The sequence below is a fragment of the Chiloscyllium punctatum genome, chromosome 19 (genome assembly GCF_047496795.1).
Source record: "Chiloscyllium punctatum isolate Juve2018m chromosome 19, sChiPun1.3, whole genome shotgun sequence".
Taxonomy (NCBI): domain Eukaryota; kingdom Metazoa; phylum Chordata; class Chondrichthyes; order Orectolobiformes; family Hemiscylliidae; genus Chiloscyllium; species Chiloscyllium punctatum.
In genome coordinates, this window is record NC_092757.1 from 67394152 (window position 1) to 67466240 (window position 72089).

Consider the following 72089-nt stretch of genomic DNA (forward strand, 5'->3'; position numbering starts at 1 on the left):
TCCATGTCAATAAAATGAACAGCTTATGAGGCCTTGGGGTGTTTTGTTAAATTTGGAACAATTGAAGCAGCCTGAATATGTGGGGTCAAGCTCCACAGAACCAGGATTTTAGTTTAATTTTCTGTAGTTGCTGGGGTCTTGAAGCTGGAACTGGAAGTTTTTCTTCCTCTCTCTGTTACAGCTAAAAGCTGGGGTCTAGAATAGCATGTGAGATCATCTATTTTATTGAATTTGCCTTTGCCAATGGTCTGTTAATGGAATGTTATTATAATGGAATAGTTAAATAGTAGTTAATAAATATATATTATTTTGTAAGGCATTTCAATAGAGTTACAGTTAAATTAAGTATTTTAGTTTTATGTTGTCTGTATTTTAACTCTAGTGTAAAAATAAAGTATGCTTTGTTTAAAGTCAAGTAATTTGACCAATTCATTTACATATGGACACCTTGCACTTATTTTTAAAATAAGAAAAAAGTTAGTTATAAGCTATCTTTTTAATATGTGTTAAGGGGGGGTTAGTCTGATCTATAGCAAGTGGCATGGTGTAAAGGCAACAATCTCTCCCTCAATGTCAGCAAAGTGAAGGAGCTGGTCAACGACTTCAGGAAGCAGCGTGGAGGACACATCCCTGTCTTTATCAGTGGTGCTGAGATGGAGATAGTTGACAGCTTCAAGTTCCAAGAGTAAATATGATCAGCAATCTATCCCGGTCCATCCACATTGACGCTACAGTCAAGATAGCATGCCAATATCTCTACTTCCTCAGGAGGCTAAGGAAATTCAGCATGTCCACAATCACCCTTACCAAGTTTTATAGATGTGCCACAGAAAGCACCCTGTGGAGATGTATCACAGCATGGTATGGCAACTGCTTTGCCCAAGACTGCCAAAAAGTTACAGAGAGTTGTGAACATAGCCCCGTTCATCACAAAAGCTAACCTTCCTTCTATTGACTCCATTTACACTTCCCACTGCCTTGGGAAACCAATCAACATAATCAAAGATCCCTCCCATCCGAGTTATACTCTCTTCTACTCTCTTCCATCAAGCAGAAGATACAGAAGTTTTAAAACACATACCAACAGATTCAAGAACAGCTTTTTCCCTGCTGTTAACTGACTTGTGAACGGACTTCTGATTAGAGTTGATCTTTCTCTGCACCGTCTCTGTAGCTGTAACTCTATATTCTGTATTCCATTCTGTTATCCTGTTATAATTATGTAAGGCGTGAATTGTCTGGTTAACACACAGAACAATACTTTTCACTATATCTCAGTACTCATGACAATAATATCTCAAATCAAATCAAAAATTCATAAAAGAGACCAAAACTGTACTAATTACTATGTGTACCCATTTGTACAACTACAGCAAAACATTTTGACTTTTATATTCCCTCTCCCTTGTAATAAATAACATTCCATATGTCTTTGAATCACTTGTATTAACCATAAGCTAACATTTTTGTGATTCATCTTAGAGGTCTGCCAAATCATTCTGTTTTGCAGAGTTCTGTAATGTCTCTCCATTTAAGTAATATGCTGCCTTTGTATTTTCCTACCAGAGGTCAGGATCACATTTTCCACATAATGTTCCATCTGTCAAATTTTTGTCCGCACACTTAATTTTTATACAGACTCCTTATCACCTCTTCATACCTTACTTTCCTACCCTTCTTGGTGTCATCAGGAATGTTAGCTATCATATATTTGATCCCTTCCTCTGAGTGTTAAAATGGATTGCATATACAGTAAACTTTTTATTATGCACCATTTGTGGGATCAGGGAAAGTAACAAAGAAAATTAATGAGGGCAGAGCGGTGGACTTCAGTAAGGCGTTCAACAAGGTTCCCCATGGGAGACTGGATAGCAAGGTTAGACCTCATGGAATACAGGAAGAGCTAGCCATTTGGATAGAGAATAGGCTCAAAGGTAGAAGACAGAGGTGATGGTGAGGATTGTTTTTCAGACTGGAGGCCTGTGACCAGTGCCACAAGGATTGGTGCTGAGTCCACTACTTTTTGTCATTTATATAAATGCTTTGGATATGAACATAGGAGGTATATTTAGTAAGTTTGCAGATGACACCAAAATTGGAGGTGTAGTGGACAGCAAAGAAGGTTACCTCAGGTTACAATGGGATCTTGATCAGATGGGCCAATGGGCTGAGGAGTGGCAGATGGAGTTTAAGTTAGGTGCTGCATTTTGGGAAAGCAAATCTTAGCAGGACTTATACACTTAATGGTAAGGTCCTAGGGAGCGTTGCTGAACAAAGAGACCTTGGAGTGCAGGTTCATAGCTCCTTGAAAGTGGAGTTACAGGTAGATAGGATAGTGAAGAAGGTGATTGGTGTGCTTTCCTTTATTGGTTGGAGTATTGAATACAGGAGTTGGGAGGTCATTTCCCCCTTTACAGGATGTTGGTTAGACCACTGTTGGAATATTGCATGCAGTTCTGGTCTCCTTCCTATCAGAAGGATGTTGTGAAACTTGAAAGGGTTCAGAAAAGATTTACAAGGATGTTGCCAGGGTCGGAGGTTTTGAGCTATAAGGGGAGGTTGACTAGGCTGGGACTATTTTCCCTGGAGCATCAAAGGCTGAGGGGTGACCTCATAGAGGTTTATAAAATCATAAGGGGCATGGATAGGGTAAATAGACAAGGACTTTTCCCCTGGGGTGCAGGAGTCCACAACTGGAGGGCATAGGCTTAGGGTGAGAGGGAAAAGATATGAAAGGGACTTAAAGGGCAACTTTTTCATGCAGAGGGTGGTCTGTGTTAATGGAATGAGCTACCAGCGGCAGTGGGGGAGGCTGGTACACTTACAACATTTAAAAGGCATCTGGAGGGGTATATGAAAAGTATGAATTTTGAGGGATATGGGCCAGGTGCTGGCAAATAGGACTAGATTAGGTTGGGGATTGGGTTGGGATATCTGGTCAGCATGGATGAGTTGGACCGAAGGGTCTGTTTCTGAGCTGTACATCTCTATGATTCTATGGTTCTATGAGGGGTGTGCCATTTGATCAAATATTCCATATAATTAAGAGGTCACAGAATCAATGTAAAAATGCACACAAAGTAATAGAAATGTAATGCAAGGAATAGGCACATCACTGTTATACCTAATTTGCAGCATAATTCTTGGTAAATAATAATGCAAATTTACCTCAACCTTTCCCTAAACTAAAACTTACTGGCACTCTTGACAAACCAGCAAAAGTTATATATCTCAATTACCAAAACATTTGCTGTATTATTCTGACCAGTTATTGCAGTGTTTTTATTCATTTATCTCAATGTAAATATACTTGTTGTTAAATTGAATGGCCATATGAAATACAACAGTTGATTCAATATAAATGTCTAGATTAGAGTGGTGCTGGAAAAGCACAGCAGGCCAGGCAGCATCCTAGGAGCAGGAAAATTGACATTTCGGGCAAAAGCCCTTCATCAGGATTAGAGGCCGGGTGCCTGCAGGGTGGCTTCTCTCCACTCTGCAAGCTTCCGGCCTCTATTCCTGATGAAGGGCTTTTGCCCGAAACATCGATTTTCCTGCTCCTCGGATGCTGCCTGACCTGCTGTGCTTTTCCAGCACCACTCTAATCTAGAGTCTGGTTTCCAGCATCTGCAGTCCCTGTTTTTACCCTTTTTATCTAAAATAAATGTGTCAAATGCTATTTCTCTTTCATAAAACCATGTTTAATTGCATTGAGGTTTTCTAAAATGCCCTGCTTTAACATCCTTAATAATAAGATTCCAGCATTTTCCCATGACAGTTGTTACCTACTGGCCACAGGTTTTTTGCTTTCTGCCTCCCTCCTTTCTGGAACACAGAAGTTACATGTGATACTCTCTAATGGGACCTTTCCAGTACAGAACTACCTATCTCAGATTTTAAAATGCTTCAGTGCATCTGTTGCCCCTTTATCTATTGGACTCTTATTTTGTTAATGTGTGCAAGAGGTTGCTTCACTTATGACTGTCAAATTATAAATATCATTGTTTGGAAGGCAATTTCCTACACTGTCATGTTTGAAATATACAATTTATTGTCATCTCGTTGTGTCATCACAGGCAGCACTTTGTACAGATCATTCATTATAGAATAAGTTTTGAAACGTTTGTTGGGGAGTAGACTAACTAAGCTTCACTTTATTTGAAGTTTGAAATAGATTCCTATCGAACAAAGTACAGGTCATAAAACAAGAACACAAATTGCTGGTGAAACTTAACAGTTCGGGCAGCATCTGTTTCGGGATGGGAGGTGGGGTTGGAAACTGTATTGGCATTTCAGTCAAGTGATTCTTCATCATGCAGTCACCAGATGCAAAAAAATTAACTCTGTTCTCCCCACAGTCCCTGCTGAGTTTTGCCAGCAGTTTCTGTTTTGGGGTCCAATCTCCAGCATCCACAGTTCTTTGTTTTATGTTAAGGCACAAGTCATAGTTAGACTCTTAATTTGAATTAAGAACATTCACCCAGAGGGGGATTTTAACTCACAACATAAAAGAAAATCAAGTTAATTATCCTCACAACAGCTACAGCAACCATTGGCAATTTGAGCCGTCAACCTCACTTTAATGCAGCTTGTCCATTGCCTTCCTCTTGGCTAAGTGCCGGAGGCCTAAGATGGACCATGTCTGCAGGGACATCATGTACAAAGCTATGGATAATATGGGGAAGAAAGTACTCAATGCTGCCCTGATCCTGATGACCATCTTTGTGCACGGCTTCATCACATTTGTGCGTAAACCCTTGGTATGTGAAGACCAGTGTCACTACAAACAGTGGTTCTACCTGTCCTCAGTGTTGCAAAGGATGGGACTGGCCTTGTTGCTGTTGAATGCTCCAAGTGGTTGGACTGTTTGGTATCATTTGTCTATCATGGAGAAATTAAAAACAAAACACCTTTGACCACAAGTCCATCAGGAAGTGGTCAGCAAGCAGCGTCCTCGTGAACCCTATGTGAAAAGGAAAGAGTGAATTCTGCCAGGTTGTTCCCTGAACAGACCGTAACCAGAACCTTCCAACAAGCCGGTCCAGAGAAGGACATTACCTGTGAGATCCTCCATGTACACCCAGACTCTCTGCAACGCTGCAAACTGTGCTTAATGTGGTTGTGAGGGAGGAGAGGTAGATAAGACTGTTACATTGCTCCTTCTGGTATGTGCCTTTGCAAAGGAAGTCTGGAGGGAAATGCAGTGGTTCCTGTTGAGGTTCATCCCCAGCAGCTCTGTGACTGCACCTGGAGGACCATCAATGGTAAAAGATGCACTTTGATCTGCCTAAAACCCATTGGTCTTTCAGAGCGAGGAATTGACTTTGACCTTGGAGACTGGCACATTCAGGTCCAGACCTAGTTGCTGAGGGACCCAATAAAGCCTGGGGGCAGCTGCTTCCAAGGTGCAGTGAGGAAAGGCCATTGTTTGAGATTATTTAATTTTCGTATTACCCCACCCCCACCACTGTCTTAAATATATGTAAATATAGTCGTGTACAAGTAAGAAATAACTTTGGGGTTTTTTTTGGATAGAGCCAAACTCTACTGTTTGTTTTTTTTTTAGAGAGCATCCCTACAGTGTGGATCCCTACAGGCCCTTCGGTCCAGCAAGTCCACATCAATCCTCCAAACAGTCACCCACTCAGACCTAAGGGAAGTTTAGCATGACAAAACCACCTAAACTGCATATTTTTGGACCAACTCCAATTTCATATGTACTGTTTTGTCAAAAAGACAGAGTAGTTCTCTCATAGTCTTGACCAAAGTTTAATTATTGAACAGCAAGATGTGAAGTACGCCGGCAGGAAAATGGGGCTGGAGAGGGCATCCTATCTCACCTTCATCCATGTTCAGGCTCAATGTGTTGAAAAGCTTACTCCTGTTCCTACATTCATCCATAGAGAGCTATAAACCACAAACAAAGTTGTTGGTGGAGGATGTGTTTTCCTCTCCGCATTTTGGATGATAGAAGAGAATGGCACAATAGTTTGGGTGAGATTTTAACAGCCTCACATATATTGTTGTTAACCAGCAATTTCCAGGAAGTCCCAGTACCGTGAGGCTGTGCTTTTGTTGTGACCCACTTAATCCATGGTAATGGGTCTGGACACTACAGTAGGCAACAAAGATTTGTCAGGTTCTTTACACTTCCAGAGTTCTACTTGTCACTAGCAACCAGTGCAAAGAATGAGGCAAGAGTTGTTCCTTGTATCTCTTGCTCCCATTAAAAATTATATGGTTTCATTGAATTTTTATGAAATGCATTAAATGCAGTCTTATGGCAGATTTAATGAACTTTTATTGGGATGCAATTGTGTGTTGCTTCATGAACCATACGTTATCATACTTTACGTTTTATATTCCTTATTTACTTGTAATGACTGCTTCTTTATGACCAAATGCTTGTGACTATGTTTACGGTCATTACCTTGATTGGATTGCGGCACATTTCTTTAAAGAAAATTACTGCCAAGTGAAAAATGGAGATCGCCATTAATCTGGAGGTGGAGTAGGGAGATTTTTTTGACTGTAAATGGGGTTGCAAGCTTAGATTCGGATGAAACAGAAAAAAGATTGCAAAGAATCATTCAGCCTGAGACAACAGCTTGTTGAGGTGAATCAAACAAATATTGTAAAGTATAAAGTTTGTAATAAGGTCTAATTCTTGAACCCAGGCATTGTTGATGAGTGAAAAAACATATGCAAAATTTATTCAAATACACAGATGGAAAATTTCAGGTCTTGGAGACTTGATTAAATTAAGCTGATAATTTTCTCTAATTAACATCTTTAAACTTAGAATAAGCAGTAAGATTTTTCCTTTAGCTTTAATGTTTCTTTGTATTGCAGAAATTTGTCTTCCTCTATTGAGAAAAGTACTTATCCACCTTCTCCCATTTCCTTATTATCCATCACAGTCTCTTCTGCTCCCATTTTTAGAAGGTTCATATCCTCCTTCCATAGGACCATAAGACATAGGAGCAGAAGTTAGGCCATTTGGCCCATCAAGTCTGCTCTGCTATTCAATCATGGCTGATATGTTTCTCAACCCCATTCTTCTGCCTTCTCCCCCTAACCTTTGATCCCCTTATCAATTAAGAACCTATCTCTCCCTGCCTTAAATATGTCAATGACCTAGCCTCCACAGCCCTCTGTGGTAATGTGTTCCATAGATTCAACATTGTCAGGATGAAGAAGTTTCTATTCATCACTGTTCCAAAGAGTCTTCCCTTTACTCTAAGGCTGTGCGCTCAAGTCCTAGTCTCACCTGCTAATGAAAACATCTTCCCAATGTCCACTCTATCCAGGCCTTTCAGTATTCTGTAAGTTTCAATTAGATTCACCCACATCCTTCTAAATTCCACTGAATATAGACCTGGAGTTCTCAAACGTTCCTCACATGTTAACCTTTCATTCCTGGAATCAGTCTTGTGAACCTCTTCTGGACCTGCTCCAGGACTAGTACATTCCTACTGAGAAATGGGGCTCAAAATTGCACAAAATACTCTAAATGTGGTCTGACCAGAGCCATAGAAAGCCTCAGAAGTACATCCCTGCTTTTATATTCTAGCCATCTCGAAATAAATGCCAACATTGTATTTGCCTTCCTAACTACTGGCTGAACCTGCAAGTTTATCTTCAGACAATCCTGGACAAGGAGTCCCAATTTCCTTTGCACTTCAGATTTCTGAATTTTCTCCCCATTTAGAAAATAATGTAAGCCTCTATTCTGCCTATCAAATGCATGACCTCACACTTTCCCGCATTGTATTCCACCTGCTACATCTTTGCCCACTCTCCTAATCTGTCTAAATCTTTCTGCAGCCTCCACACCTCCTCAATACTGCCTGTCGCTTCCCCTTTCTTTGTATCATGTGCAAATTTAGCCAGAATGCCCTCAGTTCCTTCATCCAGATCATTAATGTATAAAGTGAAAAGTTGTGGTCGCAACACTGAGCCTTGCGGAACTCCACTAGTCATTAGCTACTATCCTGAGAAAGACCCTTTTATTCCCACCATCTGCTCCTTGCCAGACAGCCAATTGTCTATCCATGCTAGTACCTGGTCTCTAACACCATGGGTCCTTATCTTACTCAGCAGCTTTGTGTTCGGCATGTTGTCAAAGGTTTTCTTGAAGTCCAAGTTGATGACATCCATTGACTCTCCTTTGTCCAAACTGTTCGTTACCTCCACAAAGAATTCTAATATTTGTCAGACATGACCTTCCCTTGATGAAACCATGGTGGCTTTGCTCTCTCACTCTCACAATAATAGCACACCTTAAATATCACTGTGCTAATACTTGCAAGTTTCAGAGTTATAGGGCCAGATTTTCGAAGGGCTGAGAAATTGAAACCTGTGAGATTGAAAGATTCTCGTCATGAAGATTGTTTTGGGATCCTCAATTCTTTGGGACAGTTTCAAATTTTCAAAGCACTGGTTGTTTGATTGTGGGGTGGGTGGGGCATGTAGAGAAAAATTGATGACTGCTATTGGTGACCCCTTCAACCTTCTGCGAAGATTGTTAAGGGGCTGAAATAAAAACCAAAAGAACTGCGGATGTTGTAAATCAGAGACAAAAATAGAAATTGCTGGAAAAGCTCAGCAGGTCTGGTAGCATCTGTGGAGAGAAATCAGTGTTAACGTTTTGGGATGAGTGACCCTTCCTCGTTCGGAATGACCTACCGAACTTTTCCAGCAATTTCTTTGTTTGTTAAGGGGCCTGTCCATTCAAGTGTCATATTTTTTGGAGGGGGAGGGGTTTCCCAGTGAGCCAAAGCTGCACACTGACTGTCTGTTTTCCATTGCACCCAAGCACATTTTTTGGATTGGCTGTAAAATTTGATGTCAGGCTTAAATCCAGACCACATGATTCTTAACTTTCTCTTCCATGACTATATTCTAATTCCAACTTCATAGCCTCTGAAGAGCTGTGAAGTATAAATTGCCAGGCAGCAGCAGACCCCAGCAAGGGCGAATAAATGAAAAAAAAGACGCCATTACCACATTTTCATTCCCATTATCTACTTGGGGGAAAAGCATTGACTTTTATTTTTACATTTAATGAGAAGTATTGCCAGAACTCAGTTACTCTTCAGACATATTTCAAAATGGTAAGTTAGTCTGATTGGCCAAGGGGTTCTGGAATACAGTCCATCCAACAAATGACAAAAAGAATTAGATTGCACATTCCTTTATTGTTCCAAGTCACAAAATGAACTGGAAAAATATCTGGTTTTCCAAAAGGTTTCTGTTTTACAAAATATTTTTTCATTTACATATCAATAGCAATATTCCAGTTCTCTCAGTACTGCCATGATATATTCATATTGTTAACAAAATTACAAATCCCCAGTGAACTTTATTTACATGTTTGCATTAAATACAATTGAAAATGTACAGAAATATTACAGGATTTCTTTACTGAATACAGATTATAGAGTACAACGGTTTGTAATTGCTATTATCTTCCCATGAACATACAACATCAAAAGATTTTAGCAACAATATTTTCCTCTAACATTACATTGCTAATGTAATCTATGTCTTATAACAAAAATAACTTGGTCAAATGGAAGCAAACAAAGAAGCAGCTGCATCTGTTCAAAGGAGCCTTTGTTCAATGGTCTCAACAGTGGAACATCTCTGGTATTTAGCTTTGTTGTCACTTCACTTAAGGTAGAATACACAACTATAAGAAACTAACTGTTCACAAATACATACTCTCCACCAGTATCAAGTATACTAGAACTCTGTATGGATTTATTTTTGAGGTTATTTTACTTTGCAATGTTTTGTTATTCCTATTGCTCTGTTCGTCTTGAGGCCATCTGAAACCACACAGCCAAATTATAACACTGCACCGCCCAGGGAAAAATATATCCTTCACCATCTGACCTGATATCATTTACATTTTTACAGGTGCAGAGAATTATCAACTGGTCAGCATTACAAAGATTTTGTAAATTAATACTTTTGTCCCATTTTTCCCTCAACTCTGTGTGTATTTTATATGCACGCAAAGACACAGACATATTAAATGGGAGACAACTTTCTGCTCGTACAAAAATATATATATACAGTGGCATATATATACACACACACAGATACATATTACTAAACTGAAATAACCACTATGGCACCTGAGGCTTTTTAATATCCACTTTTGTTTCAGATTCTAAATTGCCAAGTTTGTGTTACTGAGGACTGCATTTAATAATTTTAATCTAAAACTAACATTTAGGGGAAGATACTACTCACATCCATGTTACATGTAATTTTCTGCCATCGCTTAGCTCTCTATATTCACCATTCACTGCAGATGGTGACAAGGGCCTTAGTCCCTGCCAACATAACTATGTACCTAACTGCTATAAAGTATGTGTGGGTCAACAATTCTCCCTTCCTCTGAGAATTGCCACATACGCAGCCTTGCTCAGTGCCTCTCCCTGATGACCTATCTGAAATTTAAAACTCAGCCCAAGGAAACATGAATACAAAGGTCAGTGCAGCACTAACATTGCCTGGCTCAAACCATTGGAATGTTAATAAGTTCTGCCAAGGGACAATATAATTAGTTTAATTAAAAATACACTGATCTAGACTGAAATAAACAAACGTAATTAAACAATAGAAGTACACTGAAGAAATGCAGGCGGTTAACAATGGGAAATTGCAATACATTTAATAATCCTCCAAAATTGATGGTCAACACTGAATAGTTGTTTCAATTTATGAAGGGGGATGCATGTTTCCTCTTTAAAGACACATGACCAATATCTTTAAATCATCCAATTAATTAACTGCACTGAAAAACAAATGTAAGGACAAAGAAAATCTAGTCAGCCTTTATCCATTCACACTTTTTTGCTCTAACTTGCATTTTCCTGGTTTTTATAAAATCCATCGCACGTATCAATGCAAGTGGTCATTACCATGAATGTCTTAAAGAATGGAGTTAAACATGTGTTTTTCAAGCAAGAGAGCAGAGATCTGATCTCTGAATACAAGGTCAGCACCCATGGATAGAGGTGGCAACTCACCATCTCTCCCTCATTATAGCGAGTCAGGCTAACACTGTGGTGAGATAAAGGTAGACGCTGACATGAAAATAACTCAGGGATCAATTTGCTGGATGTAAGAGGCTGGAGGAAGGGTTGTTATGCATGTCATTTAGCATGGAAGAAAGAAATTCTATCAGTCCAGTTTGCAATTCAGAAGCAGACTGGTGATCTTCAAATAGTCTTGATGGCATTCATTGTCAGCACAGACCTTTTCCTGTGCTGTACCATTCTAGGTAATTGTTAAGTTGTAAAGTGTTTGTATGAAACATGGCACTGATTATTGAAAGAAAAATAAAGAATTGCAGATGCCTGAAATCTGAAACAAAAATAGAAAGTGTTGGAAAAACTCAGCAGATCTGGCTGCATCTTTGGAGAGACACACAAATATTTCGAATCCAAGGGTCACTGGACTCAAAATGGTGACTCTGTTTCTCTCTCCACAGATGAGTTTCTCCAGCATTTTCTGTTTTTCTTATGGCACTGATCACTGACTGCTGAAATCCGTATGTGGAGCTGACCCCCATCCTTTTCTCTCTAATTACTGTATATATCTGCTTTGTTTAATCGGAGTTCGCCAGCAAAACATTACATTCTACTTCTGTATATAATCCCTGAAGCCTGTGTAAAATTGAAAATTACTTCTTCATAAAATTGTACAAATGATCTTAACTTATCTCTTAGAATTTTGGATACTTGATTGTATTGCAAGATAACATAAATGTTGTTTTCATGAGCAACCAAAGTGCTGTGTGTTAGTAATTAATGCATTTATATGAAATTCTTTCCCAACTTTAACTGTGTTAACCTGTATACTTCGCTCCCTTGTTGCTAATACTGCAGTGTGTTTTCAAGTACTTCAGCATACTTCGGTGGAGAAAGTTCAGCTTTCACAGGGCAATTTGCTCACACATTTGAGTCAGTTTGGACCACCATAAAATTTACCAGCTGACAATGAAGCAACGTTCCAGATTTATGTTTCAGAGTAATTATAAAAAGGAATCTATTCAGAGATGTGCCAACTAAAATAATTGTGCTTAAGGTTAGGTATTAGCTATTATTGTGTTATTAAACATCAATTTCATATGTACTATCCAGTAGAATAACTGCAATCAACTTCATTCTGATAGGAGTTAACTGCAAAATGAAATGCACAAAATCAAATAATTTACCTGATCCTTCAATACGTCTTTGTTAACACCATAAGCCTAAACAAATGTGAAGTGGATCTATTTTAAAGGGAAATCTCAGGAAAGCAACTCGAGAAGGTTTTGACTTAAATTTCATTTTGACATATTAAGAAATTGTTATCAGTATTTGAATTGGCAGATAATGATGAGATGGGATCTGAGCATAGCTCATTCCATCCTGATATATTTGTTAGACTGTAATTTTATACACAACACTGGAATTTAATGCAGTGGCAGTAAAATTCACCCAGTGATTTACCTGACAATGTTCCACCTGGATCTCACATCTTCACTTTAAACCAGGTCTTCCAATTCATTGGCAAGGCACCCAACTCACCCCAGCAGATGTTAATTACAATTCTAATCCTCATCAGACTGCAACAACTTGCTATGTTAAAATAAATCATCTTCAACTCCCTTTTGATTAACTTGCCTATTATTTGAAATCATTCTACTTTATTAAAACCCCACATAGTTTGAACAGCTTTATTAAAATCGCCCCTTAACATATTCTGTGCTGAGGTGAATTCCAGCTTCTTCAGTCTCCTTACATAAACTAGTACTTCACCCTTTGTATAATTCTAGCAAATCTCTTTTGTACTCTCTGCAAAGCCTTATCAAAATCATTTCCACAGGGCAGTGGTTAAAATCACTATGTTCTCATTCTGCCACGCATGGGTGGGAGCCTAATTAAAAACGACTGGTGCTTGAAATCATCCCTCCCACAATTTTTAAGTTTATTGCGATGAAATGATGCCAGTTAGATGGACCTGGGGAGAAAGCTACTTAAGATAAAAAAGATAGCTTTCTGGGTGCTTCTTGTTTCAGCAACCAAGTGTGGTCACTGTCCACTCTATTTTTGGCAGGTTGTGTTTGCAAGTTCAAGTGCTTCAATTTTCTTTCATTTGTAATATTCTAATCTATTATTATTAAAAACCACAGTCCAGTATTGTACGGCATGTGTAAAAACCAGACTTCGGTTGTGAAGGACAATTCATAATTTGTTCAAACCATGTTCTATTGAGATTTTATCTTGAAACAATCTTTACTGTACCAGTGCACAAATACACTAAAAATTATAAACTACTACAGAAATACCACCCATCTGCTAAGTGTGCTGGTAGACTGAAGTGATGACAAGACAGTGTTTGTTTTGTTTCTTTTTCACTCCAGGACTTCTCAAAATGAGAAGAAGAATGTCGATTATTATTAATTAGTACAGACTGAGATATTTATACCATTAGAGGTTCCCTTTATACCTGCTGGACAGAAGAAGAAAATCTGCTTCACTTAGGTTGCTCAGTTGAAGTATATAGATGTCCAGACTGCAAGTATCACTGACAACCATACCGCATTGAAAAGCCTCATAGCTGAATCTGAAACATAGACTGGACGATCGTTTAGTTTTTGAACGGGTCTGAAGTTTAACTTCATAGGTTCTGAATCACTGTAGAAGAGACTGGCAGAAAAAGCGTTGAGCTGAAACAACAAATATAAAACGCATTAAATTTCCAGATGGCAATATTTTCTATCCAATGTATCATTTCTGTGGAATAGTCACAATAAACAAAAATAATGCAGTAAACAATGTATAGTTGTACAGTTTAATTTCAAACTGACATTGTAAAGGCAATAAAAGAAGGATAAGGAATGTACAATATTAAAAAAAAACCCTGACCTCATTCAAAAAAAAAGTGCCAAAAGCACAATTTATCAACTTATAAATGTGGAGAGATTGGTTACCAGCACTTTCAGTAATGGTGAAAAATGAATAATGTTGAGCATTATACATTGCAATTCTACTGAACAATCAGTCAGTGCACCAATTTGATGTTGTCCACTTCACATTGCTGTTGAAGCTGAAATCTCAGATGAATGATTATTCAACTGAAACAAATCACACTTGGTTGAGTGATTTGTATTTTTCTGCCAATTACTTGTTCACATGACTATTTCCCTGATTTTGACTAAAAGCAGAGAAAGGCTGTGAATTGACAGCACCTTTAATTCCACTGTGAAAACCCAATAAAAACACACTGAGGCAGGACAGGGAGTCTGTTTTCCTTCCTGCCTGGAGATGAAACACACAACAGTATTGCAAAGAAATCATATTAAATTTCAAATGTTTATCACTTCTGGCCCTAAGACAGTTGTAACATGACTAGAACATAGAACAATACAGCGCAGGACAGGACCATCGGCCCTTGATGGTGCACAGACCTGTGGACTGATCTAAGCCCATCCCCCTACACCAGCCCATTGTCATCCATGTGCTTATCCAAGGATTGTTTAAATCTCCCTCATGTGGCTGAGCTAATTGGCAGGCAGGGCATTCCACTTCCTTACCACTCTCTGAGTAAAGAACCTGCCTTGAACATCTGTCTTAAATCTAACATCCCTCAATTTGTAGCTATGTCCCCTCGTACAAGCTGACGTCATCATCCTCGGAAAACGGCCTTCACTGTCTACCCTATCTAATCATCTGATCATTTTGTAAAACTCTTAAATCCATTTGCTTGTTGAAGTAGGCATTTAAAATTGCTAGGAAGTGATTTATAATTTTTTGAGCAATTTTTCTTTCATTGATGTATATTTAATTATGGCAGAACAGAATACTTTTATAGTATATATGCTCACATCAATATGCTTGCAGTGTCGCTGAAACATTAGCTTGGTCAAATCGATATTTGTTATGACACATCTCTGAAACAGATGTGGGACTTGAATATTGGTCTTCTGATTTAGAGATAGGGATACAACCATCGCATCACCTTGAACAAGTCCATATTTTCTTATCAATCTGTTCGGAGATGTTATAACACACTATAACTTGAACCCAGGCCTCTTGGCGCAGAGGTAGGGACACTACCACTGAGTCACAACAGCCCAAAAGTGAGCACTTTGAAATTTTTAATCAAATTGTTCAAATTTGGTATAACAGACCCCTAAACCTCTGCAAAACTGGCTCTAGCTGTTCTGAACGAATTCAAAGCATTCAAAGTTAAGGGTGGGCACTTGTGGAACTTGGTTCAAGTCCCCATCTGCTCCATAGGTGTGAATCATCATTAATGAGCAGGTTGATTAGGAAGAAATAACTTCAAAGCTATTTAACAAAGTGATATAAGATGTATTCTGGAGTTTTTCCACTGGTCTTTTGCATGATGAATTCAAAACAATAACTTGATGTACTGGTGAGAGAATGCAAGCATTACATGTTCCAAACACAACAAAATGAAGAATGTCATCAATTTCACGTGTTGCAAAGTTCACCATTGTTCATTGTTATCTCATGCCATTGCTATCTCCAGACACAACCTACCCCAATGTATTCCTGGCCAGTTTCCACAGTCAATAAATCCGAGCTTTAGCCAACACTCTTCTGACAATATCCAAACTCACACCATGCCTTGTTCACATACTATCTGTGCCTGCATTCATTAACTTGCTTTGGCTCCTGATTTGGCAATGAGTCAGTATAAAATTACCATGTTGTCAAATTGCCCCACACCTCTGTAAACTCCACCAATTTTACAATGCTTTCCTTAAATGTTGGCCACTTGTGCAAGTTAAAATTTTCTAATTGTTCTACTGGAAGCTGTACTTTCAGCTGGCCAGGCCTTAAGCTCTGAAATTTTGTCCCCAAAACTCTGCACATCTCCATCCCCTTTAAGTTGCAATTTTAAACCTACTGCATTCACCAAGCTTTTGATCACGTATTTCAGCATCTCTTTGTGGCACAGTATCAAACATTCTCACATAATGTCCCTGTGCTGCACCTATGGATGTTTACACATTAAATGTGATATATAAATGCAAGCTGTTCTTAACTGACAAGGTTCTTAATTGAGGAACTTTAGCAGCAAAGAGTCATACTCACTGAGGTTGACTATGCAATCTGCTCAGGTGAAAAGCTGGTAATGGACAAAGCTTCAACTTTCATTCAACTATTTACACAAGTTCATGTAAGTTCACAGGCCAGATGTGGGCAAGAGGAAGACATCCCATTGGATGCATTAGAGTTCTGCACCATAAATAAGAGCTATTTGGTGATGTATTATACATTGAGCTTAAACCTGCACTGGAGGTTTGATGGCATTGAAATGTCCTTTGCTATTTCTCAGTGATCCCCCAGACAATGACAAGACTGAAGTATTATAACCAATTGAGTCAGGTGCCATTGGGTTTCCAATAAATATCTTCAAGGTTCTCCCTTTGCATTTGGAAAACAAAGTACCACATTTGTGGCACCTGGTGCCAAACTCATTGTTCCAGTTAGAGATGGAGCTGAACAGATTTGCACACAACACCAGCAATCGTTATCTTATCCATGGGACTCCAAGATTGGTTCCATCCAAGGCTGATGAGTTAGAAAAATGTGCAACTCTATTGAGGAAGCTTCTTTTACAACCTCACAATGCCAAAAAAATTAGTTTATATGTGTTTACCTTCACAATGCGAGACAGGTCAAATTTGCATATAGCAATGTGATAATGAACAGAGAAGATATCTCTTGATGTTTAGCTGAGAGTTAAATATTGACCTGGAACATGGAGTGAGCCCACTTGCCTTGTTAGAAACACAAGCTGCTACATCTGTTTGATGTGACCCTCAGTGCAATGTAGGATCTTAAATTATCACCTCAGATGGTGCAGCATTCCTCAGTACTATTTTGAAATTCCTGTCCAGATTTTGTGTCCAATTCTTTGAAGTATTTCTTTCCTGCTTAGAAACTATATGCAATGAATTTGTGCAGTCTCAAACCAGTCACTGTTGTACAACATAAACCTGCTCCCTTTTTTATTGCGTTACGCAGATAGAAAGTGCAGGAAAAGAAAGTAGATGTTTTTCCAAAATAAGTCCTATCAATAGCTTAGTCTCCAGTGTACTTTACCCATGTCCTTCACACATAATCTTTACCTGTTTTTTGCTGATAGGAATGGGTTCTGCAAATACTGTCCAGATTACCGCCTCATCACAGCCAGGGGTAGTCAATGAGCCTTGGTAACGGTAGTATTTCATAAGGTTCTCATGGTCTGGAATAATTGTATTCAGTGCAAACGATTTTAACTGATTTTTGCCACCTAAAATAAACAGTTTCAGTATTAACTGAAGCGAACTGATATTCAAATACATTTTGTAGATTACAGCCTGGACAATGTATTCAAACTCCAATGTTTGTCCAAAGTGGTTTATGTTATAATTTGTTTGTTCAGTATTTGAATAAAGCTGTTTAGCTGAATGCTTTAATGATTTCACTTATAGGAGGTAACAAAGAAATGTGCTATGAACATGCAGTGGGTCGTTTCCATAAGAAATCATTTCAATGTCATGATTTTTATCTGATATATAGTGTGAACTCGGAGGCTCATTTTAGCCTCAAAAAGTGCTCAGGTTTTGTTTGATCAGGAGACTCCATTGATACTTTACAACAAGACACCTGACCAATACTTCCATCATGCACTGCAGTCGAGCTGAATTCAAAGTGCCAGTGTGTTTGTAGAACAAGGAGGTCAGCATATGTAGTTGTTTGTAAAACAAGGAGTTCAGCATATGTGATTGTTTGCAAAACAAAACATTTAGAAAGAACAAACTGTGAAAACAGCTAACAGATCGGAGGAGGTTGAACCAATGGTTAAGAGTTGCAAACAAAAACCAGCTTGACAGAGCTGGAGTGCCTGGAACTTTGTTACCGCTTTGGGGTCAGATTCCAAGAATTGCTGTATAATCGTAGGCCAGAGCTTCTCTCTCACCCCATCTAGTAACTAATTACAGGCCTGAAGAACTGGAGTGACCTTGCTGCGGTTGGAAAGTTGCTATAGTCCCAGAGGACCATAGGGCTGCTTTCTCATTTTAGAGAGACAGCTGGTGGTGACTTAACCAGAGGGTCAGCACACCGTGGGTGAGGGGAAAGGTTGAGACAGAGTCCTTCATGGTAACATCAGCTGATGCAAAAATTAAACCCACGCTGTTGGTGTCTCTCTGAATCACAAACTAGCTGTCCACCCAACTGAGTTAGTGGCATAGTATTAAACACTACTGGGTTAGCAATCCAGATGCTCAGATATGAATAGGAAGGGCTTGGAGGGATATGGGCCAAGTGATGGCAGGTGGGATTAGATTGGGTTGGGATATCTGGTCGGCATGGACGTATTGGACTGAAGGGTCTGTTGCTGTGCTGTACATCTCTATGACTCTATGACTGACAAACTGAGGACAAGAGTTTCGATTCCATCATAGAAACTTGTCCAATTTAAATCCAATGAAATATGGAGTTTAAAGCTAGTCCTAGTAATAGTAATAGTAACCATGCATCAACCATTGTAAAAGCTTAACTGTTCAGCAATGTCCTTTAGGAAAGGAAATTGGTTATTATCCTATCTGGAAGACACGTGACTCTAGTCACAGTAATGTGGTTCCCTCTTAAAAGGCCTTGGTCACTCAGTTCAAGGCCAATTACAAATGGGTAAAAAATGTTGCACTCAACATCCACATCCCATTAAAAAAGCTAGCTTTCCTGAATGCTCAGAATCCCAACAGCTAAAGCTGTGGAAATCACTTCATGGATTGGTTGAGAACTTTTAATAGCACTCTGTAGGACCAGCTACAACCTCTGAGAATCCAAAACCCTCACCACTCTGAAAAGGAAATCAGCCCCTTAATCGGACTACCACCAGGATCAAAGATAAAACACCTCCCAGCATCCCGGACTCCCCCGCCCATCCCAGAAACGCCCCCGCTGCTCCCCATCCCCTGCCACCTGAGTGTTCCTCAGCTGACTGGAGGCTAATGCTCAGACTGGCCTCTAGGTAATAAACATGTGTTAAAAGAAAAATAGGACATAACATTGTCCATTAAAACTCTGTCAAAGAATTCCCGGTCAACATTCCTCCCAGCTGCTCACAAGACCTGCCAAGGTAAATACCTGTAACTCTGTAGCAAGTGACAGAAACAGGAGTCATCATATTCACTGCAGTCTTGTTACTAGAGCAGGGTTCTAGGATTTCAGGTAAAAGACAGAGAGAATGTGTCTTTGAAAATAATATGCCTTCTCAGCAACTCAGCTCTCTTGATAATACTATTGCAAGACAAAATGATACCAGTGAGTTCAGCAGAGAGAAACTGCTGCAAATCTCAACACTTGGACTTTTCTCTTGCATAACTCTTTTGTTGATCCACTGAAAAGCAGAAGGGAGAAGAAAGAAGTTCATCTTATTCTCCTCAATGAACAAATATTTCTCCCACATTGTTCTCCCCTTTGTCTCCTGAAAATGCTGGCTGTTGTATCCTTTTTGAAATCAACAGCCAGATTGTCGCAAAGGCAAAGGTGTTCACAGCTAGCCAGGTTGGCAACTATTTTTGGATGAAAGGTTTGAGAGATTAAATTACCTTGAAGAATGAGAACATAGAAGAGTCATGGCAAAGAAGAAAAGCAATGGAAGAGAATAAGCAGCATGGATGAATTTTTAACAAATAATTTCCAATTTGACGATGCAGGTTGGGAATAAAAACAGAAAATACTACAAATGCTCAGCAGGTCAGAAAGTGCGTGCAAGTAGAGAAACAGTTCCAGACTAATGACTGACTGTTCAATATCAAACATTAGGCAGAATTTAATCCAGCCAAGAATGATCTCATCCTCCAGCGGTAAAGCCAGACAGAAACCTACGTCATTTGCTTTCGGGAAGGCTCCTCAGTTTAAATTTCCATCCAACCTGGCCAGCAGCGGCCCTGCTTTTTTGTCCAGAACACTGTCAATTTCTCATCCTGCTTTCTAACATCCAAAGAAGTGAGCGCAACTTCCCAATTGTTCCTTTAATAAAAGTGATTGCTGAACACCCAAAGATTCCCTGTCTAAATTTTCTCTCAACTGGTTTCCAACAGAAAGCTGATTTTCCTCATTACTCAACACTAACCAGAATGGAAGGAAATAGATGGTGACATCTTGAAAAATGTCCATATTACAAAGGAGGAGGTGCTGGATATCTCAAAAGGTGGATAAAGGTGGATAAATCATCAGGACCTGATCAGGTCTACCCTAGAACTCAGTGGGAAGTGATTGTTGGCCTTTGCTGAGATATTTGTATAATCGATAGCCACAGGTGAGGTGCCAGAAGACTGGAGGTTGGCTAACGTGGTGCCACTATTTAAGAAAGGTGGTAAGGACAAGCCAGGGAACTATAGACCAATGAGCCTGACTTTGGAGGTGGGCAAGTTGTTGGAGGGAATCCTGAGGGACAGGATTTACATGTATTTGGAAAGGCAAGGATTGATTAGGGATAGTCAACATGGCTTTGTGCGTGGGAAATCATGTCTCACAAACTTGATTAAGTTGAGGATTGTTGAGGGCAGATGATGGACGTGATCAATATGGACTTCAGTAAGGCAGTTGACAAGGTTGCCCATAGGAGACTGGTTAACAAGGTTAGATCTAATGGAATACAGGGAGAACTAGCCATTAGGATACAGAACTGGCTCAAAGGTAGAAGACAGAGGGTGGTTGTGGAGGATTGTTTTTCAGACTGGAGGCCTGTGACCAGTGGAGTGCCACAAGGATCGGTGCTGGGTCCACTACTTTTCATCATTTATATAAGTGATTTGGATGTGAACTTAGGAGGTATAGTTAGTAAGTTTACAGATGACACCAAAATTGATGGTGTAGTGGACAGCAAAGAGGGTTACCTCAGATTACAATGGTATCTTGATCAGATGGGTCAATAGGCTGATGAGTGGCAGATAGAATTTAATTTAGATAAATGCAAGGTGTTATATTTTGGGAAATCAAATTTTAGCTGGACTTATATACTTAATGGTAAGGTCCAAGGGAGTATTACTGAACAAAGAGACCTTGGAGTGCAGGTTCATAGTTCCTTGAAATTAGAGTCACAGGTAGACAGGATAGTGAAGAAGACGTTTGGTATGCTTTCCTTTATTGGTCAGAGCATTGAGTACAGGAGTTGGGAGGTCATGATGAGGCTGTACAGGACAGTGGTTGGGCCACATTGGGAATATTGCGCACAATTCTGGTCTCCTTACTATCAGAAGGATGTAGTGAAACCTGAAATGGTTCAGAAATGATTTACAATGATGTTGCCAGGGTTGGAAGATTTGAGTTATAGGGAGAGGCTGAATAGGCTGGGGCAATGAGTTCATCAGCTCTTTGTTATGTTTGTGAGTCCATGCACACAGGGCAGTATCTTAACCGTAAGAAGCAAAAGGAAAGGTGGAGCTCCCTCCAGACTGTCCAAAGAGGATCTCCTTTGGTAAGCTCATCCAATAAATGATCAAAGCTGCACTGGAAGCTCCAAGGCAGGTTATTTGGAAACAAGGACCAACCGACAATAGGATGGCAGTCCAATTAGCACTCACTTAAATGGCTGCTGTCAGCAAAATGCAGTACTGGATCTAACCACCACTGAAGGTACTTTAGGTAACTAAAGGTAGTCCCCACCTTTGGTACAGCAGCAAAATTGGTGCCATTTTCACAGAATTCCAGCCAGATGCAGCCAGACAGATCGGAGAGGAAAATATCAAGAATGAGAGTCAACAAGTGAATGAAAAATCAGAGCCAGAAATAATTTGGGGTTGCTAAAATCAAAGCAAAAAACAAGAGGTAATTGGAGGGATTGGAAAATAGAAATAGACAGAGAAATAGCTGAAATGTTTATGCTGGTTTTAGTACTTACCAGATGTTGAAACAAATTTCAGCTCTTGGATGATGACATTCATTCCTTCATTATTTTCATTTGATTCCTGTCGGACGACAGAGAAAAAAAATCTAAGCCATCATGAAAAGGAAAAAAAAAACGAAGACACACTATTAAAAGGAGAGGTTGGTGTGGGATGTGCAGGGGAAGCAGTCCTGTTACTGCTGGTCCACCAGTGAGTCTCTTGAAGATACACGTTTTCACCCCACGTACCTTCACATCAGCCTGATGCCTGAAATATCCATCCACTCACTGATAAAGCAGATGCTGCCAGCCTCATTAAATACTTATATCACTAATCCAGCTGACAGATCAGGTCGGTTACCCTCCCTCTACTAAACCTAGAGGTGGATGAGTAGCAAAGGGTTCCTGATGCATGCAGAATTTGACCTGATTTAGCCAATCACCCTGTCACTCACCAATATTAATATTTCTCTCAAAGTGAGTAGAAAATTGGGCCCTTGATGTCTAGGCATGAACATGAAAAATGACCACTTGAGAAAATATCAATGAAAGGCTAGTGCCCTTTCGAACACCTCATTTTGTGTTCCATTGGCTTCAGGAGCATGCATATACCAACATCTCTATTATCATTTCAACTGTTGGCTAGGCTATCATAAAAGCATTACATTTAATAAATAATATATGCATTATCAATAACTTGGCTTCCATTTTGTTTTCTTTGAACCTATTGCCAAACATTGCATGTCGTTCCACAGTACTGCTGCAGTGAAAATGTTTCAGCTGTGATACTTTGTCAGAACTTGCTGATGTAACCCTAAACAATGCCAGTGTAACTACTGAGAAACAATACTCACCTCAAATAGAAATCCCAGCACAGCCACACCATCAGAATGTTTGAGAGCATTTTCCAAGGAACCATATTTTTCATTATAGTGGACAATATGCATCTGCAGGTGACAGATTCAGGATAGTTACAAGTAAATCATTTGAACGTTGCATAGTAATTACATGATTATATTATTCTTGAAAGGTTTGCACCAGAATTATAGGGCAGAATCTACCAGCCTCTGAATGACACTGACATTGCAGAGTCAGTTGGGAAACTATCATGAGATTGGAAAAATGAGATTCTCGACTTTGAGAAACAAGGAGTCCAATTCTGCAACCACATTTGGAACAGTGAGACAGGAAACTCACTAGTGAGTGGTGAGAGGCCTATTTGTATCTATTTGCACACATTTAGTGTCTAATCTCACCTCATTAATCTACTTTCTATTTCTCCTACACACTAGAAACAGTTGCCTGCATGAAAGTCAGTGTGGGTATCAATTAATTCGAGCTCAATGCTTGCTCTTCTCCCAACATCTCAAGGCAAACATGATGGGCAGTTCACTGCCTGCACCCTCCATCCACAGACGCTGGTGTTGGAGATGTTCCAGCCTTAAATACCTTCATCTCCAAACCACTGGCACTGAGCAGCACATCAGCAACTATCATTGTAGTGCTACTGTCAGGACACTTTAGACAGAGGGATAAATCTCCAAAACCATGCATTGGACTGCGGCACAACATTCCACACTTGCAATCTTAGTGCTCAATCACTTTGTGCTTTGGAGGCTCTCAGCATCTCTGCATTTCAGCCGAAGCCTAATGTCTCATAGTACTTGTGTCTTGCCTTGCCCTCAGCATAGTCACAGAGCTAGACAGCATGTTATGGTGGCCAGCGGTGACCAGTCAAGGGGGTGGATATATTGTTGTACAGCACTGTTCAATGTCAATCTCACACCTGCAACATGTTCCAGCAGCATAGGTAGCAAACACACTGCATGTGCTTCAAGCGAAGTCTAAGGGAAAGACCCTTCAGGATATCAACAGATAGCAGTTTGGATCAGTCAGCAGCGGATCGGGGGTCAGTATCACTACAGTGTGGTTATAGCAACGTAAGAACATAATAGAGGTAGGAGTTAGCCATTCAGCCTCTTAAGCCTGTGCTGCCATTCACAACATCATTGCTCCACATAGCCCTCAACTCCTCGATATTACAAAGATGTACTTGTCTCATCTTTAAATACTTTCAGTGATCACAAACTTCCCCAGTTCTTCAGAGTTGAGATTTCCTTTGCATCTCAGTTTCAAATCAGTATCTATTTATTCTACTAATGTGCCCCCAGCTCAAGATTCCTGAATTTGTTTAGTCATTCTGGATAAGCCAACCCCCTCATCCCAGGTACCAGCTTAGCGAAACTCTTTTGACCTGCCTCCAATATCAACATATCCTTTCTTAAGTAGGAGGATTAAAACAGTACACAGTTCATTGAGTTAGGCTAGGTTGGCCTCAACAACAGCCCATAAAGCAGTAACAATACTTCTCTATTTTTAACCTCTAATCCTTGAGCAATAAAGGCTAAAATTCCATTTTCTTCTTAATTACTTGCTACACCTGAATGCTAACTTCATGTACAAGAACATCCAAATCCCTCTGCACTGCAATTTGTTGGAATCTCTCTCCATTTAAACAATCGTTGATTTTTTGATTCTTCCTACCAAAGTGAATGTCCTCATGCTTTGCTACATAAACTCTTTCTGCTAAGCTTTTGCTCAATTTGTGGGCGGCACGGTGGCACAATGGTTAGCACTGCTGCCTCACAGCACCAGAGACCTGGGTTCAATTCCTGCCTCAGGCGACTGACTGTGTGGAGTTTGCACATTCTCCCCGTGTCTGCGTGGGTTTCCTCCGGGTGCTCCGGTTTCCTCCCACAGTCCAAAGATGTGCTGGTTCAGGTGAATTGGCCATGCTAAATTGCCAGTAGTGTTAGGTAAGGGGTGTAGGGGTATGGGTGGGTTGCACTTCGACAGGTCAGTGTGGACTTGTGGGGCCAAAGGGCCTGTTTCCACACTGTAATGTAATGAAATCTAATCTAATCAATTACTGAGCCTACCTAAATCCCCCTATAGATTCCTTATGTCTTCATCACAACATGCTCTCCCACCTATTTTGGATCATCAGTAAATTTGAAAACATTACATTCTGCCCTTTCCTCAAGTCATTAGCATAGGTAGTGAATAATTAAGATCCCAGGACTGATCCTTGTGGCAATCTGCTATGTTTTTCTGATCTGAAAAAGATCCTGTAACACTGACTTTCTTGTCTTTTATATTATCTGATCCTTAATCCATGCTAATATATTACCCCCAAAACTGTGAGTTTCTATTTCATGCTGTAACCTTTTATGTGAAACCTTGTTGATTGCCTTGTAGAAATCTAAATACACTGCGTCTACTGGTTCCCTTTATCAACCCTGCTTGCTATGTCCTCAAATCTGTCAAAAATAATTTCACTTTTACAGAACTATGTTGACTTTTATTTGATTATATTAAGCTTTTCAAAATGTCCTGCTTTTTACCATGCACTCTAGCATTTTCCCAATGATAGATCTTTGGTTAATTGGTCTATAATTCCTTGCTTTCTGTGTCCCTTTCTTCTTGAGCAGGCTCCATCTTATCGGCAGTTTTCTTTCCACTGGAATCCTCCAAAAATCCAGTAAGTTCTTGAGTATTTCAACTAATTCCTCCACTATTTGCAGCCTCTTCCTTGGATGCAAGCCATTAAGTCCTCATGGTTTATTTGCCTTCAGTCCTATTAGTTTACCCAATAATTTGTCCTTTGTGATTGAGACTGTTGCAAGACCTTCCTCCCATTTGCATCCTCTCTGATATCTTTGAAATGTTGTTAGTGTGCTCCACTGTGAAGACTGATGTAGAATATCAGTTTAAATTATTGGTATTACATTTCCTCATTCCCCATTATCGATTCCCCAGTGTGTCCTCTAAGAGTCCTACACTCACTTTAGCTACTCTCTTCCTTTTTATGTACCTATAGAAGCTCTTGCTGCTTGCTCTTATATTTCTTGATAATTTCCTTTCAAAATCAAATTTCTCCTTTCTTTATTAGCTTTTTAATGATCCACTCTTGGTTCCTAAAATGATTTTCAATCCTCTGGCATACCACTACATTTTATCACTTTATATGTCTTAATTTCTGATTAGATCCCCTCCTTGATCACCACTGTTAACCACAGGAGATTCATTTTTCTCACTGAGTCCTTCTTTTGACCAGAATAACCTTTTACTGAGTATTACAAAATATGTGCTTAAATGTTTGCACTGGTCAATAACCGACCTCTCCCTCTGTCCCCAACAGAAACTCTCACAGACATGGGGAGAATGTGCAAACTCCACACAGACAGTCACCCATGGCCTGGATCGGACCCAAGAGCCTGGTGCTGTGAGGCAGCAGTGCTAACCATTGAGCCACTGTGCTGACCAATCACACATTGGTGAAATGGACTTTAAAAAATGAGAGGCCTGAAGGAGCAAGTGGCAAGCTACGATGCCAGGAAACCACCCAAATATCATGTTGGGCATTGGGGCCAACTTGCTTCTCTGGGGAGCTACATAGAAAACAGGAGAGACTTAAAGATCAGTGTCATAGAGTCATTACAACATGGAAACAGATCCTTCAGTCCAACCATGTTTCCAGATTAAATTAGTCCCACCTGCCTGTGCTTGGCTCATATCCCTCCAAACATTTCTTATCCATGTACTTAGCTAAATATCTTTTAAACATTGCAACTGTACCTGCATCCACCACTTCCTCAGGAAGTTGATTCCACACATGAACCACTCTGTAAAAATGTTGCCCCTTTTGTCTTTTTTAAAAATCTTTAGAGTCATAGAGATGTATAGAATGGAAACAGATCAATCGGTCCAACTCATCCATGCTGACCAGATATCCTAACCTAATCTAGTCCCAATTGCCAACACGTGGCCTTTATCCCTCCAACTCTTTCTATTCATATACCCATCTAAATGCCTCTTAAATGTTGCAATTGTACCAGCCTCCACCACATCCTCTGGCAGCTCATTCCATACACGCACATCCTCTGCGTGAAAAAGTCGCCCCTTAGGTCCCTTTTACATCTTTCCCCTCTCACCCTAAACTTATGCTCTCTAGTTCTGGACTCCCTCATCCCAGGGAAAAGACTGTCTATTTATCCTATTCATGACCGTCAATTTTATAAACCTCTATAAAGTCACCACACAGTCTCTGCCATTCCAGGGAAAATAGTTCAAGCCTATTCAGCCACTCCCTGTAGCTCAGATCCTCCAACCCTGGCAACATCCTTGTAAATCTTTTCTGAACCCTTTCAAATTTCACAACATTTTCTGCTAGGAAGGAGATCAGAATTGTACGCAATAGTCCAAAAGTATCCTAGTGAAGTGTCCTAGCCAATATCCTGTACAACCGCAACATGACCTCCCAACTCCTATATTCAATGCTCTAACCAATAAAAGAAAGCAGAGTCCTCTCACCTTAAAAATGTGCCCCCTAGTCTTGAAACCCCCTCAGGAAAAGACACCTTATCTATGCCCCTCATGATTGTATGAACATCTAGAAGGCCAACCCTCAACTTCCTCTATTCCAGTGAAAAATATCCCAGCCTCTCCCCATAACTCAAACCTTCCAATCCAACCAACATGCTGGTACATCTTTTCTGAACCCTATATTAGCTATTAATGAAACAAAAATACATGGAAATAAGGAAATCCCTGCTCATTAATGAGATTCAGAATTCATCTTTTAAACTTTTCAGAAATTTGTTTCTCTATGTTAAGAATCAGATTTTTCCATTCCACCAGCAGCAAATCAATTCACGTTAAACACCATTAACAAAGTTCAAAGAAGGAATGGAAAACAAAAGCAATAGAGATCAATTAACTTTAAAATTTAAAAAGCTACATTGCAGTGCTAACCTGGATTCTGATCAGTTTTTATTTACTGGATATTCACTTAAATTGAAGGTTTACATGTCTTACCTCCATGGGATACTGTTCCCCATCTATTGTATGCTCTGACCCAGGATCAGTCTCTGTTCCCCAATGATAATGGAACTGTGCTGCTTTGTATGTATACGGAAGGTTTCCACCTTTGATGGTAATGTCTCCGTTTAATGTCACAGTAACTATACATAAGAAGCAATAACGGCAAAATTAATGGAAAGTCAACGAAAATTAGAATTGACAACTGAACACTAGTCTTTGCTAAAGTTCTTCAACTTCCCCAACACCTTTCATCCCGATCTCAAATTGACCTGGATCACCTCAGACACCTACCTCCCCTTCCTGGACCTCTCCACTTCCACCTCTGGTGACCGACTAATCACACACATCTACTTCAAGCCCACCAACTCCCACAGCTACCTAGACTAACCTCCTCCCGCCCTATCTCCTGTAAAAACACCATCCCTTATTCCCAATTCTTCGCCTCTGCCACATCTGTTCCCAGGATGACCAATTCCACCTTAGAAAATCCCAGATGGCTTCCTTCTTCCAAGATTGCAATTTCCCCTCCCACGTGGTCGATGATGCCCTCCAGCGCATCTCCTCCACTTCCCGCACCACCGCCCTTGAACCCTACCCCTCCCAATGCAACAAGGACAGAACTCCCATGGTCCTCACCTTCAACCCCATCAACCTCCGCATTCATCACATCATCCTCTGCCACCTACAAATGGACCCCACCACCAGAGATATATTTCCATCCCCACCCCTAACAGCGTACCGGAGAGACCATTCGCTCCACAACTCTCTCGTCAGGTTCACGCCCCCCACCAGCCCACGCCTCACTCCCAGCATCGCAGGAAGTGCAAAACCTGCGCCCACACCACTCCCCTCACCTCCATCCAAGGCCGTAAGGGATCCTTCCACATCCGACAGAAATTTAACTGTACCTCCACTAATGTCATCTCTGCATCCATTGCACCCGATGTGGTCTCCTCTACATCAGGGAAATAGGAGGCCTACTTGCCATTCATTTCAGAGAACATCTCTGGGACACCCACACCCACCAAGACCACTGCCCTGTGGCTGAATAATTCAAGTCCCCTTCCTACTCTGTCAAGGACATGAAGGTCCTGGGCCTCCTCCATCACCAAACCGTTGCCACCCAAAGCCTGGAGAAAGAACGGCCTCATATTCCCTGCAACCACACGGGATAAATGTAGATTTTAACATTTTCCTCATTTCCTCTCCACTTGTATTATCTCAGTCCCAACTCGGCACCACCCTCCTCACCTGTCCATCAGCTTTCCCATTTATCCGCTCCACCCCCCCCTCTCCAAACTATCATCTCCTCCCTCACCTGCACCTACCTATTGCGTTCTCAGCTGTCTTTACCCTACCCCACCCCCACCCATTTATCTCTCAGCCCCCTGGCCCACAAGCCTCATTCCTGATGAAAGACTTATGCCTGAAACATCAATTCTCCTGCTCCTCAGATGCTGCCTGGCCTGGTGTGCCTTTCCAGCACTGCACTCTCAACTCTGATTTCCAGCATCTGCAGTCCTCACTTTCTCCTACTGTGTTTCATGTCTGTTGTTTACAGGAATAGGAGTCTGAAAGAGTTAGTATTGAGAAGTGCATTAAGCACCACCCAATATGATGACATCACAATCTCTGGCAGGGGAGTAGTTTTCGACTTCAAAAGAGTCAGACCTAATATCAATATCACCTTCATTGTCACGAAGCCTATGTCTATCACACTAGAGTAATTTAGAGCTAGTGTGGCATTCTGTTTAAGGCAACAGTTTCTTCTTGTTAGACTGTAAAGTGTTTATCCTCTGCCACACTTGATGAAGCAGGACCTCTAGATCTTTTCCAGTAAAGGATATTGGCAGAAAATCTATCCAATAGATCTTACAACATAGTGAACTTTGACATTTTGCTTTATACACTCAATTCCATCATTAATATAAATCAAAAACAGCAGAAGTCATAATAACAATCTGTAGGGACATCACTGTATACTTTCCTCCAGTCTGATAAAGAACTGTTTTGCATCTACAGTCTACTTTCTCTCCCTTCACCTATTTCATTTTAACTTTCATCATACGAGCTTCATTTTTGCTCTTTTAAGTAGTAGTTTATCAGAACACCTTTTTAAAGTACCTAAACACATCAGTCGTACTACCTTCATTCCCCATTGTCATTTGTTCGAAGAACCAATTAGTTAGCTTCAATCTATTATGAACAAATCATCCTCATTCATGATTAGTCCCTGCAGTACTACCTTATCCTCCACTGTAGCAAACAACAGATGCTGGAATAAATGTGCAGAACTTACCTGTGTGACCATTGTTTGTGATGGGCCAGTTAACCTTCGTGTCAACATGATCATAACCATGAAAGATAAAGGGAGTCAAGTTTTCATCAAATTTAGCCTTCTTGGTCACAATGTTGATGGGAGACTGACTTTTCAGCCCACACATTGCATAATCATTCTTCCAGGTGGCGGGTCCTAAAAGGATGTTACAAATCAGTTAGCCTTGCACAAGGTGTAACAGTGGTTAATGTTAGTATTACTCAGACACATATTCGATCATCACTACATAAGGAAGTTGTAAATTCAAATCCAACTCCAAGATTGAATTACCAAATCTAAGTTGACTCCTCAGTAAAGTAAAGAACATGGAGCCAGACGTGTTGTCTTTTGACAAGATATTAAACTTTCTGGAAATTCAAAGATAAAAGCATGGAATCTAAGTGAACATTTATCAACCCATCTGAAACAGATTTTTTTGGTCATTTATCTCATTGCTATTTGTAGAACTTTGTTCTATACAAACTGGCTCCAGAATTTCCTCCACAACAGTAACTAAATTACTGAAGAGCAGTCTTGGGTATTTAGTACTACTTATTCATTCAAGAAAGTTAGAGAATGGGTTTGCAAGAATAATTGTGAAGGAGGAGTTAGTTAAGAATTGAAAACAAACATTGAGGATTCAAGAAGAGGAAGAAATTGGAACTCAATCATTTGGAACTAGAAATGGAACGGGCAATTGTACAAATGTGAGGGGGCAAAATTCTTTTTACATTTTGATTATTCAAAATCAAATCATTGAACACCCATTAGCTACAGCTTAGAAGATTAAATTCCCAACTAAAATACATGTTAACATTAGCAAAATAGACAAAGATGTACAAAAATGTATAACAATCAATGTCAGTGGTATCACAGAAGCTTTAACATGACTGTGCTGGAGGTAGAATTTTAAATTTTGTTCATTACTGCCTACAGATGACATGATCTTGAATATTACCTTGAAGTCCATTAGCCTGGAAATGACTTGATATATAACCAGTGCATTTTCAGTGAATTCTGAAATGATTCAAATGAGCAACTAGTCTGAGTGTTAACGTCACTCGCGCACAATGAAAGGATATTCCTACATGCGCTATTAGAAGGACCCAAGACTAGGAACCACCTTGGACACTAGGCAGAGTAGAGAAGATTGAAAACTGAGTTGATTTTAATTTGACTAATGCAAATAACTGGTAGAAAGAGAAGTTTTATTGTAGCACAAATTATTTCTACACTGACATTGCTCACAATAATTTCCAGGCTGCCAACACATACCAGAAAACTAGAAAATATATTGAAGAAAATAAATGATTACAACGGGGCGGCACGGTGGCTCAGTGGTTAGCACTGCTGCCTCATAGCACCAGGGGCCCAGGTTTGATTCCATCCTTGGGCGACTGTCTGTGTGGAGTTTGCACATTCCCCCCATGTCTGCGTGGGTTTCCTCCGGGTGGTCCGGTTTCCTCCCACAATCCAAAGATGTGCAGGTCAGGAGAATTGGCTATGCTAAATTTCCCATAGTGTTAGGTGCATTTGTCAGAGGGAAATGAGTCTGGATAGGTTATTCTTCAGAGGGTCAGTGTGGACTGGTTGGGCCGAAGGGCCTGTTTCCACACCGTAAGGAATCTAATCTACACTGCATGTTCAGCCAAACTGAGAAGCCAAGTTGAGTTTGAATTGAACATTCTTATTGTACATCCCAATGATGATAACTTTCCTACAAAGTGTGATTGTTTGTCTTGTAACTTCACAAGATACTTGAATATTAGTAAGATATTTTTATATTTTCTCCTGACTCTGTCATCCATTCAATGAATCACCTACCCTATGTCCCTCAGATTTACTTGTTCTCCAATTATGTGCCTGGTGAAGCATTCCAGGATGTTTTCCAAATTTGAAGGCACTATATAAATGTAATACATTGCTGCTGTAAACAGCTGAAAGGCAGCCTAGAGCTAAAATGCTAATCTGGGTCAACTTGATTGCATTATTGTTAACAAAATCTTGTGACAACACAAAATATACATGAGCCGGAGTTACACAGAGTAAACTTGGAAGAGAAGAAGTGAATCTCAACCTTTGTAGAACTAGTCAAACAGAACACTTTCTAAAATAAAACCAACATTGATGTGCATATCATAACCTTTCATAAAGGCTTCTTCAATTAATGAAATCAAGATTTTGTTTTCATATTCATGAATTTTTGCTTAATTCAAATCAAACAATAGCACCTGACTAAGGGAGCTTTCTAATGTAAACTCGCATCATATAAAATACAGTTCAAACCCTGACATCCCCTTGCCTTGAAGGTGTTATTATCAATTTCCTTACACTATTTGTCTCTTTGTTTTTGAAGCAAAAAAAAATCTAAACATTTCTGGGCAATGTGTTACTGTATATTTTATAACACCCTTAGGCAGGCTACCACCAATAGTTACTTTAAATCCTTACCACAGCTGACGTTCTGAATGTCGTAGCACCACTGACCTGGACAAAAGGAAAACAAAGTTGATTTGTTTCTTTAAAAACCTTAATTAGTTTTGAAAGATTCTATAGCTAATAAACCCAAGACCACAAGCACCCATTTGAAACTTCCACATCTTTACAACAATTTTCATATAAAATGCAATTTCAGGAACATTTCCATTTAATTAAAAAGAAACACACAGAAACTTGTCCATTTATGCTTATTCTTCCATATTTTAAAGAACAGGAGTGTTGTGGTTATTCATTCTTTTTATGAGAATTAAGTTTTATCATTATTTCCCCTAATTAATTTGTTCAGAGATGTTATTACACACCACGGAAGTAGGTGGGACTTGAACTCAGGTCTACCTGGTCTAGGAGTACGCATGCTAACAGAATGCCACAAAAGGGTCCCTCAGATGTTAGAGGCATAATTTCTATATAAAAATACTAACAAAAAAAGCATGAAAGGTTGTATTTACACTCATGGTGTAAAGGGCCAAATGGCCTACCCCTGCATCACTTTCTATGTTTTCTTTGTTGATATAAAGCAGTTTTTTGTTTGAACTGATATTAAGAATTAAGTTCAGAGTTCAGGCTAATTTAACTCTTGGCTGATGCAGCATGAGACTCTTTTAAAAGTTTCACTTCTTTTTTGTCAGTAATCAATTCAGGGTTTAGAGAAATAAAATATCTATTTAAAGTAGTGGGAACTTGCTCAACGAATTAGCTATTCAAGACCTCTACTTAAAAATCCACATGCCAGAGGGATTATTTTATCACCTGTATCAAAAATCTCTCACCATTTTTAAAACCCCTACGAGGTGCCCTCTGATTTTTTTTCTGTTCTAAAAGATAACAGTTCAAGTTTTTCAAAGCTCTCTTCATCACTTAAGTTACTCAACCTTGATATCAGCTTCATAAATCTTTTTGATGCCCTGTCAAATGTATTCCATCTTTTCTAAAACTTCTGTACCCATTTTACTTCATAATGGGCAAGCCAGAATTTTTCAAAAAATACCAAGGATGGCTTTCACCCAGAATTCTTTTCACTCGCACGAAGGCAATGGGCATGTTGCTCCTGCAGATTTCCAAGGCATCTCAAGTCGATACCGTCATCAGTCAAAGCAGGAAAGGATGGTTGCTGCTGAGGCAAGGCACACTCAGGAGGAAACCTTATTTCTTTTTGAGAGAGCAGCTAAAATATAGGTTCCTGTAATCAGACTCTCACAGGGTCTTCCCCCCATGTAACTGCAGCAAAATGCTGGCAAAACACCTAAACAGCCTTAAGCATTCAAATTGCCTGCAAATTTGCATGTCAGTCTGCCTCATGAAAACCTCCCCGGCAGCAGGATGCATCCTGAAGTGGCTTCAGCCCCCAGCCCCCTCCTCCACTCCCACCATCACAAAGAGTCAGCAAAGCTGTGGAAAAGTCCGCCCGAGCTATCAGCAGCACGTTAACAATGTACTGTTTGCCAAATTCCAGACAGTTCCTTTGTTAACTTTCCAGCAAGTAAAGATTGAACCCGGAGAGGTTGGATCTCCCTGTGTTACTTTTATGAGCCATTCCTATCACTGATCAGTTACAACCAGCAGAATTGTCAACTTGTGTTGTTGCAAGATTTACAAGTAATTGTTCAAAGCTTCCCAATTTTAAATGAGGAAATGGTAAGTAACAGGATTCAAAAGATTTATTTCAATCTGAGCCAAAATACAAATGACCCAGCTCTGATTAGCTAGCACTTTTCTAAAAATGTTACGGTCAGGTAATTGTGGGTGTGTCACACATTATACCACACACAACTAGATTGGGTGAAGAATTCTGGATCAGAAGTTCACATTATTTGTAAATTACTACTTTAATCCAGTAACTCTTGCTTTTCTTTTTCTTATGGCCTTTTAGTCCTACCAAGCTCTTCTACTTTTATTGCTTGCTCTTTCAGTTTTTGTGAGTCCATACTCTGCCTACATAGCCATTAAATAATTGCTAATTTGACTTATACTGTATTAAAGGAACATTCTTCCAGATGTCTGCAAAGCAGGCTTGCTCAATATTTCTTGGGGAACAGAAAAAAAAGCTGGATGGTAATGAAAAATGACCAGGCAGCTTTTATAACACAATATCTAGAATAAGCTGCACCAACAAAATAAAGACAGAAAATATAGAAATAAAACAGCTATAATAAAAAAAAACTGGCTTGTTGAGTTTGGCCAAGTTCCCTTATAAACTGGGTCAAGTGTGGTTCCCGCACATGAATACAAACATGGCATTAATTTATAATTTGAAAGTTCAGTTTCTCAAAAGAGGTACTGAATAATGCAAATCAGAAAGAGAATCTCACTCTCCCAGCTTGAAATCGCATCCCTCTGAGGTTTCATACAACTGAGCCTTTCAGCTAACGTGCAGTAATTGAATTCCACAGCACTCTTCAAGAAGTCCTCAATTGTCCACACCAACAAAAAAAAATCCTGTTTTCCTTTTCAAAGGTACGATCAAAATATGAGATAGTGGCATCATGTACATCCCAATCAATAACATATTCAGATGGAAAAAAACTTGATTAAAGTTGCACACACAGATACAAATATGTACACATTCACACACAATGTTAGCTGGCAGTGGTTCTGATAGCTGCAACAAAGAATTGAAAATGATTCTAAATCAAAGTACTCAAGTGTCTAAGCAATTTCTTCCTTACTGTAAAACACAGATCAGCTTGACATAAGAACAATACTTTTGTTGTATGAACTATTTATAACCAAGGACTATCATAGACATGAAAGATAATCTGGCAAACAGTATCAGTTATTAAGGCTATCACACTTTCCATGCTCTAGCTAACTTTCACATTATGTTTGGATTTAGCTGAACACATACATGTGTTGCCTAATTGTTTCAATTTAACTCTAACTCATGCTTTACTATTCATCACTGATCAAAGTAAAGGTGGACAAAAATAGAACTTATGTAGGATTGGCATAGAACATCAAAACTACTTAAACAATTCTCTAATTTATTGTCTGTGCTACGAGAAAAAAGGAAATTTTGAAAGGTCAATCAATCAAGGAACTGATTTTTTCTTCATTTATTCATGGGATGTTCTTTACATCACCATTTATTGCACCAAGTGGATTGCTGTGGGCTCAGGAATCACATGTAGACAAGACAAAGACCTTAGTGAACTGTGTGGGTTTTTACAACAATTGACAGCAATTACATGGTCACCATTAGGCTACTATTCCAAATTTATTTTATTGAAATCAAATTTCACCATCTGCTATGGCAGGATTCAAACACACATCACCAGAACATTAGCTTGAGGTTCTGTATTATCTGGATTAGGGGTGCTGGAAGAGCACAGCAGTTCAGGCAGCATCCAAGGAGCAGCGAAATCGACGTTTCGGGCAAAAGCCTTTCGTCAGGAATAAAGGCAGTGAGCCTGAAGTGTGGAGAGATAAGCGAGAGGAGGATGGGGGTGGGGAGAAAGTAGCATGGACTACAATAGGTGAGTGTGGGAGGGGATGAAGGTGATAGGTCAGCGAGGAGAGGGTGGAGTGAATAGGTGGAAAAGGAGATAGGCAGGTAGGACAAGTCCAGACAAGTCATGGGGACAGTGCTGAGCTGGAAGTTTGGAACTAGGGTGAGGTGGGGGGAAGAGGAAATGAGAAAACTGTTGAAGTCCACATTGATGCCCTGGGGTTGAAGTGTTCCGAGGCGGAAGATGAGGTGTTTTTCCTCCAGGCGTCTGGTGGTGAGGGAGCGGCGGTGAAGGAGGCTCAGGACTTCCATGTCCTCAGCAGAATGGGAGGGGGAGTTGAAATGTTGGGCCATGGGGCGGTGTGGTTGATTGGTGCGGGTGTCTCGGAGATGTTCCCTAAAGCACTCTGCTAGGAGGTGCCCGGTCTCCCCAATGTAGAGGAGACCGCATCGGGAGCAACGGATACAATAAATGATATTAGTGGATGTGCAGGTAAAACTTTGATGGATGTGGAAGGCTCCTTTAGGGCCTTGGATAGAGGTGAGGGAGGAGGTGTGGGCGCAGGTTTTACAGTTCCTGCAGTGGCAGGGGAAGGTGCCAGGGTGGGAGGGTGGGTTACCTCGTTCTGGATTATCAGCCCACTGCCAACACACTGGAAACCACCCCCACCCCCCTCCCCCCACATAGCAATGATTGGAGAGATCTCTCCAATAGATAGTGGAGTGTATAATCAGAATCATGCTATAATCAAATTAGAGTTTAATTATTGTTCATTGTCGTTAGTCAGACAGCTGCTTACTCTCAGTTTTTAACTGCTTAACTTTCCTGTATGTCTTGTTAGGATTTATCTCCATGAAGAAAGATAGTACTTCAGTAGCTCATTCAAGTGATTATTGTTGTGCACAGACAGCACAGATGCAAACACTGAGGACACAGTCCCTATATATATTTGGCATAAGTTATGTCCATCCTTTTGCCCTCCTGAAATCTGAAATTGTCCCTGAAGACATTATCATCTTTTTCTTATATTTGATTTGATTTGATTTATTAGGCTTATAAAATCATGAGGGGCATGGATAGGGTCTTTTTCCCTGGGGTGGGGGAGTCCAGAACTAGAAGATATAGGTGTAGGGTGAGAGGGGAATAATTTAAAGGGATCTAAGAGGCAACTTCTTCACGCAGAGGCTGGTGTGTGTATGGAATGAGCTACCAGAGAAAGTGGTGGAGACTAGTAGAATTACAATATTTAAAAGGCATCTAGAAGGGTGTATGATTAGAAAGGGTTTAGAGGAATATGGGCTAAGTGCTGGCAAATGGGATGAGATTAATTTAAAATATCTGATCGGCATGGACGAGTTGCACTGAAGGGTCTGTTTCCATGCTGTACATCTCTATGACTCTATGTACCAAGATAAGGTGAAAGGTTTTCTGTGCTAACCAGACATATCATACCTTACTCTAGTACACCAGGGTAAACCAACAGAATGCAGAACATAGTGCCATAGCTACAGGGAAGGTGCATAAAAAGATAATTTCTTCAAGCTGGAAGCTTTTAAAGTCTAGCCCTATTCTGCATGCACCAATATCTACAAATAACAATACCTTAATTTATGATGTACTTTTAAATTAATGAAATGTCCCAAAGTGCTTCACAAGTGCATTATAAAACAAAATGACTTGGTCAAAGAGGTAGGTTTTAAGAAGTAACTTAAAGGAGGAATGCAAGCTGAAGAGGCCATGAGATTTAGAGGGATTTTTTTTGTTCATTGGATGTAGGTATCGCTGGTGATTATTGCCCATCCTTAGTTGCTTTTGAGAAGCCAGTAATAAGCAGCCTTCCTAAAACACCACAGTGCATTTAGTGCAGGTAAACACACAATGCCATTAGGAAGGAATCATCAGAATTTCACCCAATGACAGTGAAGGAATGGCAATATATTTCCAAGTCAGGATTGTGTGCGGCTTGGAGAGGAATAGCAGGTGGTAGTGGTGTTCCAATGTAACTGCTGTTCTTCTCTTTCTAGTGATTCGAGGTTTGGAAGATACTGTCTACGGAGCTTTGGTGTATTTCTGCAATGCATCTAATTAGCATTGGTGATAGAGGGAGTACTGTGTGGACACAGAATCAATCAAGCAGTCTGATTTGTCCTGGACGGTGTCAAGCTTCTTGAGTATTATTGGAGATAAGTTAGGAGTATTCCAACCTATTAATGATTTATGGCTTGTAGATAATGGACAGTCTTTGGGGAGGCAGGAGGAGGAGTTACTCATCTCTGACCTCATAGCCATGCTCTCATAGCCATTTAAGTTAGAATTCAGTTCAGTTTCTGGTCAATGGTAACTGTATGGATGCTGATACTGAGGGTGTGGGGGAATTCCGCAATGCTAATGTGAGGCTGTGATACTTAAATCCTCTCTTGCTCGAGGGGGTCATTGTCTGACAGTCGTGTAGCTCGAACAGCACTTGCTATTTGTCAACCCAAACCTGGATATTGTCCAGGCCTTGCTGGTGTACTTGAGGAGTCACAAACAGTGCTGAATTTTATGTAATCAACAGACATTCCCACTTTGATGGATGGATGGTCATTGATGAAGCTGCTGAAGATGTTAGGGCTTAGGACACCTCCTGAGGGCATTAGTGAAATAGATGGGCATTCATGTTAATAGACAATCATCATCATTAGACATTTAATTTCAGATCTTTACAGATTTAAAATGTCAGCATCTGCCATCGTGGGATTTGAACTCCAGACCATTACCTGGATCTCTAGATTACGAAACAAAAACCACAATTGCTGGAGAAACTCAGCAGGGCCAGCAGCATCTGTGGAGAGAAAGTAGAGTTAATGTTTCAAGTCCAGTGACCCTCCCTCACAACTTCAGAGATGTGCAGGGACGAGGTTATAAAAACAAGAATGAAGAGGAGACTGTGCTCACCTGGGAGCCTGGGTAAGTCAGTGAGCACACGGGTGATGAGTGAACAGGATTTTATATGAGGACACAGTTAAAATATTGGATGACCTCAATTTGATAAGAGGTTAGAATATGGGAGGGGATTGTCAGAGGTCAGCCAGGATCATGTCAGAGTAGTTTAGACCAGAGGTAATATAGGCACACTAAAAAGGCACAGAATAGGACGGGGTGAAATCAGAAAACATCACACTTGCTTTTTTTTCAGCTGAAGAAATTGAACAGCAGTTAGGATCTGAAATCCTCAGTGATTTTCCCTCTCCCTTACTCACTCCTCAGACCAATGGTAATGCCCATCTTAGTCTCTTTCTGGGTCCAGGATACCATTTCAATATGTTCCTTTATGTACCTCCTTTGCATAATGTAACTATTATTTTATTCACTGCTGCTTCATTTTACATTGGGGTTCTGTACCTTCAAGATGCACCCATAGACATTCTGCCAATTTTCAGTTGCTGTCAGCAATATACTAACCTTTTCTGAAACATGACACCCTTCCTTTCCTTTATTATCCTTCCTAAAGGAAAGAAAACCTGAAGGTGTGTTGGCCAATCACAACCATCCCCTCCCAATACCCTACTTTTCTTTACCAAAGCAAAATACTACAAATACTAGAGATCGGAAGTAAAAGCAGAAAATGCTGAAGAAATGCACCAGATCTGGCAGTACCTGTGGAGAAATAAACTGAGTTGATGTTAACTCTTAACAATATGACTGTTCTTGTGACCGAAGAAGACTCTCCTTAGTTCCAAAGAATTGCCAAATTGGATTTAAAATGTTAACTCTTTCTCTCCACAGAGGCTACCACACATTTCCTTCAGACAGGTTTCTAGCTACTGTGATATCCAGTAGCTCTCAATTTACCATTACACATCATTTGTATCTCATGTTTTGGGTTCATATTAATTGATCTTAAACATGTGTGTTGGCCTCCTTCTCTCTGTGTTGTAATCAGGTGGATCCTTTCTGATAATTGGTTCACAGATTAAATCAATATTTTTCAGCCAACTGGTCAGGCAGATTAGCAGCAACATTAAATAACCATGAGCAAGCAATGTGAAGTCACTTGTGCTGGTAGGGCTCCTGGTGTTTACTGATTGTCACATTTAGTGAGCTACAGGAAGTGGAAACAATAATGCAGAATGCCCTGCTGTAATGTCTGTGTGCCTTCGTATTTTCAAAGTAAATGTTCAGTTCTTTGCCAAGCTAGCAGCAAAAGTCTTGTCAAAACTAAATGCAGCCTAAATCATAAAGATGGTTGTATTCAAATTGTGCAACCCTGGAAGAACCTACCTTTGATTTGTACCAGCTAAATTTGATGTCAGCTTTAGCATTTTTATTGATGGTAGGTTATCAAAGGGGCTATAAAGGGGAAATAGATCTTTGGTCTTCCCAGAACAGACACCCTCCACCTCGGCTCATTGTGATGGAATTTGACATTGAACAATTGATCTTTGTCTACATTCCTTGGAATTCCAATTTATGCTTTTGCTTAAAGCTTATTTTGCAAAATCCCTGTCCCTTGTCCTGTCCAATGCATGGCTAAAGATTCACAATGCGTCTCAGTTCTTGTATAACAGAGCTGTTCTGTGGTTTATACTGTTTATTCTGCCCAAACTGCAGGAAATGTTTGCCAATCCTCAAATAACTGTGCATTCAGAATTGCTCAAAAGTCATATTCATTCTAATTTGAGATGTCAGCTTTGGCTCAATGGCATCACTGTTGGTTCTGAGTCAAAGGGTTATGGGTTTATTCCAGAGACTCAAACACTGATTGAGGCTGACACTTCAGCGTAATACTGATGGGTTTGCGTATTTCAGATCAGACATTAAACTGAAGCCACATCTGTCCTGCAACATCACTGTAAAAGAATCCATTATGTTACTTTGCACAGAATTTGAAGAGCAGAGGAGTTTACTCCAGTGGCCTGGACAATATTTATCTTTCAAACAACATCAGTAAAAAAAAGATGATTGACTCATTTTCTCAATGATGTTTGAGAGATCTTATTGCTCAAATTGGCTGTCAACATTTCCATCATTATAACTATGACTAGACTTCAAATGTCTTTAACTGCGATACAGGGCGTTGGAATGTCCAGAAAGCATTAAAAATTCTAGTTCTTTTTTCTTTTTTAAACAAGATTTCTCTTGAAATTATTCTTGGAGAGGGTGCATATAATATCATATTGTTTATACTACCACAGTGCTGAAGTTTAAATAATATGGCCTGAAACTCAGACAGTTAGTTAGTTATCTGAACCTACAAGAACTCGGAGAAATACTGTAGGAATTTAACAGAAAGATTCTTTTACTCTGGCCAGACCCCAGCATCAAATAGCCACTACAAATGTCAGAGTGACCTGTAACATTGAAAATTAACATTTAGACAAGAGAAAGAGGGAGGGGGCACTTTTTAACCGTTCATAAATAGATAAGAAAAATGTCCTTGCAAATATTTATATGAATGAAAACTCACGACAACCTATAAATCAAAGTAAATCTACAAAAATAATTCAGAAACACGATCTGAAAATGATCCCCATAATTCAGATATATTCAATAAAGAAAGACTCCCAGAGAAATTGATGGTAAAAATTAGATCAATTAAACAGAATAAGACTTGCACAGAATTTGAAGCACAAAAACAAACAGTTCAGCCTAAAACTTCTATACCACAGGGTGACCATCCTATGCACTTCCTCCCAGCATGGCAATAAAATTTCAGCTGCTTTAAGCCCCTCATTTATTTTCCACCTTCCCGTTAAATGTATTTATGCTATTTGCTGCAACCATGATATGGTATCAAGTTTCAAATTCCCACCACTGACTTAGTAAAAAGCTCTTTTTCTTGAATTACTTATTATGTTTATTCGTTTGCACACAATGGCCCCTTGTACTCCTGTACAAGGGAAAAGATCTTTTCTATGTCTACCCTATCAAATCACTTCAGAGTTTTATAAACTTCTGAATCAAAGCTCAAGATTGAGGAAACAGGACAAACTGATCTCACAATTTTTTAAAAAGGCAGAAAGCAAATGGAAAAAACAGGAAAGAGAGTCTACAGATTCCAATAAAAAGTAGCCATTACCAGGTATAACAGAATGGATTACAGAGGAGAGATTAGCAGCGATGATCAAAAGAGGAACACTGAAGTTTCAAGAAATTGTAAAGAAAATACAACTAGCCAGATCTAGAGAGAAATGGTTAATGAGATGTGTGAGGAAGTATTGGAGCTGGAAATAAATTACAAAATGAGAATTATGTGCCACAAGGTGACAATCTTCGACAGAAAGAAAGGGTTGACAACAGATAGCACAACAGATAACGATGATATTTTATTGTTTAGAAGGGGCACAGGAGCAAAAATATGGATGGAATATTCAATGATTTAATTGCAGAATAATCTAAATTGAGAGAATCCTGAAGACAGAGAGGCAAATTAAAATACTGAACATTACGATAACAGAGATATATATAATGCTATGGAAACTGATGAGCATGAGAAAAGATCTAGGCATATGTAAAGTAACCTAGAACACTTAAAACCCCTTGGAGAGACAGAATAGCATAAGAAATGTGATCAAATTTATGGCAGACGACCTGAGATAATCATTCTTCAGTAAGATGGCCAAGATACCTTAAGCAACGAATCGTAATCATTTTAAATTTAAGCTTAATGAGTCATCTTTGAAAGTGATCTTGAACATTATAATTGAAAGAAAGAGTAGTGTATGTGAAGCAGAAATTGGTGGAATAGGCTGAACTTAAACCTAGAAATAGGAACAACAGTATCAATATTTAACCCAAGAACAAACTTTGATAAATATCTAGGAGTAAACAAAAACATTTACATGTGCTTCATTGATTATGAAAAAGTGTTTGATGCTGTTTATCACTAAAAAGGTAATAGATGTGTTTCTGAAACCTAATATTGATATTGCAAAGATGTAAGATTTTTCCTTGGCATATATTGGGACCACATACTGAGTATCAAGCTAGAAGGTGGACAATCTAACGTTTCAAGTGAAGTGAGCAGTACAACATAGCTGCATGTTGTCACTCAAAGTCTTAAATCTGGACACAACAAACATTCAGGGCAACAAAAATATTTCCAGGGGTTAAAACTAGAGAAAAGAACGTGACAAGCTTGCAATATACCAATATTCAGAGCTTGTGGAATCAGAAGTTGCCTTGAAAGATATCCAAGAGTAAATGAAATGTAAAATTAAGAGTGTGGACTGAGCATGAATACCAAAAAGATTAAAAGCAACAGTTAGAAGGAATAGATTAGAAGTAACTAAAGCACCCACTGAAACAAGAAGGTACTTTTGTCTGTTTCGGACACGTAACAACAGAAGGTGGCAAATGGAATGCCAAAATTAGGAGTAGGATGAAGATAACCAGAAGTAATATTGTGAAGGTGAAGGATGTGTTAACAACAAGAAATTTCAAGATTGTAACAGGGAGAAAAATGTTACATTTTAACTACTTTCCAGTAAGCCTCAGCAACCTGAGCAATAATTGAAGATCTGGAGAAGAAAAAGGACTTTGAAATATGGATATTAAGACAATTAATTAAAATTCTGTAAGTAAAACAAAGACATACTTGAAATTACAAGAGATAGAAAAGAACCATAAAGAGTGATAGCCAGAAAGCATCAGTACTTCAGCTATTGAATCAGGGCTGAAGATTTACAGAGATCTCTTCTAGATGGCAGAGTGGAAGGCAGCAGAGACAAAGGTCAACCAGAGTGTAATTTGATGGTATGTGTCACAAAGCAGTTGCAGATCATCCACAGTGAATGTGAGAGTGATGCAGGACAGAGGAGTATGGCATCATGACAGCACAATCCTCTTGGTATAATAGTTCCAAGTAGCAACAGCAGAACTCAGGCCTGTTCAACCTTTATTGACAGTTTTACAATTGGGAGAAAGTGAGGACTGCAGATGCTGGAGATCAGAGCTGAAAAATGTGTTGCTGGAAAAGCGCAGCAGGTCAGGCAGCATCAAAGGAGCAGGAGAATCGACATTTTGGGCATAAGCCCTTCTTCAGGAATGCCTGAAGAAGGGCTTATGCCCGAAACGTCGATTCTCCTGCTCCTTTGATGCTGCCTAACCTGCTGCGCTTTTCCAGCAACACATTTTTCACTTTTACAATTGGAACCAGTGCCATCCTTCAAAAGCATTGTTGAACTTTCTGCAGCACTGCTACAGTAATATGGGTTTTTACATATAATATGGAGACCAGACTGCATACAGGACCCAGCTTTCATTTTTATATATATTTCATTTTATAGCACCTTGTTATACTTCAAAATATTTCACGTATAATTAGAGACTCCATATATCTGAAATATGTGTAGCTTATTTCATTGAGTGCATTAGTGCTAACAGATCCTTGAAACTCAGTGATGCTGAGTGTCAACCATATAACTTTGTCATGGAAATGAAGGTGAACTGCTCTGGATCAGTGTTACACAACTTCTCCAGGTTGGTTCCAGTTGACTGCAATCACTCCATCAGACATGAAGGTGTTCCAACAGTACTAAAGCCCAAAACAAAGTTGGTACAGTCCCACTGCCTCATTATAGGGAAAAACAACTGATGGTGGGTTAATCAGGGGGTCACCATGCCTCAGGTGAGGAGAAAGATTGAGAAGTCCTGGACAATAATCTCAGCCTGGATAGGAACTGAACACGCGCTAAACTCTTCATCACAAGCCAACCATTCAGCCAACTGAGCTAACCTATTCCCAAAAGAACAAAACAGGACAACAAATATTGTTTCGGCTCTAATGTCATCCTGGCGAGCTGCAGATGAGTTAACAAAGATTGAGAACCATGCAACTTCATTGTTGAGTAGGTTTGGTTCCAGGTTTCGCTTAACCCTGCATCCTGATATAGAGATGGAAGACTAAATCAATCCTGGGAAAGTCACAACCTTGGGTTACTGTGGTCAGTGTCAGAACAAAGCCACTAGGCAGCGGGAAATGGGCTGATGGAACTTCTGTTCACCGACATGGATCCCGAGGCATATCCCTCCACACCGTTTGGCTGCTGAAGTGGAGCAGCAAGTGAGAATCTCTGCTGTGAACACGAGAAGTTCTGTCTGCATGGGCCCGCTGCAGAGTCAGGCAACACCGAGCGCGGTGCCAGCAGAACCTGGGCAAGGGTGGGAAGGCAGGAGGCGCTATAGAGTCCAGACTGCAGCAGCCCCTGAAGTCCTGGTAGCTCCAATGCACCGAGCGAGTTACTATCCTGTGTGCAGTTATAGCCACCGTCAGAGCAGATATCTAACACAGTCGCTGTACAGTTTCTTAAAGTGACAAGAAAACTCAACATTTAAAAAATCAGAATCAAAAACAGAAATCACTGGAAAAGCTCAGCAGCCCAGTTCTGAAGAAAGGACACTGGACCCGAAAGGTTAACTCCGATTTCTCTCTACAGAGGCTGCCAGACCTGCTGAGCAATTTCTGTTTTGGTTTCTGCTTTCCAGCATCCTCAGCTCTTTCGTTTTTTTAAAATCGGCTGGTTTAACATGAAGGAATTCGACCAACTGCTTTCTACATTGCCTGTTGGAGGTTACATTTAGGTTGTTCACACACACACACAATGGAACTTAATGATTAAATGCATTATAACTCTTTTGTTAATTCGGTACAAATGCGCAAAATTGTTCAGATAGAAATGTCATCATTATGCTGTATAAGCGCCTGCTGAAGTTATAGGGATATTGAGCTGTTTCTTATTGGGAGCGGGAGATGAGGACCCGACCATATTGAGCTTGACCAGTCGTCTCGCTGTACATCAATATTAAAAACAAACACTGGATGGACAGATCCCAGAGAGAGACTGAACTCGGCGCCAATCCGCAGCCCCGAGCATTCGCAACGATGACCCATGACCAGAGAGAGTTACCCCAGAATGAAATGACCGCTCACTTAAACAGAGCACGTCATGTGGCGGGAAAGTGAGCGGCTCTGAGCTTCGGGATTTCAGTCATCGATTCCCTTTGGTGATTCTCGGCGATCTGAACTCGTACATTAAATCAATGAATCTAAAGTCCCGGAGATAAAAAGAGAAGTTCAAACAGAGAGCGTGATGGGGCCGAGGTGGGGGAGGGAACTAGCACTGGTATTTCAGCCCCAGTGAGGGGGTCAGGAGCTGAGCACATTGAGAGCTGCTCTGCTCTCACTCCGGTTCAGTCCCTGCAGTGAATCTCCCCTGCCCACGCTACTGCAGCACTTCCAGCTTCACCCGAAAATGCTCAGCGCCAGGGCTCCCTCGGTCCCCAACAAAGGTGGCTCCATCTCTCTCCTTCTCTCGCACACACACACACACACAAAATGGGACATTTTGTTTTACAACAAAAAAACACTACGATGGAAACTGTCTCCAACCGAAACATCACCCTGGACCAGAGACTTACCTACTTCCAAACTGGGGAAGGGCAAACAAAAGCTCAGGACCAACAAGACAAGGGAGTACATTCTCTCGCCCCTTTCCCCCTCTCTGCAAGTTCCTCCTGTGCCAAAAGTGAGAGATGCAGTGGATTTGCAGGAACTGAGCGCTGGCTCTTTCTTGGGGCTTTTTAATGTCTGGCCCGGACAGTCAGAGCTGCTACAGGATGCCGAGCTCCTCCCCCTGGATCCACCTCTCAGCAGATTCCCTCCGAATGGAGCCGGCAACAAGGCTCAATGCGGGAGGGGTGAGTGCTCTCAGTTCCGGGTACTGGGGCTACACTGAAGGCATTTCACATTCAGCTCCCCTCCCTCCCCCCGCTGGATGGTCCAGGATTGTGAGTGAGCTCCGGTAGGGGATTGCAAAGGGCGCCTGTTTAAACTAGAGAGCGGGTGTGAGATACAAATTGCATTGGCTTCCACATAGCATTACTCTTTCACAATGAAGAGAGGTCATTAAAAGTTATCTTGATCTGTGAAAATACGTGCAAATCCAAAAGCCATGATCTCAGTGTTTGCTTACAATCCCTGCAGAGGGAGAGGGGCTCGATGGGGTATCAGCTGGAAAATGGAACTGCGCCCGATTGGGAAGACTAACTGTCCATTCTTTGCTGCTTATTCCATTCCCGTCCGGACTCTGACTTCGATACCATAATTGTTGGGTTTCTATACTTTGGGATTTTCCCTTGAAATTTCAGCGAAAAATCTGTCTGATCCAATCAATCGACACAAGTTGAACTTACACACGTGTTTCACTTGGAACAATGAAATAAAATTTAAGACTCAGAATTTTTAAAAAAACTGTTCAAGCACACTTACAGCCCAGGATGGAACATTGTATGCAGACCTACTGAGCCCAGGGACATTGCACCTCGGGACGTTTTTCGGAAGCAACTTGTTCCGAAATGTTCGACACTCCTTGAAGCAGGTGGGACGTGGACCCTAGACCTCCTGGTTTAGAGGTAGGGGCACTAACACTGCAGCCCTTGCCAAGCCTTTCATGTACAACATTTAAACCACTAGACTAAGCGCCTCCGGATTTGAATGACTCCTTCAGCGTGTGAGATTCTATCTGTAGGTGGGAAATGTGAGACAGAATCCAAAGGAAGCTATGGGGAATTATTAATATTCTCGCTAACTGCAGCAGTTCAGCTCTGTGAATTGTGCTGGCAGTAATTAAGTGCAAAACCGCACACTCCCAATCCGATTTCTCATCCTTTCACTTTTTTTAACCTGTGAGATATTGTCGTTAGCGAGGGCTGAATGTCACCAGGAGTGTGTCAGCTAAGTGTTTCCGCATAGGTGTCAGAGGTGAGAGTGAGTTCTGATCTTGGAAGTAGCGTGCTCCAATTAAATACCTTTGTTCAAAAGAGATGTGACGTTACTGAGGTTATCACCCGTATTGGATCCATAAGGAGACAGATCCTCGTTTTATGAGCGGTGTGTTGAGCACTGAGTCGAGAGTGTGGTGCTGGAAAAGCACAGCAGGTCAGGCAGCATCCCAAGGTTGATCATTAGGTAAAAACAATGACTGCAGATGCTGGAAACCAGATTCTGGATTAGTGGTGCTGGAAGAGCACAGCAGTTCAGGCAGCATCCGAGGAGCAGTAAAATCGACGTTTCCGAGTGCTCTTCCAGCACCACTAACCCAGAACAGGGTTGAGTATTGTCGAGCCACGTTTCGTCAAACATCTTCGCTTCGAGTGGGGTATAGAATTGTATTTCATGCCCTTTGTAAGCGGCAGTACCACACAAATGATTAAATGCAAAGCACTGAAAATTAAATGTGATTTTAATTTAACTTACATTGAAGCATTAATTATATTCTTTCAATTACCAGGGTGTTGTAACACAATCACAAGGGGTTTATTAAAACCGCAGTGCGGTCTGTCGTGAGTAACACTTACCCCTATGATTTTCAGAGACATTGTAACATCATATTGATGGAAGCAATTTCTGTGAAATGTTTGAACGTATTTCTAGTGCCTTTGAAACTGGAAAGATTGCAGATATCGCATTATGATTTATAAGCCTACACAGAGCCCAGAGGTTCTGGACCTGTCTGCACTGAAATTCCCCAAACAGACCAGATCAATGTTTGAGTATGGAAACGCGGTTCACCCCCTCAAACGTCTTCAGATGCTCCTTGCCAAAATGCATTTTAACGGGTTAATATACCTCCTGAATTCTCAGGTGAAAGGGAAAGCCCAGCGATTTCTAATGGTGCATGACTGACTTCAAGTGTTATGACATGAATCAGTATCATGTCGATATTAGTCACTGTTCGGATCCATCCAATTCCCGGTTATCGGCCGCTGAACCCCTTCTCCGCGTTGTTGCTGCTAATAGACTTAATTATTCCAATGCAGTCTCAAAATCCTACCATGTCCGTGTCTTAATTCGCACCAAATCCCATTTACCTTTCACTGCTGCTCTCGCTGGCTCGCAGGGCAAATGGTTAAGGTAGGTAAAAACAATGAGGTAAAAACAAGGACTGCAGATGCTGGAAACCAGAGTCTAGATTAGAGTGGCGCTGGAAAAGCACAGCAGGTAGGGCAACATCCGAGGAGCAGGTAAATCGACGTTTCAGGCAAAAGCCCTTCATCAGGAATACAGGCAGAAAGCCTGAAGGGTGGAGAGATAAGTGGGCAAATGGTTAAAGCAAAGCTTCCAAGTTAAAAAAAAAACGTTTACTTTTAGAGCCCTTCCCAGCCTCATCTTCACCCCGTCCCTGCAGCTCCAACCCCGTGAGATTATGGTTTTGTTTAGGATCGCAGATTTTAATCAGCCCCATCATTTGTGCGTTGTGCCTTCAGCTGCCAACACATTGGCTGTCGAAGTCCCTCAGTAAGCCAATCGCAAATACCCCTTTCTCACTTAGCTCCTTTAACCAGAGGCCATACATTTGGTCATCAACCCATACAACCCTTTCGGAGACTGGGTCTCAAATTTTGTTTGTTAGTGATGTCGTGAAGCGCTATTGAGTTAAAAGTGCTATGTAAATGCACATCACTTTGACTACTTGCTGAGGTACCAACTGCATTCTGGTACAGCTCATCCTACTGTTCATTCCCGTGTATTTTCAAACAAACCTGATCACAGATGCTATCACACACAATTGGAGGAGATGGGACCTGAACCCAGGCCTTCTGTCTCAGGTCATCATCACTGCACCAAAGAGCTTCATTCCCCCCACCCCAATATGTTTTAACACACCACCGAAACAGGTGGGAATTGAAAACAAGCCTTCTGTCTGACAGGTAGGAATACAACTGTGGATGTGCTACTGGAGAGTAAGCGCTAGGAAACCTAAGTAAAATCTGTCCTTAACCTTACCTGGCGCTTCTTCCTGTTCTACCACCTCAGACTGGTTAATTCTGCCGACTGTTTTTTTCTGTATGGTTCAGCTACTCACTGGATACATTCCAAGGAGAGCTTGACATTCAATTGAAGCATAGCCACTATCCAGTACCAATGCTGACTTGCTAAAACTATGAAAGGATTGTGTTCTGAAGCATTCAATGCAACCGTGTGTTTCAGAGCTATTATGTCACTTCTTTAAATTCAGAGGCAGTGTTTATGTTGTACACCTGGACTTTCTGAAACGAAGGGAAAACTATTTGTTCACAAACTTTATATACCTGTAGAATAACTTAATTTAGGGTCAGAGTTGATCATTTTATCCAGCACCGCACATGTCACTAAAAATTATAAATTGGAGAGCCACAGTATTGCTTTCATCATTGTCTACAATGTGAAAGGTGTATAAATACTTCCCTCAAGTAACATTTTTTTCGAGTGATTTGATATTTCTCTCTCTCTTCATATTTTATCAACATACGGGTTTAGAATCTAAGTTAACCAAAACCGCTGAAACATCCCGTCTTCAAAAAAAAGTTTTAATTCATGAAATGCACCAATTGATCAGAAATATTTATTTTAAAAGGATAAAATTACGTAGAGAATTTTTTTCGCTGTAATTAGAAGCTCAGTTCCAGTGTTGAGGCGGTTAAACATAACAAAGATACATAGCGACCTCTAGAGACCGATTGTAACTTGGGGTCCAAAACATTTAACAACAATTTTTATACCACTTCTCACACAGTAGACTGTTCTAAAGGGTTTCCACTGCTACTAAGATTGTTTTGCTTGGGAGATTCTTCTTGACAAGATACATAAACAAGAAGCTTTGATTTATTATATCACCTCCAAGTCTTCTCTAACTAAGTAGTAGCAGACAGTATTGCCATTTTAAAGAATGCACAGACTCATGTGTTTCACATATGAACACGAAGCTACATAACGTAGTGCCTTTCCAGATCATGGTGTGTGGTTCTTCACAGCGAATGATGCATTTTTAAAGTAAAGCCATTGCTGTACTATAAAGAAAGTCTGATTAACTAAATTAGCAAAAACATCAGGAATTTGACGATTTGTAATTTAATTAGAAAATGTATTCAGAAACAACTCCTTAATTTGTTATTCTCCTTTAATTTGTTGTCATTATTTTTCATATTTAAAATCATACATTTAAAACCCTGTCATTAATTTTCATACTTAAAATCATACATTGCTGCTAAAGATTCCAGTTGTTACAGTCCGACTTGACATCTGGCATTTTCTGTCCTTTGGCATTATCAGATGTCATGATTTTTAAAGGACTTTAAAAATTTTCTACACTTGGAGACAGCTAGATATTTTTAATCAATACTCTATTAAAAGCAAATGATTGTCTGGCATTCACATAAACTAATAAATAAACAAGGGCATATTATATTTAATTGATATTATGCACCCATGGAAGAGTGAATGAAATTCTTGACTTTAATGCTAAGCTAGTGGAACAAATAATCCAAAACTTTAATTCACAAAGTAATGTGAGCATACATGAAACCAGCATTATGTTTAGAATATGGCAACTTGAATTTCATACCAGCTGAAGGTGTGCATTTATCGGCATATTTTGAAAGCTATATTATATTTAAGTTTGTTAAGAAATTATTTCTTATGCCTAAAACTGGCCATTGCTTTGAGATTTGTTCCTTTTATATATTTCTTCCTGAAAACAAAAGATCACTATTGCAGGTTGAAATGAAAAGGCCACATGATGATGAAGCTTTTGGGGTAATAGTAGCTGAGTGTTATGATTCATTTTCCCTGAAGATGTTCGTTATACCAGTTTACTATTTTTGTGATAGTTTACATTATGCCCAATGGTTATTTAATATAATATTTGCTAATCACAAGACAGATACAAAGCAAGGAGATAACTGGCACACATTAAGTCATCCATTCTGTATTTTAAAAGATGATTTTCATTCACAACTGTGCATGGTTTACAGAGTAAGTTGAAACGTTTATTTATAAATAAAACAAACACATTGCATGCTTTTAATTGGCTATGGGGAGAGAGCAGATTTCTCACTTAGTAGGTAACTGGAACAACTGCAAATAAAAAAGAATACAGGGTTATCTCAGTCTATGTTAATTTATACAATCTCGGAAAAGGTAATAGGTATACTATATTTATAATCAGTAAGCCTGAGTGAGAAAAGACAAATTCAAGGAATCTACTTCAATCTGAAGGGCACACATGATCAGGAACATCCTATTAATACTGTTCCAGGTCCACAGATGAAGAAAGCACTCCCAGGCTGTTGTTACTAATGAGGAGGTCATGTGGTGCATTGGGCAGCATCACTGCCTTTGAGTTAGAAGCTCTGGATTTGAGGTTCACTTCAAGCCTTGATGCCATGAGATAGTGTATTCATGATACAGCCACACAGATATCATACAAATTCATGCTAAAGCCATACATATATCATATAGGTTCATGATATAGCCATACAGATTCATTATCAACCTATAGATTTCTCCAAAATATCTATGGCAGGTGATGAGAGGTAGAATCTCCCAAGCAACCATTTTTAGTGCAATTTGGTCTCCCTCAAACTACAGCCTCTGGGGAAAGGTCAGCTCCCTGTTCCAGGGAAAAAATAAATCACAAAGGAACCAGACATAATCAGTTACTTTGTCTACCGCATAATCCACTAAGCACAAGAAGTGACAAGTTACCAATCCCTCAACAAGGAAGCTTTAGCTGGCACAGGAAAATGGGGAGAAAAAGAACATTAATGCTCCAAATTCCTCTGTTTAGCACTAGATTGCATTTACACAACATTCATCATTTAGCCCATTGAAAGGAGGATGCACTCAGAATGCAATAAAGGGAAAATTGGGTATAAAGATTTAAGAGGCAGTACAGCTTTAAAAGTATGGAGAGAGATATCATTATGAAATGCATTTGAAAAATAATTGCTAACAACACAAGGACTGAAATGTTTAAAAACCATAACAATGATGAAAGTGTGTGTGTATATCTGCATCTTGGTGTCTATCTGCATATAAATATATTTGTGACTGTGAATACATATCTGTGGTTGGTGTACATATTTTTCTCTGTGTATGTGTATCAGTAGATATAGGATATATATCTGTGTGTTTTGGTGTGGACCAATCCTATTGTAAATCAGTGATATGGTTCAGGTGATAAACAGGTAATGAGTTTATTTGAAATCATAAGCTTTTGGAGTGCTGCTCCTTTGTCAGCTGAAGACTTTGCCTGGTGAAGGAGCAGTGCTCATACACCTTATGATTTCAAATTACCCTGTTGAATTATAGCCTTCTACGGTGTGGCTTCTGACTCTGTCCACCTCAGTCCAACACCGGCACTCTACAAACAGGTAATGAGTGTTCTTTTTGAGTACATGTTCAAAACAACTGGGAATTTGTTTTTTTAAAAAATCAACCTTTGGATGTTGTGGCAAATGGGACTCAAATCAGAGCCTATGGACTATAGTGAGGGAAACTGCACTGCACCACAAACACCCCAGTGGAAATGCTGACCAATAGTCCCCCCAATACTTTCACAATGGGGAAACTTCTAGATTTTATGATATAATCAAATGATGATGTAGCTAAGATAACAATTTACACTTGAACTGCTCATCCTCAAATTCAAGTTTCAAGTGCAAAGTTATTACTCAAAAGCATCGCATATCACACAGACAAATAACTGTTCATTGAAGATTATGGGGCTAGCAAAGACATACTTAAACATTTGGATAAATCAATGTAATGAAAGGAACTGCTGGGACGGCAATCAGAGAGCAGAGAACTGCAAGACTGCAACATGACATTTATAAATATCTTTTGTTCCTTGTTTCCAACTTCACCATCCGGCTTCGGTTCAATTTAAATGACGGAATGTTGTTCAAAACACCGGAGGGAATGCAAAACGTAAGGCCAAGTTTACAACTAGAATTTTGCCTTTGGATATTTACGGAAATCGGGAAATGATGTTTCATCTTTCAATATGTCGAACTACAATTAAAAACCGTGTCATTTTTCTCACTGTCGGGTAATCATTGATGCTGCGGACCATTTCAGGAGGAGAGAATAGGTTTGAAATACTCCCCCTGCCCTGAAGAATCTCAACTCCTCCTAATCCTTGACCGATCTTGATCAGGTACTGTTCACCTCAGGGAGGGTATGTTCAGCTGCTGCACAGTGAAGCCTCCTCCGTCCACATGCAAATCAGACATGCATTTAGTTAGCCCAAAAAAAAGGACACTAGGAAAGGAAATTATATTCTCTGCCCTCTTCCTTCCGATAGCGTCAGAACGAGTTGGACAACTCATCTGCTGAAGTTTCTGTGTTTGTAACTGTTCAGTGATGCTCTCCATTGTCTCCACAAGCCTATCTTCATCCTCTCTGAGATCTTGGACCCTTCTTTCAAATTCATGGTTTTTGGAACATGTTGCTGTTTATTCGGGAGCCGGAGAAGACTATCACCATTCCCCAACTGCGTACTCACTTTCACGTGTTTACTGGTCACCGACGTTGCCATCATTGTCATTTTAAAGAGACAGAAATGCATCATTGCAGCCCAAGGACACGTTAGTCCCAGGTACAGAGTGGCTGAAGCCCGTGTAGCAAGGACGAGTGTGATCATATGGATTATGACCGTGGTCTCCTATTGCCCATTCTTTTCTGGTGTGCTCTGGGATGCTCTCGATCATTCCTCTCTCCCGGACCTGCAAATCTACGAAATCAGAGCAAATCATTTCAGATGCTGGAATCTGTACTGAAAACAACAAATGCTGGAGATCACGAAGGGTCAGGCAGCATCCAGGTGTTAGTTTGCTCTCTCTGCATCGATGCTGCCTGACCCGCTGTGATCGCCAGCATTTGTTGTTCGGTTAAATCCCCGTTTATGTTTTCAGAAAATTCGCCGTTATCATGAGGACGCTGAACTCTTTAGTTAGTCTATACTCATAGATGGGGGGAGGAAGAGGCGTTCCCGTCAGATCCCGGTTAATAACAAACATCCACTTCCAGACAGTAAGCCAGTGCTGAATTTATTGCCGTTACCCGGATTTCCACACACTGAAAGCGAGTTGGGAATCAGTCGCTCAGTTTCAGCACGAAGGACAGCGACAAGCGGGTCTGGGAAATACCTGCTCGCGATCATTGAGCTGAAACCGAACCCTGCTCCTCTCCCTCCCCGAGTTACTCGGCCCTGCCTGGGTCTGTCCATCTGTTTCAGATTACCAGCATCCACGGTGTTTTGCTAGAGTACCTTGTGATATCGTTATGGGCTGAGAGGGAGCAATTCATGGCCAGGAAATAAAGCACCCCAATATACAAAGGACCTATAGGTCAGTTCATCGCGTTGGCATTGGTAACAATCCTTCCCCATGCAAGCCTTATGTACCTCTAAAAAACATCAAGATTCACCCGATTCTTTCAATATTCAAACAGCTGAAACTTCAAAGACATTTCGGAAATATTTGTTACCAAGTACACAAGTGGGTAAAAGACTGGATCTGTAAATAATGTTGTCAGTTGTTGTTATATCATGTATCAGAGTTACTAAAGTAGCACAGGCCATTTTTAGCCATCCTATCCCAATACTCTCCATGCTCAAACATCTGTCTTGATAGAACTTTTACTGATTTCCTCCTCATATCAGGTGGTTGAAGACGGTCACGATGGCTAAGTGAAATTTTATCATCATTATAAAGATTGATTTGGGGCTCAGAAGGTTCCAGAAAGCCCCAATGTCACCAGACCCCACCACAAGGCACAGTGGAATCATGCCTTGGTGGGGATGCACCTCTGTCATGTTAATGGCCCGGGACAATGAATTCTGTTACATTGAGGTGTACACTTACAGAATGCTGCTTCTAACTAACAGACAGCAGAGAAGAATGGAGAAAAAATGGTCCTGAATCTCTTGCTCTGATTATTATGAGTTAACTCGGAAATCCTCATGACCCATTGTTCCACTGACTGCTATTCAGGGTACAAACTCTTCACACTGGGTTTTATTATTAACAAAAAATAACTATTTATCAACTATGTAATAACTATTCATTACACAAATCTGTAATGAAATACAGAAAAGAGACAGGATTACCAAATCACCACTCTGTAACTTAAACTATACCTCTTCAAAAATCCCAAACAGACACACACACACAGATGATTAAGACAAAGACAAGTGGCTTGATACAAATACAATGGTTTTAAAAAGAAACAGACAGGATAAACAAAATTCCAAATTTCAAGGGTCACTTGAATTATTTCACACAGTTTTTTTTTATTTTTAATACTGATGATATGTTGTTGATTGTAAAGTGATGGTTGTTATTTACTTTGATAATTGATCCAGTGGATGTGGGTATTTTTTTAAAAATTCACTCTTTAAAGTTTCCTGACCTTTTCCTCACATGAAGAGAGAGTGAGGGAGAGAGTTTTGCTCTCAGTCTGCAAGCTCGGGAAGACTTCTTTTCTGCCCTGGCTGTTACAGCTTGTTTTAACAAACTGCAGCTCAATAAATTGGATGGCTGTTGCTGGACATAATTTCCTTAACAAAAAGATGTGGTGCCAGGCAATGTGAAATTCTCTCCTTCACTGCTTCAAAAAAGAACTTTGTTTAACACAGCCAAGAACATATAGCACCTCATTTTCAAATTCAACATCCCCCCGCCCCCCACCGCCCCCCCCCCCCCCCCACACACACACACACACACACACACATGCCCCAGTATTTTAGCAATGTATATCAATCCAACTTCTATTTTAATTTAAGAAAAAAAAATGCAATTGCTTACACTGTCAACAACCATTTCGGTACATTGGGCTTGAAGCAAGAGTACAAACTTTAATTATTATTGCAGATTTAAAGAAATTTCTGCCTTTTACTTCCATGGCTTTAATCCAGTGTTGCTACATAAATTTACATTCTCTTAAGAGTCCTGGGTTGGGATATCTGGTTGGCATGGACGAGTTGAACCAAAGGATCTGTTTCCGTGCTGTACATCTCTATGACTCTATGGATATTCTTTATTAAATTGTAATTACTTCTTTGTTCACTTAGAAAAACAGAGCTTGTGCGTTGTCAAAAGAGCCATGCTGATTGTCTTCATTACAAAATTTTTTTACACACTTCATATAAATTTATATGTCTGAAATAATTTTGTAATTTTTGAATTCCTTTTCAGGCTATGTTCCACTTTGAACTTGCTTGCACTTTAGAACTCCACACCAGCTTAGTGGTTCCCTCAACCACAGCACACTGAAAAACATCTAACTTAATGAGAATTTAACAGAATGCGCAATGGTAATATCTATAGATCAAGCACAAAGCTGAAGAGCCTAAAAATTAATTATCTGTACTTGGCTTCACATACTGTCCTTTCTAAAATAACCAGACTTGAAAGATATCTTAAGGCATCCCATTATCTTAGCACAGATCCATAAATCTAAAAATGAGAGGGACTGTCTCACACATGAATACCATAAGGAGCCAATCAGAAGATAATAGGAAGTGACATCACAGACAACAATGAACAATCAGAAGCAAGCAATTCTCACTGTCTGAACCAGTCCAGAGTTCAGGAACCCTACTAATGCTGATGAGGAGCTCTGCCTGCCAAAAAAGTACCAGCTTTCGATGATTAGACCATGAGCTGAGTTTGAAGTTGAAGCTGGGAGCGAAAGATCACAGAAATAGTGATGGAAAAGGATAGACCAGATCTAAAAGTTGAAGAAGATATTAGGCAAGAGGTTTCAAAATCTGATTGGAGACAGATGTTCGGAGCTAAAGGGATGGCTAGAAAATGGGAAGCCTTCAGAAATGAGACAACGAGAGTCCAGAGACAGTATATTCCTGTTAGGGTGAAAAGAAAGACTGGTAGGTATAGCGAATGCTGGATGACTAGAGAAATTGAGGTTTTGGTTAAGAAAAAGAAGGAAGCATATGTCAGGCAAAGACAGGATAGATCGAGTGAATCCTTAAAAGAGTATAAAGGCAGTAGGAGTATACTTAAGAGGGAAATCAGGAGGGCAAAAAGGGGACATGAGATAGCTTTGGAAAATAGAGTTAAGGAGAATCCAAAGGGTTTTTACAAATACATTAAGGACAAAATGGTAAATAAGGAGAGAATAGGGCTCCTCAAAGATAGCAAGGCAGCTTTTGTGTGGAACCATAGGAGATGGGAGAGGTAGTAAATGAGTATTTTGCATTTTACTGTGGAAAAGAACATGGAAGATGCAGCATGTAGGGAAAGATGGTGACATATTGAAAAATGCCCATATTACAGAGGAGGAAGTGCTGGATGTCTTGAAATGCATAAAATTGGATAAATCCCCAGGACCTGATCAGGTGTATCCTAGAACTCTGTGGGAAGCTAGAGAAGTGATTGCTGGGCCTCTTTGTGAGAAATGTGTATAATCGATAATCACAGGTGAGGTACTGGAAGACACACGGTTGGCAAACGTGGTGCCACTGTTTAATAAAGGTGGTAAGGACAAGCCAGAGAACTATTGGTGAGTGAGCCTGACATCAGCGGTGGGCAAGTTGTTGGAGGGAATACTGAGGGACAGGATGTACATGTATTTCGAAAGGCAATAAGTGATTAAGGATCGTCAATATGGCTTTGTGCATGGGAGATCATGTGTCATAAACTTGATTGAGTTTTTTGGAGAAGTAACAAAAAGGTTTGATGAAGGCAGAGTTGTAGTCATAATCTATATGGACTTCAGTAAGGCATTCCACAAGGTTCCCCATGGGAGTCTGGCTAGCTAGGTTAGATCTCATGGAATACAGGGAGAACTAGTTATTTGGATACAGAACTGGCTCAAAGGTAGAAGACAGAGGGTGATGGTGGAGGGTTGATTTTCAGACTGGAGGCCTGTGACAAGTGAAATTCTACAAGGATCGATGCAGGGTCCACTACCTTTCAGCACTTATATAAATGATTTGGATACCAGCATAAGAGGTATAGTTAGTAAGTTTGCAGTTGACACCAAAATTGAAGGTGTAATGGACAGCAAAGAAGGTTACCTCGGATTACAACGGGACCTTGATTAGATGGGCCAATAGGCTGAGGAGTGGCAGATGAAGTTTAATTTAGATAAAGGCATTTTGGGAAAGCAAATCATAGCAGGACTTATATACCTAATGATAAGGTCCTCGGGAGTGTTGCTGAATAAAGAGACCTAGGTTTACAGGTTCATAGCTCCTTGAAAGTAGAGCCACAGGTAGATAGGATAGTGAAAAAGGCGTTTGGTATGCTTTCCTTTATTGGTCAGAGCATTGAGTACGGGAGTTGGGAGGTCATGTTGCAGCTGTCCAGGACATTGGTTAGGCCACTGTTGGAATATTGCATGCAATTCTGGTCTCCTTCCTATCAGAAGGATATTGTGAAACTTGAAAGTGTTCAGAAAAGATATACAAGGATGTTGCCAGGGTTGCAGAGTTTGAGCTGTAGGGAGAGATTGAATAGGCCAGGGCTGTTTTCCCTGGAGCTTCGGAGACTGAGAGGTGACCTTATAGAGGTTTATAAAATCATGAGGGGCATGGATAGGGTAAGTAGACAAGGTCTTTTCCCTGGGGTGGGAGAGTCCAGAACTAGAGGTTTATGGTGAGAGGGGAAAGATATAAAAGAGATCTAAGGCACAGCTTTTTCACACAGATGGTGGTGCGTGTGTGGAATGAGCTGCCAGAGGAAGTGGTGGAGGCTGGTATAATTGCAACATTTAAGAGGCATTTGGATGGATATATGAATAAGAAGGGTTTGGAGGGATATGGGCCAGGTGCTGGCAGGTGGGACTATATTGGGTTGGGAATCTGGTCGGCATGGACGGGTTGGACCGAAGGGTCTGTTTCCATGCTGTACATCTCTATGAGTCTATGACTCTCAGTGACAGAGAGAGAAAGAGAGATGACTATTTGTTTCCTTGTGCCTTAGGCTGAATCAGGAAGATGAACAGCACTGAACCAGCAAAGCTGGACAGCTTGTTCTTAATTTGCTTTCCTCCAAGTTGCTGGCTTTTCCTTCAAATAAATCAAAACCTAAAATCTCTCCAAGCCATTCATTGTTCAAAGCAGCCTCATCAGGGGTCTACAGCAAAGCAAGCAGTTATCACCAGTCACCTGATTTGCAGGAAGCTTTATTTAAAACATCTTCAACGTCCACAGTGAACGTTTAATGACATCTTATAAAGAAACCATTTCAGCAATTTCCAAAAGACTTGAATTAAATCCTTTTCCCACAATCCTTCAAAACTTAAGTCCTCTAAGGAATATAAAGCATCTTCATAATCTCGCTTCTCCAAACTTTGTAAATAATGGAATCCCTCATTCTCTGCATCATTCTAGCCAATCTCTTTTGCACCTTCTGCAAGACCTTATTTATCTGTATAATTTCTATGGACAAGTGGTTACAATGACCATGCCATCATGCTCCCAAGGATGGGTAATTATTTTTTCTTGCACTTAAAATCTTCTCTTTGACCATCATTACCTTTGTTTACTGCTATTATAAGGTAAATGTAAGACACATGAAGTCAACAAAGCAATGTAAGTTGAAGAGGCTGCTGTACAGGTGATCACTGTTTCTGGAGCCAACTATAATCACTGGATATTCTGTGTATTATTTTGGCCGGGCACAGTTGCAAACTCAAGTGCTTCATTTTGCTTTCAATTGTGACATCTTAAACTATTATAATTTGTAAAGCACTAAGCAGGTCTTGAGATGCAGAGTGAGAGGCTCTGGATTTCGAACTCATTGCAAGGCATGTTGGCCATTGAAAAAGCACTAATGATCATTCTGTGAATCCTTCCACCACCTCCCCACTATTTCGCAAAGAGGAAAATTACTATACAAAGAGACACATAAAAATTATTAAAAAGTGTTATCCAGTCGTGTAAGGCATGTGCAAAACTGGAGTTCTGTTATGGAAGACATTCATTTGATTGCAGTAAATCATATTATAAGGAGACTACCTCATAAAACAGCCTCCACTCTAATACTCTATATATACGCTGCAAATAACAAGCTATTGCAGGAGAAACATATTGCTAACTTCTGCTATGTTAAAGTGATAACAGAACAGACTTTATTTTCCTTCCTTTTTGACTGCCCTAATGAGAAGTCAAATTGTGTTGTTTAGTCTATCAATAAAGATTGAAGTATTTATACCACTGGAGTTTCCACACAAATCCATTGGGTAGGAGAAGATCTACTTCACTTGTGATAGTGAGATCTGTGGGTTGCTACATACTGCTTAAATATATAGATGTCAAGGCTGGAAGTATTAGTGGCAGCATTTAAAAGCCTAACACATGAAACATAGACTGCGCGACCACTTTGGTTTAGAATGGGCCTAACATTTAAAGTAATAGACTTTGAATCACTGAAGAACAGATAGTTACAAAATTCATTGAGCTGAAACAATGAATATAAAATATGCAAAGTTTCTAGATGACAATATTCTTTATCCAATATATCATATCTGTAGAATTTTGAGAAGATTTGTAGCCCAGGTTGAGGTTCTGGATGTAAGATAGCTCGCTGAGCTGGAAGGTTTATTTTCAGATGTTTTGACACCATACTAGGTAACATCATCAGTGATCCTCCAGTGAAGCACTGGTATTAGTGACCTACTTTCCATTTATGTGTTTATGTTTCCTTGGGTTGGTGATGCCATTTCCTGTAGTGATATCATTTCCTGTTATTTTTCTCAGAGGGTGGTAAATGGGGTCCAAGTCGATGTGTTTGCTGATAGAGTTCTGGTTGGAATGCCATGCTTCTAGGAATTCTCATGCATGCCTCTCTTTGGCTTGTCCTAGGATGGATGTGTTGTCCCAGTCGAAGTGGTGTCCTTCCTCATCTGTATGTAAGGATACTAGTGAGAGTATCTTTTTGTGGCTAGTTGATGTTCATATTTCTTGGTGGCTAGTTTTCTGCCTGTTTGTCCAATATAGTGTTTGCTACAGTTCTTGTAAGGTATTTTGTAAATGACATTAGATTTGCTTGTTGTCTATATAGGGTCTTTCAAGTTCATTAGCTGTTGTTTTAGTGTGTTGGTAGGTTTATGGGCTACCATGATGCCAAGAAGTCTGAGTAGTCTGGCAGTGATTTCCAAGATGTCTTTGATGTAGGGGAGAGTAGGTAGGGTTTCTGGATGATTTTGAATGCTTGTTTGGGTTTGTTGCTGAGAAATCAGTGGACTGTGTTCATTGCGTACGCGTTCTTTTTGAATAGGCTGTATAGATGATCTTCTTCTACAGTGCATGGCGGCTCTTGAAATAATGTTCTAATGCAGCTTCGTTTGTGGGTGTTGAGACGGCTGCTTCTGTAGTTCAGCATTTAATCCGTATGTGTTGTTTTCCTGTGGACGCTGGTTTGAAGTTCCCCATTGACAGTTTGCTCTACTGTGACATCTAGGAATGGCAGTTTGTTGTTGTTTTCCACCTCTTTAGTGAATTTTATGCCAATAAGGATCCAGGAGGCACAAATGCCGAAGGAAACAGGTACTACCTCAATGTCTTAAATACAAGCCTCCCCTTAACATCCCACTATCCAAAAGAATGGCAGAACAAAACGGCTGTAAAATGATTAGAGAAATGATTAATATGCCCATAACTGACTGTAAATACAACTGAGAAATTTCGTGCAAAAAAACTTGATTCACTAACGCAACAGACCATGAATGGACAGATGCAGTACAGTTAGCCAGAGACATTAGACAGCAACAAACACAGAAAATGAAAAAACTAGACCTGCAGAAAAATAACGAGACAAACTCACACAAAAGAACAACATAGATCACAAGAAGCATGGATAACAACCTTATCTGACTGACCTTTAACAGACACTTAAAAATCTGTAACAGGATTAAACTACAACTTCCAGGAGGTGGAAAAGAAAGATTTCTGAACAACATTAGAAACAACAGTGAAATTCAACCAACTCCCAGAAGAAACCCAGCAAACCATTAGACAGACACTTGCACCAACATTAAGCAGGAAAAAGAAAGGAAACACACTCCATACACAAGAAAGGAAAGCACTAGAAGGACTCAAAAAAGATAAAAACATTGTTATCCTACTTGCAGATGAAGGACACTTGACAGTCATTTTAAGCTGAACAGACTACATTGAGAAAGTGAATGCACTGCTTGCAGATACCAACACTTACCAACAAGTGGCGATAGAGCCAACCCCACAACTAGAGAACTGAATCACAACTCTACTGAAAAATCTTCAGAAATCTGGTGAATTAAATAAGACAGACTCCCAAAAAAATGAAACCACGTGGATCCAACACACCACGCTTCTATGGATTACCCAAAATTTTCAAACCAGAAGCCCCCCCTCAGACCCATTGTCTTGCTATCTGGAACACCAACATACAAATTAGCCAAGGAGCTACACCAAAGACTAAAACACTTAGTTGAAGACTCATGCTACTCCATCCACTCCACCCAAGAATTCCTGAACACCATCAATGACACCAAGTAAAAGACGATGAAATAATAGTCTCCTTTGATGTAACAACTCTGTTCACAGCCATCAACATCAACCTGGCCAAGGAAACACTGACTATACTATTAGAAGAACTAAAGACATATACACCAAACACCACCAACTTCACTAGTAAGGACAACATCGTCAAGCTAGTGGACCTATGCCTTACCACCCACTTCACCTTCAATAATAAAACCTACAGACAAACCAAAGGAACACCCATGAGATCTCCGATATCAGGGTTCTTAGCAGAGGCAGTAATGCAGAGCCTCAAACAAACTGCTCTGCCAACCATCCAACCCAAACTTTGGGTCTGCTGTGTGGATGATACCTTTGTCATCACTAAATGACACAACTTAAAGCAAATCTTCAAGACCATCAATAATATCTTTAGTGGCATAAAATTCACTAAAGGGAAGGAAAACACCAACAAAACTGTCATTCCTATGGTGGATTGGCTGAGCATTATACATTGGAATTCTAGTGAAGCATCAGGCAGTGTGTATAAGGGGCATAGATTTGATGTTGTCCACTTCACGTTGCTGTTAAAGCTGAAATCTCAGATGAATGATTATTCAATTGAAACAAATCATATTTGGTTGAGTAATTTGCATTTTTCTGCCAATGATCACATTATCATTCCCCTGATTTTCACTAAAAGCTGAGACCAATCAAATCGAGAAAATCTCTAATTTCTCCATGAAAACCCAAAAATACACACACTGAGGCACATCAGGACAGGTAGTCTGCTTTCCTTCCTGCCTTAAGACACAAGACAACATTACTGCAAAGAAATCATGCCAAATTTTCAATGTTGGCCAGTTATGGCTCTCAAACAACATTATAACAGGACTAGGAAATCTACTTGCCTAACAATATGCTCATTAAAAACTGCTGGAAAGTGTATTATCAACTTTGAACAGTTTTGCTTTCATTGACATATTTTTAATTATGGTGGAACAGAATAATCTGGCACCATATGCACACACATATATATATCAGAAAAGGTATTCAGACGCTCACTGAAAAAATATATCAAGCTGCAAAATTTGTACCAGCTATTCAAACATGAAATCTGTGTAGCTTACCAAGTTAACGATGACACAGTACAAAAATGCTGCTTCCTTTCCCACTGATTCATGAAATCCACCTGTGGGCTGAGATTATTAGTAAAACTTTGGATGCATTACAGATTTTAAGCACAGAAAAGTGAAGAATTGTCATCAATTTAAGGCTATAGTAGTGTGCACTGGTCATGGTACCACCATGCCTTTGCTCACCCAGGTGTCCAAAGACCCTGGACATTCTGTGACCGTCTCTTATTTGAGGCCTGTGTTATGTGACCGAGGTAGATTCCTGCTGGAACGCTGCTTGCCCGTTATACAGGTTTAGAGTTCTGTGCATGCACCGCACATCTTCACACACATGCTGTCGTTCCAGCTCGAAGAGTTCAGCTCCTACCTCCACACACACTCCATTCCATAAGCTTCCATAAGTGGCCCCTTGACTCCAATTATTAACTGGATGCTGAAGTTTTCCTCAATCTATTGTGCAAGGGTTGATCACTCTGCTGCTACCTGTGAGGATCTAAAATTTGAATTAAGGCTGTTGTCAGAAGCAACAAGTTTATGTAGATTTTCATTTACCACAAAACGGCTTTTCAATTTAAAATAACACAACCAAATGGCTGAAAGTAAATGACTTGACTCTGTGAACTTGTACTGCTGTAAGATAAGAGAAAACAATGGATTTTTCATAATTGAATCATAAGACAGTGATTTGGTATTTGAACTAACCTTGAACTAGCAAACATGAGTTGATTTTCTGCATCAAACAATCTGTTTCTCAGGAAATATCATTGGATTAACCTGCTGTAAATCATGCCACCTTATTACATTTGATTGGTCTTTTCTTGAAATTAAAAACATATAAGTAATGTGTAATTTTCAAATGTAATTGCGCCATTTCTCCATGGAATGCAGAAGCTTTTAACCTCGGTGTTGCTGGACAAATCTGTGCCAGGATGCCTTAATTTATTAAACTGGTAACCTTGCTTTAACCAGACTGTACTCCTAGTGATTCCTTCGACCGATCTCGAACCAAGGGACCCCTCTGGAGGGGTCTAGATCTTCACTTGCAGAGCAAACTGTCCTAAAACAATCCCAGCTGGCTTTCTGTCTTCAAAACTGCAAACTGATTTACTAAGCATCTCAACACAACACAACTTTCTCACCTAGGAATTCATTGAGTGATATTTTGTAGCACTGCCTGTGATGAAAGCTGTCAGCAATCTGTGAATGTGGCCAAACTCAAGGAACAGGTTGCAATGTTTGTCTTTTCCAAAATATTAGTTACACCCAACACGGCCGTGGAACAAAGATGGGGCTTGTTGAGAGGTTTTCAATTGCTGACACAGAACTGTTCAAGAATTACTGAACAGTCAATTAGATGGAGATAGAGAAAATTGCTATGCTTAGCTCATTGTCAGTAAGGTATGTTGGAGCAGGCACAAAAGGCTTCATCCCTAAACAGTGCTTCTGTACTAGTGTCCAAACCTACTGGACTCAGAAGAAATCTGGAGAGCCAGGAGGTGCAGTCAAGAGTTGGGGTTAGGGCTTAGAAAAAGCCCTGAATGCTATGGGACCTCAGAAAAAGCTGTGTGCCATTAATAGTTCCAAGGTGTTAGGGAGCCCATGTTTGTTTTGTGCAACTGAGAATGGTAAGAGTTTGAAGTACAATCGCAGAACCAGCATGGTGAAGCCAGCTGCTGATGAGAAAGCAGGTTTTGTGCCTGCAAGTAAGTGCTGGAGTGCTGTTTGAAGAATCCAAGCCAGCATAGTCACAAAAGGGTGATGTACCAGAACATGAGCAGTCAGCTAATAGTCTGTGTTAGAGTGGCTTTTGAGGGAATTTAGAAGCTTAATCTTGAAAGGAGTATAAATTAGAAGCCCTGGATGAGATTTGATGACTTACTGTGTCACTAACATCTGGAGGAGCTGCTGAGGAATCTGCGGGATTGTCTTGACTACATTTGTGATTTGATCTGCGGGGTGTGTTCGACACGTGTGGGCAGAATTTTCTTTCTTTGAGATTAAACATGAAACATGTAAGGAACAAATTGATAAGGGGAAAGTTAGATTTTGAAAATGTGTTGCTGAAAAAGCACAGCAGGTCAGGCAGCATCCAAGGAACAGGAGAATCGACGTTTTGGGCATGAGTCCTTCTTCAGGATTCCTGAAGGGCTTATGACCGAAATGTCGATTCTCCTGCTCCTTGAATGCTGCCTGACCTGCTGCGCTTTTCCAGCAACACATTTTCAGCTCTGATCTCCAGCATCTGCAGTCCTCACTTTCTCCTAGAAAGTTAGATTTTCCCAGTTGATTATTCTTCTCAGCCTATTACATATTGATGCATAGATAAAACGTCAAATTATATTGGCAAGCTGGCAGGCAATAAGCCCTGCCCATGGCCCCTCCCCCTTCCACTTCCCGCTCGCCACCAGGACCTTCTGGGGTATCCTTGGTCTCTCATGAATAAGTTCTAGAGATATTTATTATTCTTTCATTGGAATGTAGGCATCACTGGCAAGACCAGCATTTGTTGACCATATCTTTTTGCCCTTGCATTGAATGGATGACTAAGCTATTTCAGAGGCAGTTAAGAGTGAACAACATTGCTCTGACTCTGGAGTCATTAGACACTAGAGGAGGGAAGGACTGCAGATTTCTGTCCCTAAAGGGTTTTAGAGAACCACATGTGTTTTTACAACAATGATGGTGGTTTCATGGCACCATTAATGAGACTAGCTTAAGGCACACAGGCCACTTGCCTTTATTAGTTGAGACATAGTTTAGAAGAGAAGAGCGCTTATGCAGGAGCTGTACAGGACTTTGGTTAGGCAACAGCTGCAGCACTGTGTGCATTTCTGATGTCTGCCGTATAGGAGGGGTGTGATTGTACTGGAGAGGGTGCAGAGAACAGGATGTTGCCTAGGATGAGGCATTTCAGTTATGAAGAGGGGCAGGATAAACACGGATTGTTTTCGAGCACATAAAGTTGAGGGGGGAACCTGATAATGGTGTCTATGATTATGAGGGGCAGAGATAGGGTGGATAGAAAGCAGATGATCTCTTTAGTTGAACGGTCAATAGCAAGGGGCACACTTTTAAGCAGAAATCAAGAGGTTTAGAGGGAAGTTGAGGAAAAACTATTTTACCCAGAAGATGGTGGGAATCTGGAATGTGCTGCCTGGAGTGATCAGTTGAGGTGGGAAACCTCAACTTTGAACTCTCACAACATTCAAGGCTATGGGCCTAGTGCTCAAAAGTAGGACCAGAGTAGATTTATCATAGTTTTGGTAGTGCAGACTCAATGGGCTGAAGGGCCTATTTTCTACTGGATGATTCTATGACACATTAACTGCATTTAAATCCCCCCAGCTTCCAAGGTGGGATTCAACTCAAAAAGGATTGGTCTAGGTCTATGGATTACTGGTCCAGTCATGTCCACAATATGCCACTACCTCCCCATATAATGATTCAGGCAAGCATTCAAGAACCTGGGAGTTTTGCAGAATGCAAACATCATGACAGCTCCTGAGAAAATGGGATCACACCTGCAGGAATTCCTGCCTGAGCTCATAACTGAATTGGACATTGAGGGAGTGAAATCCCTTCCTGTTCAAGAATGTGACAGGATAATATCAGGGAGCTCTGAGCACCAGATACATCCTGTCTATGGCCCTTTGTATCTGAGAGAACCCAGTGAGGTGGCAGATCAGAAAGCCCAGGAAGCTCAACTATCTGGGTCAGTGGTAAATTGTGCTGCTTTCCTATAAAGGTGAACTCATTCATGTACATGTGGGTTGAGGCACATGGAGGTTTGAAAGGAGCCAGTAGCACAAAAATTCAGTACAGCTACAATCTTCAGAGCCAATGGCAGACAGCAGATACAGATCTGCTCTCAGTCATGAGAAGATGCCTCAGAATTGCCTTTCACTCTTGCACGTAGCCACAATATCTCCTGCACACACTCTTGATAGACGATTGAATGATGCTGGGATGCTATTAGTGCTTTCAACTGTGAAGACTATTCACCTCCTCTGCTATTTCCTGGTTTCCATTATTTCCCCAGCCTCATTTTCTAATGAAGGGCTTATACCTGAAACAGAACTCTCCTGCTCCTCGGATGCTGCCTGACCTGCTGTGCTTTTTCAGCACCACACTTTTCAACTCGGATTCTCCAGTATCTGCAATTCTCACTTTCTCCTCATTTTCTGAGGGGCCTTACGTTTACTTTTGCATCCGTCTTCCTTTTTAAATAGTTAAAGAAGTTCTTACTGTCAATCTTAATATTACTGCAAGATTGCCCTCAAAGTTTATTTTCTCCTTAATTATTATTTTCTGACTGGCTTTTGTTAGTTTTTAAAACTTTCCCAATTTCTGGCTAATTTGCCACATTGTATACTGTTTGTTCAATCTGATGCCATCCTTAATTTTCCTAGTTAACTGTGTTTATGTGTTTTTATTCTATAGTATAAGTTGCCGCTCAGTGCAAATGCCTTAACTGAGTACTCACACAGTTGGTTTTTCTCACATTCTATTTTTACCAGTTCACTTGGGTATATTTTACACTATGAGGTGATGCATGCAAATAGATTTGAAGCCATTCCACATGTAGTATGCATTCTCTTAAAGTTCCTCTTTTCAAAAGGCATTGATAAGGATCATGGTGGCTAAGCTCTCCTTTAACACTTTCAATCTGTACTCTCAGTCTTCAGAATACATATCCACCCATATAACTGCATATGGCTTTCATCTGGCATCCCCTCTTTCCATCTTCAATCTCCCCTTGTGACTATTGTCCCTTTATTGCTCTTCCCAAGTTCCACTCCTTTTCAGATTTCCATGCCTCATCCTTACAACCCACTCTGCCACCCATCCCCCAATTGAGTTCCACATCACTTTCGCCTTCCACAGTACTCCCCTGCCTTAATATGCAGTATTCAACCTTAGGTAAACCTTCACTGTCTCCCTTACACCTATTACTGTCAGTCTCCCCTCAGCATCCCAGTTTTCTTCCTCCATTTCCTAGGATATTACCAATAACCTTTCAGTTCCATTCCCGAACTTTCTATCCCATTTTTCTGTAATCCCCTTTTAAATTGGATTCCCTTTTTATGTTGAGCCTCATTTGACTACCCTGGTCAGGTTTACTGGAGTCAGTCGGTGTGGCTGGCTTGCTAGGACAGACTAGTTGTCCTGTCAAGGGTGAGGGTGAACAATGCGAGTATTTAACTACAAGAAAACAGACAACAAATGACTGGGTCATGAGTTTGGAAGGCACAGCCTTGGTGAACTTCGGTAGTGCATCTTGTAGATGGTACACACTACTGGGAGTCAGTGGTGGAGGCACTGAAGGTTCATGGATTTGGTGCTAATCAAGCAGGCTTCTTTTGGTCTGGGTGATGTCAAGCTTCTTGTGTATTGTTGGAGCTGTACTCATCCAAGCAAGCTGTAAGTAATCTATCACACCCCTGAATAGTTCTGGAGATGGTGAACAGGCTTTGGGAGATAGGAAGTGAGTTACTGAACACATGACTCCTAGCCTCCAGCCTGCACTTGTAGCCATAGTATTTATATGATAGTCTGGTTCATTTTCTGGTCAATAGTAACATCCAGGATATTCAAATCTGGCAATGCCATTGAATGTCAAGAGATTATGGTTAGATTGTCTCTTATTGGATGGAGATGGCCATTGCCTGACATTTGTCTGGTGCAAGTGTTAATTGTGACTTTTCAGTCCATGCCTGGATACTGTCAGATCTTGTTGCATTTGGATATGGACTGCTTCAGTATCTGAGGAGTTGCAAATAGTGCTAAGCATTATACAATCACCAGTGATGTCCATTTTTGACCTTTGGATGAGGGAAGGTAATTGATGAAGCAGTTGAAGTAGATTAAGAGTAGGACACTACCCTGAGTACTCCTGCACAGGTTCCTGGAGCTGGATGACTGACCTCCAACAACCACACCATTCTCCTTTGCACTAATGATGACTCCAACCATTTTCCTCAATTCTTTATGACTCCAGTTTTGCGAGTGCTCTTTGATGCCAGACTCAGTTCAATGTAGCCTTGATGTCAAGGGCTGTCGCTCATACCTCATCTCTAGAATTCAGCTCTTTTGCCCGTAGTCGAACCTTTCACTCTGAATAAATTTATTCCGGACAAAACAAAGCTTACAAAATATTACCGCTATGAAGGTTCATTAACTATTCCTGGGTACAATGAAGCAGTAATTTGGGCTGTCTTTTCAGAACCTGTTCCTCTCAACAAAAAAAAAACAGATAAGTTGTGTGTGCTGAGAATCTAAATAAACTATCTGAGAGGACCTATTCAAAATAATTGGTTCAACGTGGTTAATAAAAGTACATTCCTTTTTTTAAAAAAGGGAACTGAAGGATGGCACTAGATTTATACATTTTTAATGATTTAAATCTTTGACTGAATATTTTTAGGATGTAACTCATAGGTTAGATAAAGGGGAGGTAGTATATACATTGTGCCTGAATTTCCAAAAGGCAATTATAATTGCACCACAGAAAATATCAATTAAAATATATGGGGTCTTAGATTTAGAGGTAATATATCAGAATAGAATTGTCATATCATAAAATGGTTACAGCACAAAGAAGGCCGTTCAACAGACTATACCATTCAGCTTAAAACACACGGCAACTTTGGTGAGACCCCATCGATATCGTGTATATAAATAATTTGTTTTATTCTGCGATGGGACATAGGTATCGCTGGCTGGCTAGCATGTATTACTTAATATATTAATATGTAATGTATATTAATGTTAGTAAATAATTTGTAGCATTAATACAATATATTAATAAATCTTTCATTTATTTCTTAATACTTAAGGAGTTATTTACTTGTATTTGGGGCATGTTATGATGGCAGAACAGACTGTCAACTTGAAGTTAAAATTGGGCTGGAAACCAGTAACCTGTTTTATTAAAGTTGACAAAGTGTGGGGGTCCAAGGTATTTACTGGGTGAATAAAGCCACAGGATGCCAATATTTTAAGCAAACAAGATAAATATGAGTAACAGGCACTCTGGGTGGAATCTTCTGGATTGTCTGAAGTTTCTAGAACTACAGCACAAGACTGCTTGCTTGCCAAACACATTAATCGTTAAATGATAAACAGGATTATATGATTCACCAACCAACAGATTAGATCTGCCACCTCCAGTCATGAATAGTGGTGGACAATTAAAAACTCATTGGAGGAAGAGGCTCACAAATTTTTCAATCCATCAATGAATGAAGGGGGAGCCAGGCACATTAATACAAATGAAAAGCCAGAAGTGCTAAACAGATGATCCAACTCAGCCTCTGTCATATGTTCCCAGAATCTCTTCATATCAATAAAATCATGGAAGGGGTCCCAACAGTGTTATCAAGGAACACATGCTCTGTAATAAAACCTGCTAACTGAAGCTGAGATTGGGTTCAAACATGGCCATTCAGCCCTTGACCTCATAGCCTAGGTTCAAATATGGTGCCACAGTGATACACAGTCAGGGTGGAGTTCCACTGGGAATCCTCAACATTGACTCCAGATCCCATGAAGTGTCATGGTACAGGCCAACAAGAAAGCCTCTTGTTGATTACTGCGTACTAACTGCCCTTGGCTG

The 72089-nt window shown here is 40.2% G+C and overlaps 1 protein-coding gene across 1 annotated transcript; it reads right to left on the reverse strand.

Annotated features, from left to right (window-relative positions):
- Nucleotides 1-9180: 9180 nt before the first annotated feature.
- Nucleotides 9181-46690, reverse strand: ca4a (carbonic anhydrase IV a). The gene is made up of 8 exons (XM_072589588.1): nucleotides 46468-46690; nucleotides 32573-32608; nucleotides 30104-30277; nucleotides 27799-27944; nucleotides 22776-22868; nucleotides 21937-22003; nucleotides 17171-17334; nucleotides 9181-13732 (listed from the first exon to the last, which is right to left on the reverse strand). The coding sequence occupies exons 1-8, from the start codon at nucleotides 46526-46528 to the stop codon at nucleotides 13553-13555; spliced, it is 921 nt and encodes a 306-aa protein (XP_072445689.1). The 5' UTR covers nucleotides 46529-46690; the 3' UTR covers nucleotides 9181-13552.
- Nucleotides 46691-72089: the final 25399 nt, after the last annotated feature.

Coding starts and splice junctions, on each gene's coding strand:
- ca4a (XM_072589588.1), bottom strand. CDS start 46,528: ATGTACTCCCTTGTCTTGTTGGTCCTGAGCTTTTGTTTGCCCTTCCCC. Junction 22,869..27,798: donor GGGAACAGTATCCCATGGAG/GTAAGACATGTA, acceptor TGTCACCTGCAG/ATGCATATTGTCCACTATAA. Junction 13,733..17,170: donor TTCCTATCAGCAAAAAACAG/GTAAAGATTATG, acceptor TTGTTGTTTCAG/CTCAACGCTTTTTCTGCCAG.